The following is a 72,089-nucleotide window of genomic DNA, read 5'->3' on the forward strand; positions in this document are numbered from 1 at the left end:
TCTTGCTGAAGTCAGAAGCTACTAGAGGACTTTCAGAATGGCAAAATGTTCTGGAAGCCCTGCTATGTGAGGAACACTTGAGGGCATTAGTGTTTATTCATCTGGGCCTGGGAGGTATGGTGTAATAATGAGCTTTGGAGTCAGACAGACCTGCTTGAATTGAAACTCAGCTCTTCTGTGTAGCTCTATGACCTTGGATGAAAACCTCTCTGCACTCCAGTTTCCTTCTCTTTAAAGTTGGGGCACTAGGGGTGCCTGGGTAGCTCAGTCAGTTAAGCATCTGCCTCTGGCTCAGGTCATGATCCCAGAGTCTGGGATTGAGCCCCGCCTCGGGATCCCTGCTCAGCGGGAAGTCTGCTTCTCCCTCTACCCCTCCCCCTACCTCTTGCGCTCTCTCTCTCTTGCTTGTGCACCCTCTCTCAAAGAAATAAATAAAATCTTAAAAAAAAATAAAGTTAGGGCACTAATACATGTCCTTATATAGCCTACAATGTCCAAATAATAAATTCTATGCAAGTACTTGGCATAGACCAGATGTGTAGTAAATTGTGGTTTTCATTCTTTCAAATATTTGGAGGGTCATCATGCATTAATTAGCCCTCCCTCTGCCCCAACCTCCAGATAGAATTAAGGCCAGTAGGTAGTAGTGACAGGGGAGAATATCTCATTTCAGTATTAAAGGTAGCCTACTGATAATTCAGTTGTCTTACCAAATGCAGATGCCTCAAAAATCTGGCTCCAGATTTGCATAGCCAACTCTCTACAGGTCGGGCATTTCAACCATAATGTGGTCAAGGCACAGTTCTTGGGTTACCTACACAGCCTGCAAACCTGGTCAGCTCATAGTTTTTTGTTTTTTGTTTTTTTTTTCATCTATCAGTAAATTGTACTACCATGTGCTCAGTTGTTCAAATGAACTATCTCAGAGTTGTACGCAATTCTTCTTTCTCTTACTCCCCCGCCCCCCACCCCGAGCCACAACTTCTAGCTAGTTTTGTTAACGCCAGTCCTGAAATCTACTCCAAATCCATATACTTCTTTCTTCCTCCAGGATTACCACCATAATCCGAGCTATCAAAATCTTTCTTTTTGATTTACCACAATAGCCTTGTAATGGTTTCTCTGTGTTACTCCTAATGCTGTGGATCCTCTTCTCTATCCATGAGCACTGTGTTAAAATCCCCTGTTTAAAATTGTTTAATTTAAAATTTTAAACACCAGCTTCACTCTGCCCTTAGAATAGAACCCACAATTCTTGGTGCGGCCTGCAAAACCCAACATGGAATGGCCTCTGCCCACCATGCCAACTATGTCTTCCAGCACCCTTGATCTGACCCATCAATTTCCCCTCTTCTGTTGCTAGGACAAGCTGAGTCCCTCCTTAGACCCTTCATCTCAGCTGTTCCTTCTGCTTAGAACACTCTTCCCTCTGAACCCCAATGTTACCTCCTTGGAGAGGCCATCCTTGATCATCCAGAATGTAGGCGCCAAGCAGTCATATTATTCTAATTAAATTAAATTAAATTAATTATCACTCTTTTATGATTTTCCTGTTCATTACTTTATTCCAAACACTTACAGAAGTGTTTAAAAATATGTATTTAATGCACAGATACATGAACATTGAAACTAAGCGCTCCACAAAACATTGGTTCCCTTATCAGTGGGAATATACAAGCTTGCTTCCTATGGTGACCATATATCAACAGATACTAGAGAAAAGATTCCTGCTCTGAGTCAGAGGTCTAATCCAATGACCACTGGGATGTCTTGTAACCTGCGGATTCTATGATCTTATTGACAATTTCCATCTTCAGCAGCTCAAAAGTTGTTTTAAGTGCAAAGAAATCGGTGATTTGCTTTGAGTTTCCTGAAGGAAGAATTAAAAAAGGAGAAAGATTGGAGGAAGAGAGGTGTACATTGGAAAATGTATCCTCAAACACAGTCAGTTAACTGGTTGATCTTTACAAGTTAATCTAGTTGGTAGATGTGAGCTAAATATCACATAGACTGTGAGCATGGACAGTTACAGTTTTTCATCCACACGTGAGCTCCCACCATGTGCCATTTTTTTTTTCACAGTGTCTGTCTCAGATGTTGGAATTTGTGCTTTTCTATAAAAATCAAAAAGCAGAGATTCATTCTCTTCCATGGACTTCATCTGTTCCTTGTTTCAACTGTATAAATATTATTTGCATGTCATGGGTTTCTGACCCCTACTGGTGGAGACCAAATCGATTACCCATGAGCTGCTCAATTTGCAATCACTTAAAATTCCAGACACTCTGGCACAGAAAAAGAGCAGTGGAAACTTGCCGCAGTGCTCTCCCTTGGTTTCTTTCTTTCTTTTTATTTTCTCTTTTCATCACCACCAGTTTGTTCCTTTTCCCTTCTGCATGTCGCACAGGTCCCTTAGGGAAACCCAAACCTTCTTCCACCAGCCATCTTAGTTCTCTGGTCACCAAATGAAAACTTCTGGACCTTCCCATTCTTCAGGTCAGTAAACCCGAGTCCGCTGAATGCAGGTGTTCCAATCTCACAGGAGGGAGACAGGGGACCAAGGGAAGTTCCTGTCATACGAGCTGCATGTGGTTTATCTACCAAGTGGCAACATCTCTCACTCTCACTAACCCAGTATAGCAAGGGCAACCTGATCTGTCTTTAATCTACTCTGACCACAGAGCAAATGTTTTAAATAAAATCTCTGCATGAGTGAGTCACTACTCTTCTGGCTTTTATATGACATACGGAGGAGTGATGGTTTACTTTGCCTGAGTAACAAAATTAATATAAGAGAAACATTTTTGTTATGTGGTATCTTAAAAAAAAAAATAGAAGAAGAAGAAAGAAGAGACATATGGGCCTGAGCAGTGAAATTTGGATGAAAAAGTTCCACTTGACACAAGGAAAATAATGAAAAAAAATGTAGTAAACTTTCTTGGCAGAGAAGGATAAAAAAAAGTCAACAGGAAGAAGTAGAAAAAACCACTTTCACTAAACAGCTGCAGTGGTTCTAATGTCACTTATGTAAGGTCATAATCTCGAAGAAGCTTCATTTATATTATCATTTTTAAAAGAGATATTTTACATTAAAAAACTTTTCAGTTTATGGGATGCTGGTGTATTGGTAAAGTCTACACTGCAGTAGAGGAAAGTGTTGGGGGTATTTGTGTCTCTCCTCAGGGGCTGTGTAGGGATTAAGGCGGACGGTAGTGATTGTCTTCCTCAAGGATGGATGGATAAGGGGCCTATGGTACACGAAAGTTTCTGCACTATTTAGTCTGACCCCGAATGTCTGATGTCTGTAATACCAGCTTGGTTTTCATGGGTTCTGAAGCCCAAACCCAATGTTCTGCAGCCCACGAAAGGCGTGTGGCCTGAAGACACGCAAGGGGGGTCTGGGGGTCTCAGCGATCCCTTATGGGTGACCACTTGGTGGTGTGTGGAGTAATTTGCATAACAACTTAAGTTTTCCACGAACTGATTCTGATTTTAAAATGGAAGGGAATTTCTTTGGGCCTAAATCTTGCCCGCATCCAAGGAAGATACATCCGATACAGATCCTCGTGCCTGGCTTGGCAAATCTTGTAAGGAAAGACAGGCCCAGGTTGAAATGGCGGATGTGAAGAAAGGAGAGCTATGAAGCTCGACATTCAAGGGAGGGCAGGCTTAGAGTGTGCCCCATCTCTGTAGCTGTGGGTTGGGTCCAGTTCTGTCAGTTGTTATGAGCGTCATCCTGGGCAAGCTACTTTTCCTCTTGCAGACTCATCTCCCACAACTCAGAGAGAGACTAATCATACCTCTCTTCTTCCATCCAGCAGAAATAATTGCGATCATGTATGCAAAATACGGACATATTTCTGGCATATAATCCATGCTCAATGAATGATTCAGTAAATGTTATTTTTATTATAAAGTACTTGCTGAGAGGATCTTTCAAGGACCCTTTCTCTTTCTTCGGCCTGGTATGATATTTACAAGCAATTTTTTCTTCTTCCACTCTGAGAGCAGGGCTTTGATGTTCTTTAGGTAACAGCTTTATTAGGCTTTGTTCCTGAAGTAGTTGTGATTTTTAAAATTGGAAGGTATTTGACTCTCCAGTTTCAAATCCACTGGCTCAATCTCAATCAAATTTGGGGTTCCAGCATTAGGCAGTACACATTATTCAGGGGTAATCCCGGGCATAGGCCCTGGGTGGGGGTGGGGTGGAGGGAATATTGCAGCTTCTGGTCAGCTTGGGCATCCACATCTTTGCCAAGACCAGGACCTCTAGTGTTTTGAGCCCGGCCATTTGTTTTGTCCCAGATTCATTTTGTCTGCTGAGGTCTGGCGATTTTCCAGGAAGCTGAGAGGAAACAGGTTTGGGGTCCTTAATATTCATAGGATGCTGAAGTCTCTGTATCAGACCTGAATTTGGGGAACCACACTTTTACTTCTCTCTACTCTTATACCCCATTTTCTCCAATGACCTCCTCACTTCTCTCATGAGGATTACCTACTATAATTTACCCAAAGAATTCAGAATTTTGGAAACATAAGCCAGGAAGTGACATCATCTTCAGACACTTTCAGATAGTGCCCCCCCCGCCCCAAACAGCAACAAACTCTATGCAGACAAGGGAACACTAAAGTTTGACTATTTTCTTTCCTTTTTATTTTTTTTAAGATTTTATTTATTTGACAGAGAGAGACACAGCGAGAGAGGGAACACAAGCAGGGGGAGTGGGAGAAGGAGAAGCAGGCTTCCCATGGAGCAGTGAGCCCGATGCGGGGCTCGATCCCAGGACCCTGGGATCATGACCTGAGCTGAAGGCAGACGCTTAACAACTGAGCCACCCAGGCGCTCCTAAAGTTTGACTATTTTCTTGTAGGGAGAAATACACAATAAACAAAGCACATGTTTTTATCACAGTAAATTAACTTGCTGTAGGCCAATTTTGAGAATGATCAAAAGGGACATTTTGGAAGTGTTGTTTTCAGTTTGCTTTTTACTCGTTGACACATTTCTTACTTCGGATGAGAAGTGGGTGGTTAGAGAAGAGAACTCAGCCTTGAATTTTTTTTTGAAATAACTTTTTATTTTAGGATAGGTTTGGATTTACAGAAAAATTGTGAAGATAGTCCAGAGGGTTCCCATCTACCCCACACCCAGTTGCCCCTATTCTTAGCACCTTACATTAGTATGGTATATTGGCTAAAACTAATGAGCCAATACCAATACATTATTATTAACTAAAGTCCATACATTATTCAGATTTCTCTCATTTTAAGTGACAATCCTTTTTAGGATCCCAGCCAGGACACCACATTACATTTAGTTGTCCTGTCTCCTTGGGTTCCTCTTGGCTGTGACAGGTTTTTTTTTTTTTTAAGATTTTGTTTATTTATTTGAGAGAGAGAGAGAGAGTGAGCATGAGCAGTGTGGAGGGGCAGAGGGAGGGGGACAAGCAGACTCCCCGAGGAGCAGGAAGCCCTACACAGGGCTTGATCCCAGGGCCCTGAGATCATGACATGAGCTGAAGGCAGACACTTAACCAACTGAGTCACCCAGGCACCTCTTCTTTGACAGTTTTTAGGCTTTTCTTGTTTTTGATGTCCTTGACCAGTTTTGATGAGTACTGGTCAGGAATATTTGCAGCATCTACTATATTGCATTTTTTTTTCCTGGTATTTTTCTCAAGGGTATGCTGGATTCATAGGTTCGGAGAGGAAGACTAGAGAGGGAAAGGGTCATTTCCATCACATGTTATCAGGTATATGCTGTCAACATGACTCATCACTATTTCTAACATTGATCACCTGGCTGAGGTGGTGTGTGTCATGTTTTTCCACCGTAAACTTACTCTTCCTTTTCCCCCACTTTTTATCTTGTGCTCTTTGGAAGAAAGAAGTCCCTATGTGCTGCTCATACTTATGAGGTGGAGAGTTATGCTCCATCTCCTTGAGGGGAAAGATCCACATAAAATATTTGTAATTCTTCTGCATGGGATATTCATCTATTATCCCCTATTTATTTATTAGTTACTTATTCAACAACTTGTATGGGCTCATGGTTATTTATTTTAAATGTTGGGTTATAATCCAGCATTATGTGATTTAGTTTGCTCAAATTATTCCAATTTTTACATTTAACAAAATGTCCTATGCTTTTTGCTCAATGCTCACCCCCTCATCCCCTTCTTTTATGAAAAATGATATCTAGGAATACCTTTAGGATGGAAGAATTCTAATTTCTGTGAACACACTTAATCCCAAGTGATCTTTAGGACTGAAGAAAGCAAATAAACAAGTATTGCCAAGTTTAGAATGCACCAATGAACTTTTGCGTTTGAAGTTATGAACTCCACACGACCCTCTTAAGATTTTCAAGTTAGTTTACATTTGGCAAATGACCACTTCCTGTTTTTACAGGTGGAAAAAAAAACCCTCCGCTAAGGTCTGAAATATCAAATGGTTCTAAAAAGCAAAATTTGGTTGACAGAAGTTTAAGGGATTAGATATAGATGGATTTGGTTTCCTTCAAAACACACAGAAATTGTGCAATTTGGGTACAGGTGAAGACTCAAGGCATAGCCCATTTTAGGTTTGTCCCCCACCCCCAAAAACTTACAAAAAAATAGTTTGAGATGATTGAGAATTACCAAAATCATGCTGGAAATGTCTTCTAGTAAGTTCTTATTTTGTCTTCCGAAACCTATATCTAATACCCATAACATTAAAAGTATTCACTAAAATTGTGGTCCAGGGTCATCAATATTTAGCTCCAGAAATAGGTTAAGACAGATAATTACCTGGTTATTTCATGTGTGACCATGTTTATTAAGTTTTATATACAGATTCTTCTGGCTTCTAGCTCTGTCCAAAGTGGAATAATGCAAACCCATCTCCCCTGACGACGACACTTGAAAATATTTGGGTTAATATAACAATCAACTACTTGAAGACACTTAAAAGGAGACAAAAACAAAGCGGTTGTGGAATAAAGTTAATCGCCTGAGAAGTGCCCATAGGGGACTGTGCTTTCTAGTTTTTATTCATTTTGGTTGTGGCCCTACACTGCCCAGCCCTGGCAGGGGAGGTGAAAATTCTAGTAGTGATCCCTTCTGTCTACCCAGAGGGACTAGAAAATGGTGCCCCTGTAATCTTAATCATGTGGGGAGTCCTCATTTTCTTTCTTCTCTTTCTGTTTTGTCTTGCTGTGGGGGCAAGCCTCAGTCATAGAAAAGCATCTCAGTGCAGGCAGCTGGAGCTCAGAGAGAAGCCCTGTGTTTCTGGCCACAGCCACCAGGAAAAGAGGCTTGTGAGTGTGTGAGACTGTGGGGGCATCCCTGAGAGAAGACATTTAGAGCAGAGGGCCCCCAATTCATGGTCTGAGTGCACGGAAGTCCAAAGCTCACCTGTGAGCAACACATTTGTGAGATAGACCCAAGGACACACAGCAACGGCTTTGAGAACTGAACTAAGAATGAAACGCTATTCAAAGATCAAGCAATGAAATTCACCATAGTGACAGACTAAAGAAGCAAAAAGAATGATTTTTTTTGGTAATATTCAGCAACTATTCAGTGATAAAAACTCTCATAAATTAAGGATAGAATAGGACTTCCTGAACCTGATAATGAGCATCTATGCAAAGACCTACAGCCTACATCATACTGACTGAAGATAGAATGCTTTCCCACTAAGACTGGGGACAAGGCTAGGATGTCCACCATCACTGTTCCCATTTTACACCATACTGGAGGCCTCAGCCAGTGTGATTAAGCAAGGCCAAGAGATTAAAAGTGTGTAGATGAGAAAGGAAGAAATCAAAGTGTTCATATTTGAGGATAACATGGTTGCTTATGTAGAAAACCCCAAGGGATGTCCAAAAAGTTACTGAAAGTAATAAGCATAGCAAGTTTGCAAAATATGAAGCCAACATGCAAAAACAATTATACTTCAATATACTAGCATTGAAAAATTATAAATTTAAAACCAGTATCAATTACCATAGTACTAAAACGTGAAATACTTAGGTATTTCAGTTGTACGTAATGATGTCTAACTCTCATTTGTTAATTTTTTCAGAGAATGTAACAACCCAAACTAGATAAGTGCTTGAACAGCCCTGACTAAAAAATATTTGGGTAGGAATTTTAACCAAACCCATAGTTGAAGTTAAAAGTTAGAAATGTGAACATGAGAGTTACTTTCATTAATTATTTTTTATGAAGAGGCAATCTGGTACTCTTTCATTTTTTTTTAAGATTTTATTTATTTATTTATTTATTTATTTATTTATTTATTTATTTATTTATTTATGATAGAGAGCACACAAGCAGGGGGAGCGGCAGGTAGAGGGAGAGGGAGAAGCAGAGACTCCTCACTGAGGAGCCCAACACAAGCAGAGGGAGTGGGAGATGGAGAAGCAGGCTTCCCGCGGAGCAGGGAGCCCGATGCGGGGCTCGATCCCAGGACCCAAGGATCATAACCTGAGCCAAAGGCAGACGCTTAACTGACGGAGCCACCCAGGCGCCCCCAATCTGGTACTCTTGAAGGTGGATTTAAGAGTAGACATTGAAGCCTAGGAAGGCAGTCCAGTGCTTTAGCCCAAACAGGGAACCCATGACCAAGGATAAAGATTTTCATAATGTCTTCCATGGAGCCATTTTGTAGAGCTGCCTCAGGATCAAGAGTATGTCTCTGTGTATGTGTATATAAATGTGGTAAATGGGATGTGTGCGTGGAAGTACGTGTGTATAAATGAGGGTATGCATGTGAGTGTGTGCAAATGTGAGCAAATGGAGATATGCATGGGAGGGTGTTGTGTAAGTGTGAGTGAATGGCTTTGCATGTTCAAATGGATGAATGTGTTGTATGAGTGAGTGTGTGTGTGTGTGTGTTGGACAGTGGGAACACTATCTAGATGAGTTCTGCCTACACTTGCCTTTTCCCCCACCATCTGTCATAGCAGCTTTTTTTATTAGCATTTTGTTGGTGTTCTATCTAAGATTTTTCTCAAAAGGAAGAGCTTCATGGCTAAAATTTAATGATGAAAACTATGGATCAGTTAGACAAAGAAGAGACCGCTGAAACTGACAGGGATCCCCAAGACAGGAGGCAGGTAGACGGCAAAGATCGGCTCCAGAAGCTGGCATGGGATAGAGCAGGAAGAATTTTTTCCATTACCTGTCAAGGGCAATTTGGGCTTTGAGGACAGGAACCTTAAATGCTGAGGAATTAAAGCACTGGTAGGGAGTTCAATTGTTGATAGGAAAATTACAGGGAACTAGTTGGCAACGTCATTGAAGCAAGAACACATTTTGTGTTAAATTGGGCTGTAAAGGTCTGAACCATAACCGTCAGAAATACAATCCAGGACAATGGCCTGGAAACAGCTTTGGTCCCAGGGTCCAGGACGGGGCCAAATCTTCAGCAGAGTCACGTCCCCATGCGATGCCCTTCATGGGGTGGGCCTTGGAAACTTTCATTAGCATCACATAGACGATTTGTTTCAAATGAGGTCCTGTGCGCCTCCCCCAGTTCACTGAATTGGGATCCCAGGCTAGGATCCAAAAACCTGCTCTGTTTTTTTTTTTTTTTTTAAAGATTTTATTTATTTATTTGACAGAGAGAGACACAGCGAGAGAGGGAACACAAGCATGGGGAGTGGGAGAGGGAGAAGCAGGCTTCCTGGCGATCAGGGAGCCCGATGCGGGGCTTGATCCTAGGACCCCGGGATCATGACCTGAGCCGAAGGCAGACGCTTAACGACTGAGCCACCCAGGCGCCCCCCAAAACCTGCTCTTTTTAACCAAAGTGCATCCCAATAGCCTCTAAAGGGTCAGGACAGCTTGCCAAGTTTCTCCAGATTTCTTGTTGCTAAGACTCACACACGGTGCTGGTTAGATTTTCAGCTTTTCAGGCTCATTGCCTAAAGATGCCAGGTTGAGGTGAAGCTGGGGTGTGTATAGGCTGGATTATTCTTATCCATAGATGGTTGTGGTGGCAGATATTGAGGTAGGATCAAGTTTACAGATTTTCTGGCTTTTATTGAACAACCGTTGTAATGTTACAAATGACTCCCAAAGAATATTTTATTTTATTTTTATTTTTTAAAGATTTTATTTATTTATTTGAGAGAGAGAGAGAGTGAGCGCACAATGGGGGGGGGGGCAGATGGAGAAGCAGGCTCCCCGCTGAGCAAGAAGCCCGATGCAGGACTCAATCCCAGGACCCTGGGAACATGACCTGAGCCGAAGGCAGACTCTTAACTGACTGAGCCCCCCAGGAGCCCCCCAACAAATATTTTAAAAGTCATTTTTAGATTTTCTTGCTCTCACAAGGAACGGTTTTACAAAAGGGTCATTATGAAACTTTTCTCATGAAATCACGTCTGACATGAGGTGTTCGTTTTGGTGGAAAAGACAGGGAGCCTATTTGTTATTATTTGCATAAATATGACATGACTTGCAAATTAAATCAGCTGACCTCAAACTCCATTGCTTTTGTGTTTGCTCGGGAAGCCATTTATTAATGCTTCATTTAGGTGTAACTCAGTGATGTTAAATTTCTTTTTCTTGTGCATTTCTCTTGGGAAATTAACTAGATAAAAGCAAGGACTATTTCCAAACGGAGATACAGGCACCTTTGTCTCACGGGTGAGTGAGCAGGACATACAGAAACAAAAATTCACTTGCTGAAGCATCCCACTGGTCCTTCTCCAACTTTAATGCACACGTGAATCACCTGGGGATCTTGATAAAATGCAGATTCTGATTCGGTAGGCCCGGGGCTGAGAATGAGATTCTGCATTTAGAATTAGCCCCCAGGTGATGTCAGTATGGTTGGTCCTCTGAGCACACTTTGAATAGCAAGGGGCTAGAACACAGCCTTCATCCTGAGAGTGGAAGTGATACACTTTTATTTCCCCAGATTTGTTGCTGTATAACTGGCAAGTAATATTGGGTGAGTTTGAGGTGTACAGTGTGATGCTGTGATATGTGTTTAGATTGTGAAATGATTGCCATAGTAGGGTTAGTTAACACGACTATCACCTCACATAATTACCATTTTTTTATTTGTCATGAAAACTTTTAGTATCTACTCTGCTAGCAGCTTTCAAGCATACAGTAGAGTATTGCTAACTAGGGTCACATGCTGTACATTACGTCCCCAGAACTTATATATATATAACTGGAAGTTTGTGCCCTTTGATGACTATCACCCATTTCCTCCATCTCCCACTTCTGGTAACCACCCATATGCTCTGTTTCTATGAGTTCAGATTTTTTGATTGCACATATAAGTGAGATCATACAGTATTTGACTTTCTGTCTGACTTATTTCACTTAGCATAATGCCCTCCAGCTTCATTCATGTTGTTGCAAATGGCAGGCTCTCCCTCTTTTTCGTGGCTGAATAATATTCCATCGTGCGTATGTGTGCATGTGTGTGCATGTGTGTGTGTGTGTGCACATGTGCATGCCATGATTTCTTTATCCATTCATCCATTGGCACTTAGATTATTTCCATGTTGTGGCTATTATTCATAATGTTGCAATGAACATGGGGGTGCAGATACCTTGTCAAGTACTGTTTTCATTTCCTTCAGGTAAGTACCCAAAAGTGAAATTGCTTGATCATATGGTGCTTCTATTTTTAATTTTTTGAGAAACCTCCATACTGTTTTCCACAGTGGCTGCACTGATTTACATTCTGACAGCTGTGCACTAGGGTTTCCTCTCTCTGCATCCTCACCAACACTTCTTATCTCTTGTCAGTCATTTGATAATAGATAGTCTAACAGATTTGAAGTGATATCTCCTTGTGGTTTTGATTTTTATTTCCCTGATGGTTAGTGATGATGAGCACTTTTTCATGTACCTCTTGACCATTGTGTATCTTCTGTGTATCTGTCTATTCAGGTCCTTTGTCCATTTTTAAATTGTATTCTTTCAGGCGCCTGGGTGGCTCAGTTGGTTAAGCGACTGCCTTTGGCTCAGGTCATGATCCTGGAGTCCCGGGATCGAGTCCCGCATAGGGCTCCCTGCTCAGCGGGGAGTCTGCTTCTCCCTCTGCCCTCTTTCCTCTCGTGCTCTCTGTCTCATTTTCTCTCTCTCAAATAAATAAATAAAACCTTTAAAAAAATAAATTGTATTCTTTCTTATTTTTAGTTTTTGCTATTGACTTGTATGAGTTCCATATATATATTTTAGGTATTAACCCCTTATCAGATATATGTTTTGCAAATATCTTTTCACATTCCATAGGTTGTGTTTCCATTTTGTTGATTGTTTCTTTGGTGTGGAGAAGCTTTTTAGTTCGATGTAGTCCCATTTGTGGATTTTTGTTTTTGTTGCCTTTGCTTATTTTGTCAAATCCAAAAAAATCAATGCCAAGACCAATATTAGGACTTCACCTCACATTTTTTTCTAGGATTCTTAAGGTTTCAGGTCTTATGTTTAAGTCCTTAACCCATTTTGAGTTGATTTTTGTGTATGGTGTAAGATAAAGATCTAGTTTCATTCTCTTGTATATGGCTGTCCAGTTTTCCCAACACCATTTATTGAAGAGACTATCTTTTGTCAATGTATATTCTTGGCTCCTTAGTCATAAATTAATTGACCACATACGCACAGATTTATTTCTGGGCTGTCTATTCTCTTCTATTGGTCTATGTGTATGTTTTTATGACAGTACCATACTGTTTTGTTCACTGGAGCTACGCAGTATAGTTGAAATCAGGAAGTGGGATGCCTCCAGCTTTGTTCTTCTTTCATAAGATCACTTTGGCTATCTGAGGTCTTTTGTTGTTCCATACGAATTTTAGGATTTTTTTTTTCTATTTATGTGAAAAATGCCTTTGGTATTTTGATAGGGATTGTTGGATCTATAAATGGCTTTGGGTGGTATGAACACTTGCTACCCACGTTAGTAGTTATTAAATAACAGCTCAAGTACTTCTGCTGGGGGGAATGCAGTCTGCCAAGGTCTGAGCACTGGTTGCTGTAAGCCCTGCACCCCCTTCTGGTCTCTGTCTGATCCCTTGTGGTTGGGCTCTGCAGATTCTCCCAGTGATCCCCATGATGTTAGACCTGAGGGGGGTTCCTGGGTAGCATCCTGCAATCCTGGGGGAGTTGGATGTCCACCTTCCCTTCTCTCTTTCCCACTGGAGAGACAGCAGGCCCAGGGAAGGATCCCTGCCAGTGCAGTGCTCTGTCGGCCTGGGCGGAGAGGCATGCAAGTGTTGTTGCTCCTTTTATCCTTATAATGTGTTCCTCTCAGTCTCTGTGGTCCAGGCGGTGCTTCAGCCTCACCCCCGTCTCTGGTGTCTTATCTGTGGATAGTTGTGTGTTTGTCTTCTTGTGAGTGGGACTGAACTGGGAACAGCCTATGTTGCCATCTTGGTAACGTGCATCCTGGTGATGACCCTCTTATTGCAGCTTTCTGTGAGGATCTCATTAAGAAGTAGGAGAGCTCCACAACGGAGTGATGAACGTGCAGTTTACTTCAAAGAACAGCAGGTGGGAGCAGGAAGTGCAGGTGGAAGGGGGATAGAATATCATGCAATTTCTCAGGGCTTTGAACAGGCGCTTGGAGCAAGCGCCTGCCCATAGAAACCTCAGCAGGGAACTAGCAGGCACTGCTTCTAGACACAGTTGGAGAAAGTCATGAGGGGTTATGCCCACTATTGACTGACCTGGGAACTCTGACTGAGAGCTTCCACCAAGGAAATGGGAGTGACGCCAAATGCAGGAGATCTCTGCCCTCAAACTGCTCACGCATGACCGCTTTCTGGGAGAGAGAAGGAAGGTAGGCTGCAGTCTGGGGCAATGAGAATAGAGATTTAGAGTTTCTCACTTTTCTTAAATAACTGAGAGGCTGGAATGACACTTCCATCCCACCAAGAAATCTGGCTGGGTTGGAAGCCTAGATGACTGTGTATTGGAGTGGGGTGGGGACCGGTGCAGCAGAGAGTGCTGTGTCAATATAAAGACCCCATAGTCACCTGAACTTTGGATTTCCATCCTGGACAAAGAAGACCATATAAACAATACTCTTCTAATACAACCAACAGCTTTTGAGAATTCCCTTAAAAATTGTTGCTGTTGTAAATTTGGCTTGACCTTGTTTCCTCGCGATTCCTACCACTACACTCCAGTTGTCCTTAACCTTTCTAGGGCAGGTGGGATTAGTTTCATGCAGCTGGTTTTTCACTGTGTTCCTTCTAATGACTATTGTAAAAGTTTTATTTCTTTTCTACAGAATATAAGTGCTTGCCTTAATGTCCTTGGCTGCAAGAAATTAGATGAGTTTTTATCTCAGTAGAATATTAACTTTTCCATAGAAATTATAAATTCAAATTATGCACTGTGAAGGGGACTACAAAAGCTGAGAAAATTTAATGAGAAGAGTCTCTATTCAACTTTCTTATTATCTGGTAATTTGAAGTGCACATTAATTGGAGAATCTTGGATTTTGGCATTGCTCTCCTCTAATGAAATTTGAATATTTGGGAGAAAGAGATTGAAGATGAGAAGCAGTCTGAAATGGGATGTCAGATTGCCTATAAAAGTTTTCCGAACTTTATTCACAATTTTCGTTTGAGAATTGTTCAAGGAAAGGGCACCCATCCTTCTGTCCCCCATTCTCTTACTCCTTCATCTTAGTTTTTTGGCAGGAAAGAAAACCAACAAGTCTGAAAATAGAAATTGCAGGTTTGGAGTCATACAGGGCTAAATCCTTAACTGACTGGATGGTCTCAGAGGTTTTACATTTAGTTTCAGCAAGGCGTTTTTGTGGTCATGTACCAATCTCACTGTCTTTGACTAAAATGGCCTTCAAATACTACTGCATGTGGGGAAATCTCCACAGAAGTAACCTGGAGACGTGGTGGTGCTGATGGCTTATCAAGAAAATGTGTTCCTGATGAGTAAGGCATTGGGCTTGTTCAAGGTCAAGTCAGGCACTGTTGTCCCACCTGTAGGTGTTTGCATATGGTCGCCCTCCTCTGCCTAGAATGTCATCTCCACTGGTACCTTTCTGAACTTACTGCCGTTGTGTGTGTTGACGTAGAGATGAACTTTGTGCCACCCAGGACAGAGGGGGCGAGGCTTGCAGATCTTTCCTGATCACCCAATCTCCCCTTTGTAAAAGGAGGTAAGTGCTTTAATTTATTCTGCTACAACATTAGAAAAAAATGTATTTAAAGGTAAATGCCAGGTGAAAGCAATGTTTTTGGTATAATTCAGTGTGAATCAAGGTATATTTAATCAAGAAGTAAAAAATAATGAGATTTTGTCTGTTTTGTTAGTGTCTGGACTGAAGATAGGAGGAAGGCGATAGATGATTGAGTTTGAGAGAAGGATTATCACCCAGGACAATGGGAAAACAAGCATAGAAAGGGAAGCTTTGGGCACATAAAGGGGAAATGAGACATGATGACTCTGTATGGGGCTGACCTTGTTTATTTCAGCGGGATTTGTACTAATGAAAGCCAGATCAAGAAATCGTTACATCATTGAACAGCAAACGAAAGCATTTCTACTTTTCTTTTTTAAAGATTTTATTTATTTGAGGGAGGGAGGGAAGGAAGGAAAGAGAGAGAGAGAATGCGCCGGGGAGAGTGGCAGAGGGAGAGGGAGAAGTAGACTCCCCACTGAGCAGGGAGCCCCACTCGGGGCTGGATTCCAGGACCCTGGGATTATGACCTGAGCCAAAGGCAAACACTTAACTGACTGAGCCACCCAGGCACCCCACCATTTCTATTTCTTATGAGGTATGATTTTTAAAAATACAGAGTTAATTTACTATAAAGAAACAATAAAATTGGCCAGTCACTTTTCAATGTGTTTCTAAAAATTTGTGATGTTTTGATACATAAACTCTAAAAAATATTTTCACAGGGCTCCTGGGTGGCTCAGTTGGTGAAGTGTCTGACTCTTGATTTTGGCTCAGGTCATGATCTCAGGGTCATGGGATCGAGCCCTGTGTTGGGCTCCATGCTCAGCACAGGGTCTGCTTGAGATTCTCTCTCTCCATCTCCCCCCCCCCCCCCCCCCCCCCACTCACACACTTTCTCTCTAAATGAATAAATAAAATCTTAAAAAAAGGATATATTTTCACAAAGGCAATTGTATGCAGTAGCTTCCTAGTCTTGAATTTGGTAGTGCATACCTCCAGTTGCACAGAACATGGGATAATAATGATAGTGATGATATATAGCCATATAGTCATATATATATACACATACATTTCTTAAAAAGAGAATAAATATCTTTGAGAAAACTAACCATGTGAAGTGTAAGCTAAAAAGTAACAAAATAGTATGAATAGCTAATTACTGATGACCAAATTAATGTTTCCTATGTGTTAGCTGCTCTCTAAGTGTTTTATATGCAAAACCTTCCTGAGTTCTTTTATAAGACACCTGTAGTCTTTTGTAGGGTCTGTGTCATATGGTAGGATTCCATCTCATCTGCACATTTCCTATTTCATATCTGTGAACAGCCATTTCTACAATAAGCCCTGGTTCTTTCTAGTGAGAAAAAAATTGGACACCACAATCTAGTCTGTAGGGGTCATTCTTGCTACTGGGATGGTTTCTCAGTGGATGATACTGGCAAATACACTGATAAGTTTCTAAAGAGAAAAAAATCATGGATTTTCTTGATAGTTTCAGTTCAAATTCAGGACCACTTAAGGTTTTTATGTACCTACTTGGATATCACCTCGCTATCTTCTTTCCCCTATTCCAGCAATACCGATTCTTAATAATGATAGGAATTACAGAATTAGAGTATCATATAAATACTCAACTCTTTATGCCTTAATATACTCCCAACAGCCTGAGAGTAACAAGCTCAACACTACTGCCAACCATATGATTATAGAAAAGAATATATGACTTTTGGGGGGTAGTTTTCTTTGTCTTTCACATATTCGAGCATTTAGAGTATTTTTTCTGCACCATTCAGGAATGTGCAGACAAATTACCGTGTTTCAAAGTTGCATGGAATAGTTTGGTGCTTCTATGTATGGCTGTGTCACCAATTAGATACATATTTAGGACCATTTACTTTTTTTTAATTTTAATTTTTTTATTTAATTCAATTTAATTAACATATAGTGTTTTATTAGTCTCAGGGGTAGAATTTAGTGATTCATCGGTTGCATATAACACCCAGTGCTCATTACATCAAGTGCCCTCCTTAATGTCCATCACCCAGTTACCCCATCCTCCCACCCACTTCCCCTCCAGCAACCCTTAGTTTGTTCCTTATAGTTGAGAGTCTCTTATGGTTTGCCTCCATCTCTGTTTTTATCTTATTTTATTTTTCCTTCCCTTCCCCTATATTCATCTGTTTCGTTTCTTTTTTTGTTTTTTAAATTTTTTATTGTTATGTTAATCACCATACATTACATCATTAGTTTTTGATGTAGTGTTCCATGATTCATTGTTTGTGCATAACACCCAGTGCTCCATGCAGAACGTGCCCTCCTCAATACCCATCACCAGGCCAACCCATCTTCCCACCCCCCTCCCCTCTAGAACCCTGTTTGTTTTTCAGAGTCCATCGTCTCTCATTAGGACCATTTACTTTATTTTAATTTTGGCACTGAATTTAAAAAGTAATAACTAGGTTTTATGATTATGTAAAACATTTACATAGTTTCAAATATCCAGAATGAAGTGGATTCAGGCAAAGCTCACTTCTTCCACCCAATTCCTTTTCCTTCTCTGTCACTAATGTATAGGTTTTAAAAATAATATCAAAGATTGGGCGCCTGGGTGGCTCAGTTGGTTGAGCGACTGCCTTCGGCTCAGGTCATGATCCTGGAGTCCCGGGATCGAGTCCCACATCGGGCTCCCTGCTCAGCAGGGAGTCTGCTTCTCCCTCTGACCCTCCCCCCTCTCATGTGCTCTCTCTCTCATTCTCTCTCTCAAATAAATAAATAAAATCTTTAAAAAAAATAATATTGAAGATTATTATTTTACTTTTTGTTTTAAAACATAAGCAGATATTTAAATACATTCCTCTATCTGCCACTCTTTGATGAATGATAATATACCATACCAATGTTTCTTCATCTTGTTCTTTCTACTTCATAGTATATTCTCAGGGCCATGCCATACAAGAATAGGGAGATACTCCTCATCCCTTTTTTGGAAATAAATACTTCTCCATTGGGTTGATATCTTCGAGGTTATTCAGTCAGACTTCTAATAGACATACGGACTGTTACCTGAATTTTGATACTACGACAAAGGCTTGGAGTATACAGCTTGGTGCATAGATTCTTTGGACTGTTTAAATGTAGCTTTGTGATAGAATCTGAGAGGTGGGATGGGTGGGTGACATGATACATGTATATATAATTTTGTCATTTATTCCCAAATTACCTGCCCCCCCCCGCCCATTTTCCTTTCTCTATAGCAACAGAGACTGCATTTGTCCTCACAACTTGGCCTTAGAATATATTCTCAAACTTTTGGCTTTTGAGGGAAAAAAAATAGGTGAGAAGAGATGGCTCAGTTTAGCTTTAGTTTGTATTTCTCTTGTGATGGTTAAGACCTCTTTGCATTTCTCTTTTGTGAACTTTCTTTTCATTAATCTTACCCACTTTTGTATTAGGTGGTTAGTGTTTTACTTCTCTATATTTAGAAATTCTTCACATATTAGAGATTTTTAAACTTTATGATAAAAATGAAATTATTTTTCTAGTTGGACATGTCTCTTTTTGTTTACTTTTGTGATCTTTTGTCAGATCAGTGTTATCAGATTTATGTTGTGTTATCAGATTTATGTATCTAATTCTTTATTGCTTCTCAACTTGAGTCATAGGAATCCCTTACTTTCAGGTTGCACTTCTAGAATTACAGACCTAAATTTTTAAATTTAAATTTAAATATCTTATCCATCTAGAATTTATTCTAGAGTATGATGTGAGGGAGGAATCCAATTTTATTTTTTCCATATGACTAGTTAGCCCAATACAGCTTATTAAAAAAGTCCACCTTTTACCCAATGATGTGATATGCTGCTTTTATTGTATATTAATTTTGCATCTGCGACTGGGTCCATTTCTGGATTTTCTAATATGTTCCATCATTCTGTAACAATTTATGTACTGATAACTATATTGTTTCAATTCTAGAGCCTTTGTAACATATTCTAATAGTATCATGGCTACCTTTCTGCCCTCATTACCTCATAGCTCTTCTTTTTCATGGTGTTCTTTATTATTTTTGCTTATTTGTTTTTCCAAATGACCTTAATAATCTACTTATAGAATCTGGTTCTAAAGAAAAATCTGATAGTATTTTTGTTGGGATCGTGTAACTTTATATATTAGATCAAATGGGCATCGATACTGATGTATATGAAAAATTGTAGCAATATGATTTTTTTTGTAATCAGAAGTGATATATTATCATAAAGGGTTTTAACTTTAGTGTTAATAGTTTAACGTTAGCGCTAGGACTTTCTTTTATATAGGACATTGTATCTATCTATACAAGAGTATGGCTTGACTTGAAGCATAATTGCATTTGTTTAATAGTGATTTATAAACACGTTTTTCTATATCTGTGGTTGCATTCATAATTGGGCTAGTCAAGGAAACCACTCAGTGAAAACATAACAGTTGTGGGTACTTTTCTTTCAGTTTATTGTCTGGATCATGTTTCATGGTTTTGTGATTAAGAATGGATGTTTAGGCATAGCTTTCCAAAACAAAATCTGCTCTTCTGGCTGTTTCTGAATCTTCAATAAGACAATTAGCTACAATTGAAATTAAAATGCAGTGAGTCTGAGTTTTCATTGTTGCTTGTGAATATTATTTCATCAATGTCAAAGATTCATATTTCAGAACTTGCTTTTCACATTGGAATTCTGTGAACTGGCTACAGTAGATCGGATTTACTCTTTCAGCCATGCCCAATTCTAGTGCCATTTCATATTTATTGTTTTCTTTCATTCATTCATCATTAAAGAAGCTACTTAATGTATCAGAATAAAATTCCTGCTCTTAAAGTTTAGAGTAAGATAGGTAAATCGAAGCTGAAACTCAGTGTAGTAAATAATATGCATCCACTGGGGCTACTGAAGAATGTACTCCAACAAAACAAAAGAGTTAAAGAATATAGAAGAGGACTTGGGACATGCAATACAGGCTGGGGGTGGGGGGGTTTTGAAAGGAATCTCCAGGAAGATGATGAAGGAAGATTTACAGGTGAGAACAAAGCATTAAGCCTAGAGAGCAAATAGTCTCAACTGCAATTAGAGAACAAAGGACTCTGGGGGGGGGGATGTCTCCAAGCATTTGAAAATGATAGAATACTTCACTATGTAAGGGGGTAAGAATTACTTCTGATTGAGAATTTGAGTATGAAGTAGTGATGGGTAGATAAAGAAAGCGGCACCAACAATAAAGACAAAACAAGCCAAATGAAATAAATATTGACTCCATGATAAGCAAAAGTTGTGCAGGAAAGAGGATGGTAACATATGGCATGGTTCAGTTTCTGATAATATTTGCATAGTAACAATAACAGTATTAAGTACTAATCTGACACATTTTGATATAATTATGCTTGGAGACTACGGAGAGGGTAAGAATGTGTGGAGAGAAGGTGTAGGGCTGGGGACGGTGTAAGAGTTAGATCCTCCGGTTCTGTGACAGCGAGTCAACAGGTGTTATTCTAAAATTGAAAAGTTAAGAAACAGGAGGATGTGTTACTTAGAGATTGGGAAGGAAATGCTAAAAGAAACATCTAAGAGAGTGGAGGGTTGTTGCTTCTGGGGAAGGAGAGTAGGCTGCATGAAAGATGAAGAGGGCTGTTAATTTTTTTTTAAATATTTATTTATTTGAGAGAGAGAGCGAGCAAGTGAGCACAAGCAGGGTGGATAGGCAGAGGGAGAGGGAGAAGCAGACCCCTCGCTGAGCAGGTAGCCCAATGCGGGACTCGATCCCAGGACTCTGGGACCATGACCTGAACCAAATGCAGACGCTTAACCAACTGAGCCACCCAGGCACCTTGGGCTGTTAATTTTTTTTTTTTATTCTTATGTTAATCCCCATACATTACATCATTAGTTTTAGATGAAGTGTTCCATGACTCATTGTTTGTGCATAACACCCAGTGCTCCATGCAGAACGTGCCCTCCTCAGTACCCACCACCAGGCTAACCCATCCTCCCCACCCCCCTCCCCTCTAGAACCCTGTTTGTTTTTCAGAGTCCATCGTCTCTCATGGTTCGTCTACCCCTCCGATTTCCCCCGCTTCATTCTTCCCCTCCCGCTACCTTCTTCTTCTTCTTTTTTTTTTCTTAACATATATTGCATTATTTGTTTCAGAGGTACAGATGTGAGATTCAACAGTCTTGCACAATTCACATTGGGCTGTTAATTTTTAAAATAAATTCTGTAGAACCATTTGGTCTGTTAAGCGACCTACATGTATGACATTGATACATTTCATTTCTGAAAGAGAAGGCAGGGCCAGAATCAGATGTGGCAAGGGCAACATGATGAGATGCCCATAGTTGGTACCATAATTCATTATCCATATCAACAACATTAACAAGCATTAAGGAAAAAAAAAAAGGTCTGGAGTAGAATGGTTAGGTTAATCATCACAGATCATACTGGAAGTCAGACAGTGTCTCAGTTGAGCAAATATTGTTGGGTTGATAAAACCAAGAAAATTTTCTATTTCCAAATGGAATTTCTATTTAAATGAAATGAGCTCGCTCGATGTGTCAACTGCTAATTAAATTAGAACTCCAGGGAGAACATGAAAAGCTGTTAATTGTAAATACATCTTAGAAGTGAAAATATTGTGCTCTGGGTTAATACATTAACACCTCCGATTTGCCAAAGAATCAGTATTAATGGCCAATTTACTACTCACTGAGAAATCATATGACTGCTGAAGCGTGTAAAAAGAACATCTGGAATTATAAAACCCATTATTTCCTTTGGAGAGGGGGAAATCATTGGCTGAAGTCATCAGCTACCTTCAAATGCTATCCCCCTTGGAAGGCACCATGTCATTATTATCTTTGGTACTTGGGGGCAGGGTGGGGAAATAGTGGGAAGGAAAAAAGCATAAACCAATATAAACCTCATTCAAACCACTAATTTTTAAGCATTTTATATCTAAAATTTTATAGCTTGGGCAAATCCATTTTTTTCCCTCATTTCTTCTTTTCCCATTTCTTTAAAATAATGATAAAACTGAGAATAAACTGGGTCACGGAAAAGCTGCACACACATACAAGCGTTTCCAGGTTTGTTTGTTTGTTTTTTAAGATTTTATTTATTTATTTGAGAGAGAGAGGGAGTGAGCAAACAAGCAGGGAGATTGGCAGGCAGAGGGAGAAGCAGGCTCCCCAGCAAGCAGGGAGCCCAATGTGGGGCTCGATTCCAGGACTCTGGGATCCTGACCTGAGCCGAAGGCAGACACTTAACCGACTGAGCCCCCCAGGTGCCGATTTCCAGGTTCTTAAATGTATATATCAAATTTCTACCTACGAATAAGGGCAGTAGGGACTGGGCTGGGTTCCTGTTGGAAGATAAACGGAGGCCTATTAAAAATTTTAAGAGTTTATCTGAGCAAAAATTAGGCAGCATCCAATCCATCAGATAGAAGCTCTGAGGAGTTCTACAAAATGACTTATAGACAGAAGGGAGCAGGAACAAGGAAATTATACAGGCAAAAAAACAGGTTGGTTATTGCAAAATTGCTTTCCTTAGGGGTATGGCAGGGGTCTGTCAGACGGAGGACCTAACTGGTGCTGGTCGGGTGTTTCCTGATTGACTGGTCTAAGGTTCCATTTCTGGGAGAACCGAAATACTAGTTAGGTCTCTGTTTGTGACGTGGGGTTTAGCATAAGCAACTCCATTTGGGGTCTGTTGTCTTGCTTTTTAACATATCCTAAGAACTGGATTTATCACTGGCCTTTCCTGATTTTGGAACATAGAAGATTGAGTTCCATGCTAGCCAGGATGTCCCATTTTTCTGACTCTTTCTTCCACGTCCTTTGGCCTTCACTTTCCATATTATTAGGGATATTAGAATGAACACTCTGGGAATGGATGTTTATTTTTAGGGCCCCTGCTGGGTTTGAATCTTTCCCTACTGAGCTAGCCTCTGCGATCCTTTAACAATACACATGTAGGTATTGGGGTAGTTTGACATCGCACAGCCTGGGATCTTAGCAAGGAATTATGGCCGTGAGATAAATACGGCCTTTGCTCTAAGTTTGTTTTGAATTTGGAGGTTATATCCTAATCAGTGAGTTCTCAAAGGTGACATAGCTAAATAGATAGTGGCCATTTGGGCAGAACTTGAGATTACAAATAAAATTTGAAATTAGCAAACATAAAGTCCAACTCATTGAAGAGCAGGTGATAGCTCACGTGGCCTCAGTCCCAGATGTCACATTCCTCAGCTCAAGGTGACATTCTGGGACTGAGGTGCAAAGTTCAGAGGTCATGGTTTGTAAAGTGTTGTCAAAATGCTCCAGCAGAGGCTCATCCTCAAAGATCCGTCCTTTTGAAAGAGGGAGCTTTTCTGTTTGTTTTGAAGTTTCTGAATCCATGAAACCAAAGGTGGGGACTACGGGCTTTTTCCCACCACCGTCTTCACTCTGTCTGAATTCAGTGTTTCTCTAGGACTGTTTCCACAGTGGGGTAAACACTGGGGTAGAGGGGCTGCTTCAAAGCAAATGAGGCCCTTAATTTATCATAAAAAAGAAGACTGGTTGTTAAGGTTTTATTGGATTACAATAAAGGCTCCTAGTGCTAGGAGTCTGTGGTTTGATTCCTGGCACCACTAGGGGGCTTGAAATCATAACCGCAGATTATAGCAATGAGCTTCCAAATTTCCATATCCTAAGCAAAGATGCTGCTTTCTTGGAGCTAATGTGGAATTACATGCTCTGTGATTTTAGGATATGTATTGGAAAATTTTCTGTTTGGATATCGCGTCAGGAGGGTTGTGATTCTCCAGTCACCTCTGTGGTTCCAGCTTCAGTGTTCTTCAAAAAAAAAGGAAAGGAAAGAAAAAAATAATAATAAAATGAAACAAAACAAAAGATGATTGTTGTGACTCCCTCCATTCTGTTCTCTTGTACAGTTTGAAGGTTTTCTTTTTTTTTTTAAGATTTTATTTATTTATTTGAGACAGAGAGAATGGGAGAGAGAGAGCACATGAGAGGGGGGAGGGTCAGAGGCAGAAGCAGGCTCCCCGCCAAGCAGGGAGCCCGATGCGGGACTCGATCCAGAGACTCCAGGATCATGACCTGAGCTGAAGGCAGGCGCTTAACCAACTGAGCCACCCAGGCGCCCAGTTTGAAGGTTTTCATTTTTTTTTTCTTTCACTGGGTTCAGTAAAAGTTCTTACGAGGTCACACTAGGTTGTCGCAGAGGCCTACAGAAATCTTTTAGGTCTGCCCCTCTTCCCAAGCTCCCTATTGTAGTTATATTTTATCAACTAAATAGACCCTAAAACCTGTCATCTTTTATATATATGTATATATGGAATTGTATATAAATATGCAATTATATATATATATAACACTACGTATCTATTTTTAAAATTATTAATTTTCTTGGTCTGGCAGACAAACCGTGTTGGATCACATTGGAATGGAAATGCAAGAAGTCGAAGATATACATAGATACATTTTCTTTTTCTTCCTGTAATATACATCTGATTGAACCGGTAAAGGAAAGTAATACCGGTTCACGTTGCTTTCTTTTTCAGACTCATTGGTGTGCATCCATGTCTGTAACAAAATGAGAACAAAACCCATAGAAACCCAGGCGTATATTCGTCACACTGTTTGAAACTCTTGGTAGGATTTGTCCTTGGCTGTCTAGGCTCAGAGCTATCCCAACATTATAGGAAGCCATGTCCTACTTTTCACAGTTGGAGGGGAAAGTGTTGATCTGTTTGGGAAGGAGAGTCAGGGCCTGGAGGGATGGCACTTCTGAATGGGAGAAAATCCTTGGGAGTTTTCTCTGTACTGGTTAAGATGCCCTTTTCTAAAACGGAGAAGTCATTGAAAACTCAGATTCAGGCAATAAAGAAGTATATTATCTCACAGTAGTGGAAATTCAGAGAATAGGGTCCCCGGAGTCTATTTATTAGTGGCTCAATCATGTCACCAAGGACTTTGGCTGATTTGGGTTTTTGTTTCTGAATATCCATTCCTTGTAACAGGATTAAACATCCCTGCCCACCTTCACATGACTTGCCCTACTCCTATGGGCGGTGCACGCTCCAACCCCCGCCCCCCCAACCCCACCCCTTCGTCCTGACTTTGGGCTCCGCCCATAAAATGCTCGGCTGGTGATGAGAGAGAGAACATGCATGACACATCCACGCAGAAACTTTAAAGGAGTAGCCTGACTCTTTGCAGGTTGCTGCTTTCTGCCAGGAGAACAGCCTGTCTCTCTAGCAGCTACTCCTGAGCTTGGGTCTGGAGCAAGAAGATACTTGGGGATGACGGGGCCCAGAAGTCCCACAGCCCTCATATGACAACGGGAAATAAATATGTGTTGCTTTTAAGCCGCTCACACATTGGAGTTGTTTATTGCCACAGGAAAAAATGACTAATTTTAGAACCCAGTGTCCTTCCATCTCTCCGTTCCTGTCCCTGCCAGTGGAGGCTGCTTTCTAAAGTGAGTTTTCCTTGCGGTTGGAGAATGGCAGCGGCTGTTCCAAGCATCAGCTCCAGATGTGATGCTAGCCAGAGGCAGAGCAGGGGCCATCTCGTTCTGCGTGTCCTTGAAAGTGGAGACACATTTTGCAGAAGCTCCACGGCAGACCTCCTCTGGCACCTCCCTGAGCAGAAATGGGTCACAGGCTCCCCTTGAAACCTTTTTGTTGGTGAGGAGCATGGTACCACTGTGACGGACTCCCCAGCTGGGACGGCTGACCCTCTTTTGAATCATGAATGAGATGGGGCTGGGAACAGTTAGATCCTCGAGCTGCCAGGCAAGGGGGAGAAAGGAAAGTCAGCAGGCAGCCCTGCATGCTCCCTACACCTTCCTTAATCTTCCATGACACTTTACACCTCTCCTTTCCCCCACATCTGTTGTCCCAGCCATTTCCACTTTCTTCTTCATTTCACTCTTCATCCTCTTCTCACTTTGGCCTCCTTTTCCATAAAGAATGGGATATTCAGAGGAGAGACCATCATGGTTCATGGAGAAAAATGATTTCAATTTTTTTTTTTTTTCCCCAGCAGAGCATCAGTGTGCCTCAGACACTAATGAAACATGTAGTTTAGGTTCCTAAGAAACTCTGAATTCACATATATCCAGTGGAGCCTCTCTGTTCAGATCTACCAGATCGATTCAGATCTCTATTCAAATCTACCAGAGATTTCCCAGGTGCCACGTTTTGAGGATTAGAGAGAAGAGGGAACTGTTCCTCTGTTTTTCATGTATGAGGCCTAGAATCGAGGCCTTGGGCTCGGGAGGAGGTGGCTGTTTTCAGGTAGCATGCTGTAAACCTCAGGATGATGCTGATGTTCTGAGAAATACAGTTTCTAGGTTTTCTTGAATTGTCTTGTTGGTTTCCTAGCTTCTAGTTCAAGTTCAAAGCCCAGAGAAAGAGCCCTGAATGGTGGCTGTAAGGGAAGGTGAAGAGCGGAAACTTGAATAGGCATCAGGTATTCAATTTATGGCACACGGATTTTCCAGAACGGTGTTCATACGACCGCATTCCATTCAAGATTGGTATTCCCAAAAAAAAAACACATATGTCCTGAAAGTGTTTGGCAAAATACATCTTAAGTGTGTTCTCTTTTTAAAGCCAGATGTGATGCAAGTTCTCTTTGCCATGCCTGATGCATTGATTGCTTTCTTATTAAGGGGTAGAAAGCCATAGAGATTGATCATCAAGATTCTAGAAACAGACTGCCTGAGATTTATTGCAACGCTACCATTCAATACCTCTTTCCTCTGTGTCTCGCTTTCCTCACTGGTCAAACTAAGTAGTAATACATGTATTTATTTAGCAATGAAATGAGATATGGTATGTAGTAAGTATTATTGAAGCATTATTATTTTAAATCTCTCTTTCCCTCTTCCTCCTTCTCTCTCGCTTTTTTTACCCCAAAGAAAATATTTTCCATAGGCAAACAATTGAATCGTAGCAAGAGGGAGATTTATGTACGCAGACCCTGAAGTACACCCATGAAATGGTTAGGTGAGATAAAGGAGAGACGGGACATAACTAGAGGTATAAAATAATCTTTGTGTTGTTCTATTTTAAGGGTTCGTTACAGGCATAGGTAGATAGATATCTATAGCTATTGTATCCACTGTAACTATTATAATATTGAGAAGGTTGTCTTATACTATTAAGTTCTTTTTTTTCTGGGCTAGTATGGAGAAGGAGGATATTTTCATTTCTCATGTTCTTTCATTAAAAATGATAGGAAAATGGATAATCTTCTGTTTTCAGTATCTTCACAGAACATGTATTTAAATGGCAACATTTGTATTCTTTATCTGACCTCAAAATCTAAGAAACACTTGTAGAGATATTTTACTGAATCACAAAGCAAAATAATTATATTACCGATAAATTGGAAGGGTCTGTGAAAAAGTGAAAATAAGGGACCGTGTGATGGTGCAGAAAGCAGCCTGCTGTGTTTGGCAATGGCACCAACAATGTGGTTATTGTATGGCACGGAGCCAAAAAAATTGAGCTCCCCGCCCCCCCCGCCCCCCGCCTCCGTGGTACCACTTTTAGCCTGTCCTCTCTGATAATAATGGCCAACTTCAGACAACCTTAAAAGGCATTTGAGCACTTCTAAGTATAGGTCTGTGTGAGAATTTGAAATCCTTCTCCTTTTCTTGGACAGAAGGAAACAGCAATGAACTGAAATCTTGGTATCTCGGTTTTGTAGCCTGATACCCTTTGACTTTCTGAGGCATACTGTAAATCTCTCTTTCTTGCTGTCTCTGGGGCTGTAATATGGCCTGTTTTTGCCTCCTGTAGAGAAGGTATGGTTGCTCCACTGAAGATCAGAGAGGATAAGGCCCAAGGTTACTCGGCTAGTCCTTGTGGACAGCACGGGACCCAAATATGGCCGCAGTCCGGTGTGTAGTGATTATATCCTGAAAACTATCCCCTCCATCTTGCCATTGTGGCCCCCCTGCCATGGAGTCTTTTCTCCTTCTTGGTACTTGTTTCCTTTTAAGAGAGAAGCAGTTTTCTAACTCTGGCCCATGAACCTTTGAAGGTCCTTTAAGGCCCTTTCAGGGTTCATGAGGTCAAATCTATTTTCATAATAATCTTAAGACATTGTTTATCTTCTTTACTGTGCTGACATGATGGAAAACTACTGGTGTCCTGGCACACACCAGGGCAGCGAGAACACATCTTTTGTCTAATGTACCGGTGATGAAATGAGAAGGACCCCCAAAGCACTTTGCGGTCCACCAAAACCTAATGACCATCTTGGGGAGAAACCCTTCTGCAACTGAGTCGCAGACTGAATTAGTTGCTTTTTTCATGAGATGCTCTTCTATTTAAAAGCACACCTAGCTGACAAACTTCGGGTATTTATATTTCAGCTTTTGACAGGTACTTTTTTGAAGATAAATGAAGTCGACCTGTCAATGTTGAGGAAAACAACTGACAGTACGTTTTGGCTGATGATAAAATTTGAGCCTCACGCAAAACTGTGAGTCTTTGGAAACCAAGGATGTGCTACCAGGGGCCTAATCGTTTCCTAATAATTGGAGACTTTTCTGATGAGATTGGAAATGATATTAACAAATGTGATTTTTGATGTTGCATAATGAAAATGTGTCAGCATTCAGAAGATCTGCCAAACTTAGTGAACTAATATTTTCCAAATGACCGAGGCTTAATGGTTAATTAGACATGGGGAAAACATCCATTCAAAGTGAAAGGTAGGCCAATGAATTTTAATGAAGCAAAGTACAGAAAGTCCATTGATATGGTTTCAGATAGCACACTGCAACTAATTTTAAGAAACTACCACTTGTCAAGTTTTGGTGTAGTGTTGAAATGCCTTTCCACAATTATATGAAAAGGCCATTAAAATACTTCTCCCTTTTCCAACTACATATATGTGTGAGGCTCCATTTTTTAAATACTTTAACCAAAACAGCATATCACAACAGAGACATAAAAACAGAAGTAGGTATGAGAACCTAAAGTCTTTAATTAAGGCAGGCATGAAAAGGATTTATAAAATGTAGAACAATTTTACTCTTCTCAGTAAAATGTCTTTGGGGAAATACGCTTATTGATAAAATACATTATTCATGTTAACATGGAATGGGTTTAATTTTAACAAATCAAGAAATATTTTATACATTTCTCAGTTTTAATTTCTAATATGGTAAACAAAAGTTTTGGTTCCAAGACAGTATTCCAGCTACTGGGGACATGGCACCATATAACAGAATGTTTGATCAGTGTATACAGCACATTTCGAAGGATAGCGCACCAATACTCAGGGTATCTACTTTATGCTGATGCTAAAACTGGGCCTTTTGAGCTCTTTCTTGGTACTTTCCCAAGAAAGGCTGGCATCTCCACCTAATTTACTATAGGCCATCATCCTCTCCAAGCTTTGAAGGGCCATTCCAGCAATGTATTAGGACAGGTTCCAGGTATCTGTCAAGATGTTTAATCTTTTTTTTTTTTTTTAAGATTTTATTTATTTATTTGACAGAGAGAGAGATAGTGAGAGCAGGAACACAAGCAGGGGGAGTGCGAGAGCGAGAAGCAGGCTTCCTGCCGAGCAGGGAGCCCGATGTGGGACTCGATCCCAGGACCCCGGGATCATGACCTGAGCCAAAGGCAGATGCTTAATGACTGAACCACCCAGGTGCCCCCAAGATGTTTAATCTTAGGATGTGGGAGAACTTCCCTTTATTGGTAAATTCTCTCCTATCCAGGCTTGTAGTCTGGCTGTATACTTCCACCCCCCAGTCCTGTATCCTCAAATTATATTTCCAGACATTTCCTTCTGGTTACTACAGGAGAAACCATATCCTTCAACTATTTTGATGATAATCCATTTCCTCCCATAGTAGCAAATGAACTTCCCCTACTTGAGCTATGCTGAGAACGGACCTTAGTTATTGGTCTAGAAACAATGAGAGGGGCCAAGGGAGCATCTTGAGTGGTCAAACATCATCTTGCACGGCATCTTTCTTACATGACAGTTTTTAGGACACAGGATGCTGTTCTTTACTAGCCAGGGCAAGAGACTGCTTCTAAACACCTAGACAGTTCATAAGACTCTGGAAATTCAAAGTTTCTAAAGGTATCAACCACCCAAAATTCCCCATCCCACGTCTCAGGGTCTTACTGCTACCTTTTTTGGGCTCTAGGTTTTGCACAGGAGATGTTTGAACTGTGAATTCAGGCTCCTTTGTAACTCTACCACTCTTAAGATCAAAGCTTGGACCTGATTTTCAGCACAGTTTGCTTGTTGGCTGCAGGATATGTAGGTTTCTCCAAAGCCTGTAGGCTTTCTGGCTCCAACAGCTTGCCCTGCATTGATAGCTGGCTGTCCCAGCATGTAATTCTTTCTCTTTGAGGCTTCTGGGACATTTAACAGAAGCCACCCAACTCTTTATAATTATTACTGCCCTTACATCTTACCAGGACTATGGGAAATGCATAAGCCAGTGCCTTCCCTTCTTCCTGGCCCCCATCCAAACAGATGAGCATTTTAATAACTGTGAAGCTGCAGCTGGCCAGGATTCTCACTACCCACCTACCATCAGCAATAGGATCTTCTTGCCATTTGACTGGCGGATGGTCCCGTTCCAGAATCTCATCTTGGGGGTCCCTATCTAGGGCCAGTTCTTGTAGCATTTGCCTAAAAAGCAGATTCGAAGTCAAGGGCTCAAGTGCTGGTTGCTTCTGTTGGAGGTGAACCCAGCAGGCACGCGTGGAGAATGATTAGGTGGGTTTGGAAGGGAGGAAAGCCAGTAAAGGACTGGCTTAGTGAATGGGTTACTGTGGGCCACTGGGGCACTACTCTGCCATATGCAGAACATGTCTCAGAGTTACTTCCCATGGCTGTTTATCCACTAGCTTCTGTCCCTCCCATGGTCTGGAGCAATAATAGCTCCATGGCGCTTCTGGCCTGACCCGCTGTAGGCTGAGCTTGCGCCTGTGGCCAGAGCCTTCCAGCTGCAGACGGGTGAGGCAGGAACCCGTCTATGCGTGTGAGAACTGCCGACTGAAACTGCAGGTGGCCTCCACAGTGGGTTGAAGAATACGGGCACACCACTGCCATTTGGAAAGCTAGACAAGGGAGCTCGGACCCAGTGTGGTAGAGAGCAGGGATCCCCTGAATATTTTCCCGCATATTAGCATCTGGATGTTTGGGGCGTTGCCCCACCATGTCTGGTGGGGCAATGACACTTTTTTAATGTAGGGGGATACTAGAGGCAGGGAGGCCAGGGGAAAACTGTGATAATGACCCAAGTATGAAGCGCAGAGAGGCTCAGCTAAGGCAGGGTAATGAGCATGCAGAGGAAGAACAAACGGAACAAAGCATTTCTACTTCTTTGCCTTTCACTCTTATGTATCATTCGATGGCAAGAAAATACCAGGATAAAGCTCATAATATGGCCTAGAGCATCAAAAGACAAGGAGAAGGAGAAAAGCATATCACGTTCTGCATGGAGCACTGGGTGTTATACGCAAACAATGAATCATGGAACGCTACATCAAAAACTAATGATGTAATGTATGGTGATTAACATAACAATAAAAAATTTTAAAAAAAGGAGAAAAGCATATGGTACAGTGCCACAGAAAGGTAAAATCATGCCACTTACATGTAGTTTAGAGACACACCTGAGTAACATGGTGCTAAAAGTAAAAGAAATACGTTGGAATAATAAATACCGAATTTAGGACAGTGGTTCACTTCTGGACATCAAGAGGAAAAGATAACTGGAAAGAGGATCCTTGGGGCTTCAGCTGTGCTGGGGTTGCTTTATTTCTCAGCCTGGGTAGTGGATACTTTTGCGCTCATTATGTAATTATTTATACTCTGGGTATTTCTAAAGTAATGCAAGATATATTTGAAAACATTTTATTTTTTTTAAAGATTTTATTTATTTATTTTTGAGAGAGAGAGCACAAGAAGGGGTAGGGTCAGAGGGAGAAGCAGACTCCCCGCCAAGCAGGGAGCCCAATGCGGGACTCGATCCGGGGACTCCAGGATCATGACCTGAGCCGAAGGCAGTCGCTTAACCAACTGAACCACCCAGGCGCCCTGAAAACATTTTAAAGCACAGGACTTGATGGCTTAGGGTATACATAGGGGAATGAGAAATAAGCTAAGTTGATCCCATGTTTTCTTTTTAGCTTTTTACAATATGATCAGAAACAGATGAAAATTTTCTCTCTTTCATATACACACAGGTATACACCTAGGTCCATGGAGAATAATAATAAGGAGGTAATTGGAATGTGTTACTCACTGTGACGTTTACTCACTGTCTATGCTAAAGCTCTGACAAGTAACATTTGAATTAGCCGGCGAGCCGTAATTTCCATGGGCAGTGGGTGATTTATAGAAGTCTCCCAGTTCTAAGACAAAATGGCCAAGTTTAGAGGGACAAATGATGACATGGAGTTAAGTTTTACAGAAGTGTTTTCGAGGATAGCACTAAACTTTAAGATGGATTTTTCTCAAAGGAACGAACTCTCGAGCTTCCATTAAGTATTGTGAACGGGTTTTTATCATGGACAGCTCCAAGGGGGAGCTGTGATGCTTCTTTCCGGTTCAAGTTTTTCAGGAGTAACAGCATAATCTGCCTTCTGTTCTTGCTTCATAGGGTTTTAGTCTTTAGGTGGCTGCTTACACGGGAGTGTGTGGTGAATGACACCAGAATGAATGATATGTATAAGAGAAACAATATGGGGGTCCTTTCCCTTGGTTGTGCTTTCATTTGACTACAGTCTCTCTTTGCACTCACTGACTGTTAGTGATATCCAGGCAAAACGCCCATGCTAAGGGACAGATGGGAAGTCACTTGGAAAACATACTGGGTTTCTTTATTTGCAACTCAATCATTCAACTTAATGATAGTACCGAGACCCTCCAAGAAAAAAAAAAGATATTCAAATCATCTTGAAAGCCCTAAGGTTTTCTCTGAGTATTTGGAAGTAATGCTGAAGACAGGCAATGCAGTTTCACAAGGGGAAAGCCCTGACCATTGCTTTTTTTATAAAATAAAAGTCAAGCTTTTTTTTTCCCTTCAAAATTTTATGTTCTAGTTCTCAAGGGCAATATTATTTGCTATATCCTTGGACTTTGAATTTTATGATAATTTTTATGGGAGGAGGGACTGCATTTAATAAAACTTGAATAAAATGATATTTTTCTTGAGCTGCCTAATAAAATTGAACCTCAGGACATTTGCTGGAAAAGGTATGTCCTGGGTTTCTGGTTAGCTTGTCACAAAGAAAGAAAGATGCAGGATTTTTAAGAACAACCTGAAATATTCAGGGCTTTTTATTTCTTCTCCCTTAGTTGTGACTTTGCCTTGCTCTTTGGGAATGGGAAAATAATGTCACCGATCTGGCTCTGGTTTTCCCAGTGACACGGGAGGAACAAGATTGCTGTGGTTATTTATTTTTCATTGTCAGAGAGTTCTCTAAGTTTTCTACTGTATGGGGGAAGAGGGTGGGTCGCCAACCTCTTGTAAATGGAGTCTTGAGTTGCTGACTATTTTGTGTGAGGGCAGGTCAGGGGAGAGACAATGGGTGGGGATATTTGTCCTTCTTTTGTACCATTATCCCTAAAAAGATTAAGTCTACTAGTCATTGAGAATTTACTGTTAATTACTTTAATTTGATGATTAAATTGCTTTTATCTTTACCGATGGCCAAGATCAGAATAGTTATTAATCCTTAATTCAACAAAGGTTGTATTGAACTATTTGGCCTGAGGCATTTTTGAGGTGAAGGGGCATGGAGGAGAGAGGAAGAATCTGGGATAACAGAGTACTCCGGCTGGGTACTTTGGACTGCTTCAAGACAGCAGGAGGCACTCGGGGATTTAGGAGTTTGGAGACACGTGGTGTAAGCGAGTACGTGCCTGTGGGTGGGGATGTATGCACGTGTGTGGGGTTGGGGAGCACTTCTGTCATTTGGTGTCTGGAGTAAAGGCTCCTAAATGTCTTGCAGTTGCAGGGACTGTACAAAGAGCTGTCATGCCCCAAATATTTATGTGCAGAATTCTGTTGGGAAACGGGTCGAAGAAACAAACTGATATGAGAAGCCCAAACGTCTTGTACTTTGCAGTTTTGCCCAGAGTCCTGGTGGCAGCGATAGAGAGTCATCGACTAATTTATTTAGTGCTACCAACCTTGGTATTTTCTTAGTGTGTTGTTGCCTGCACTTGAGTCCAGAAATCAATGAGTCAACTGAGAGGTGAATCAAAGCAAAAGCCGACAGCAAAAGCAGGCTGTTAACTGGTCCAAAGTATCCTAAATTACACCCAAAGCAGCAGATCTGCGTATTTGTACAACTTAAAAAAGGAAAAAGCCCTGATTTGTTTGTAAGCAAGACAGCAATACCTAGTAATCTTCTATTTTACTTTCTTTTCTTCCCCACTAACCAATTGCGTGCTGTTTCCTTTCAGCCATCATTGAAAAAGGGTGTTTTAACTTTTGTTTGAACGTTAGCAATGCTCTAAGTATTCTATGGATTAGGGAAATCAAGACATTTAATTAAACCATATGTAAGTGATAAATAGCATCTTTAGTACTTATAGTTGATGAAGTGGTTGGAATTAATCATTTCAAAGTATGAGCAGGTTGAGACCAGCAGATGTTTTCAATTCTAAGTCCCGCCCCCCCCCTTCCTTTTTTTCTTGCTGTGGCAGATGCACCTTTGCTGAGTCTGGCTGTTGAGTGCATGGCCTTTGCTGGGCTTGTTAGCCTTAACGCTGGTTAGTGATTTGTGTTGGGCTCTTAAGCATGAAAGGGAAGCAATGTGATCTTGTTTCAGGGAAAGAATAGATTAAATGTGCCTGAGTAAATACTAGAAGGGTGTTATGACTTTTAAAAGTTGGCTCAGGCAAGTTTCACTTAACAATGCTTGGGAGGCCCCTTGGAGTGGAATAAATCACGGGTAATGATATAATAATTTCTTTAAAATATAGTGTGGAAAACCAATGTCTATTGGCAAATGTCAGATCTGGTGTCCAGGAAACTAGCATCACTGCTTTTTTGAGAAGCGTCCACGTATGCAAACTAAAAGGAATTTCTAATAGCCTTTGATAAAAACAAAACAAAACAGAAAAACCCAAACAGATACTTGGACAAACAGGCTGAGAAACAAACAAGACAAAGGAATAAGACAGTTTTTGCTTTTGATTTTAAGTAGTCAGTCCCGGCAGAAAGGGCTGATGCCTCCAAATTTCTTTCCTAATATTAATTCAAGTTGTGTGATGAAGAAATGTAGTATAGTGGGGTTGATATAATAACTGAAAGGAATAAAAAATGCATAGCTCCTTCCAGTTCCACCAAAATAATCAAACAAAAACACATCGTGAACCAGAGAGAGGTTTCTCATCGCTTGAGCCCGTGTTGAAACCATTTGGTGAAGACCTGGAAATATGGTCAGTTCTTATCTTTCGGATAGTGAAAGGCAAGTGAAAGATAGTAGCAAATAGTCACAAAATATTCACACTGCCTAGTGGCAACACAGAAGCCTTGGTTTCTGAACAACCTTGAGGAATCCACTAAAAGGGGCCCATCTGGGACATCCAAGCATCAAGCTAAAATGGCATTGTGTACCTATGTATCTTTGTCAGTCTTGGACCCATGTCTTTATCCCTTTTCCTGATAGCAGAGCACTCAATTGACCTGTTTTTTTTGTTGCTGTTGTTTGTTTTGTTTTGTTTTGTTTTTTTTAACCACAGTATGGAGGATTTTCTGTGGCTTTTAACAAGACCTACAAGAAAAAGAAAACATGTTTATATCAATACCCATTCTTTCAGAACTTGGAAGCTACTGAGTAGGTGGGTATCGTTTGAAGGTAAAGTTCGAGATCTCTCAAAACAGGAAAGTACCTGTAGAGATTCTGTGTCCACATGGATTGAGATTCTCCCTGGGCCTAAGTCAAGGCAAAAGACCTGAAGAGCATCTTGAAATGTTGCCAGCAGGTCAAGCTTTTCTTTGCTCAGCAGGGTGAGGACTAAGCTGATGAAGTTGAGCTTTATATTTCTGGGGGGAATTAATCAAACCTGTAGATTATCATGATCACTAAAGGGAATTATGATATGAACCCCTTTGATAGATGTCCAATTATTGTGGATTACACGAAGTTTATGAATTTTTCAGGAAATGAGGTATGGACCTTATTTTGCCAAAGTTAATTGCCCTTTGCAATCTTGGTGTGGCAAAGCCCACATCTCGTAGGAATTTGATTGAAATTTCTAGGCTCAGAGCTGTTGTGCTGATGGTGATTTTGGGTTAAGAGATAGGAGTGACTGAAAGGTTAGAGGGAAGAAGGATTAGAAATGTGATATGTGGTTTTGCAGATTTAAGTTTAGGTCAGGGAAGAAAGATGCCAACTGCAGGCGCCAGCCCATTTTCCATTTAAAGGGGATTTAGAATTATCTCAAATTCCTTCCAACTTTAAGGGTTTGCCATTCTCTGATAACAATGACGAAGACGAAAGTAAGGGCAGTGGGGAAGGAAAGTCAAGTGGGTGAGGTTGGCCTGGGTCGATGATTGGAGGAGCCAGGATGGGTTCGAATATACCAAATCTTACCTTCTGAATATGTCTCCCAGTTGATCAGTCTAGCAATTTGTCCAGGTGTGTCTCTGCAGCACATTTTCCTGGTGGCAGTGTCCCATTGGAACCACTCCAGGTGGGGCCACTTTTGTGGGGCAAAATAGAACTAGAGGAGGCATCGTAATAGGACAGTAAGGTCTTTGGGCTCTAGAGAGAGATTGCTTGGATTCAAAGTCCAGCTTTACCACATGCTAGAATATCGAGGAAATGGCTGACCCTTATCTGTGCCTCAGTTTCCTCATTTATAAATGGGAGTGATAAAGTACCCACCTCATAGAATTCTTTTGATAAATAAGTTCATTTTGTTTACTGTCTGCACCATGAGTATAGGGCTTTCTGTGTGTCTCATTTACTGTGGCATGCCCAGCACCCAAACACTGTCCAACACATAGTAGGTGCTTGATATTTGTTGAATGAGTGGATAATTTTTCTTTCCAGTGAGTATTCTGTTTTCTTTCAAGGGAGTATTCATACTTTCAATGTCACACTCAATCCTTAGGGAGCATTGGTTCTTGGTATCATTTTTCTAAAGGGACTAATCTGTTTGTTTGCCTTCAAATTTTCAGTACTCAGGACAGTCCTGGTACGTAGAAAGAAGATGCTTGTGGTAGGCAGAATAATGTCCTCTCCCCTAAAGATGTCCAATTCCTGATCCCCAAACCTGTGACCATGTTAAGTAACATTGGAAAAGGGGGATTAAAATTGTAGACAGAATTAAGATTGCTAATCGGTTGACCTGAAAGTAGGAAGATTATGTTAGATCATCTGGTTGGGCCCATTGTCAATATCAGGGTCCTTAAAAGTAGAAAAGGGAGACAGAAGAGAGTCAGAGAAAGGGATGGGACATTGGAAGCAGACTTAGAGACATGCTTCTTTGTTGACCTTGAGGATGGAAGAAGGGGATCATGGGGATGAAATTATTCATTCGGATTCAATTCAACATATACTTATTGAGCATGCTAACTTTTTTCTGTTGCTGCCCTCATTGCTTACCCCATGATCAGTTAGGCTTTATTAGTTCCTTATGAGGTAAATGCTATATGCTTCATGTAAAGAAATCTAACAATATATAAAAAATTGATAAAAAGCGTAAAGGTCATGTGGAATCCTGCTACCTGTGACAACTACTCTGAGTATGTAGGTATTCATTTTTTCATGAATCTCTTTATGCAAGCACACACACACACACACACGCAAATTTTGCTTACATGGGATTCTACTACACATAGTAGAATTTTGCTTTTTTATCATGGACCCTTCCTCATTCTTCCCAGCATCAATACCCTCATTCCAACTCTACCTACACACCCCAACTGGGAAGGCATGATAATACCCTAACGTGTGTCCTTTAATATTTTTTTTTTTTTTGTACTCCAATGATCTTAGGCCTCCCCCAATCCCCAATCTAGGCTATCTTTTGTCATTTTATGTTTTACAAAAATGGGATCATCTGACACACTCTTTTGTAGGATTGCTTTTCTTACTCAGTGAAATCCTTACTCGGGAAAATCTTCCCAAGTCGTTTTCTAGGACTGCCCCATATTCTGTGATATGAATTTAACACAATTTATTTAACCATTGTTGATAGACATTCTCTTTGTTTTCAATTACTGGTTACTGCAGATGGTGCTGTCATCCCTCCATTTCTTATTTCTTGCACAAAGGAAGACATTCTTAATTTGTAAAGGCTATTTTCAAGGGATGCCTCCTTATGATGTTAAGGATTCCCGAGAGGAGGCTGCATTCTCCCTAGAAGTTAGTATCTGGGGTTGGAGTTAATGTCCACAGAAATAGTAGGAAATGGGGGAGACAGCGAAGTTACATGAAAAAACTGGCAAATACCTCTTCTCTAGAACTTAAACTGAGAAAGTCTTCCATTTACAATCCTTTCTATCAACTTTTTTGGAAGCATAAGGTAGTCATTGACACTGGTTGACCTCTCTTAAGGAAATTCAGCATTGTAGAGGGTCCACTAGGTAAATACGATTAGGTCATTGCTCCCTTTGGTTTACACCGGCAACGTTCAGGGTGATTCAGCTCCACGTTGGATGAAAAAGGCATATTAATTAAAAAGTGTTCAGAAGGTCAGTACTACTAAACTATTCATCGATTCCCTCTGTGACCTTGTCTGCTTCATTGGTTCTTTGTCGGCATCCACGACTCCAGGTCGGTTTGATGAGAGACCTCTTGTTGGTGCTGTCTCTTAAGTACAACCATTCAGTGATGTGTTTTCGGGATCCGAATCAAAGGAACATTTTTCTGCAATCTGCACAAACCTGCTTGGCACGCGTTCTTGTTTATGGAAAATCCAAATGTATATTTGTGTTCTTTTGAAAGGGGTGGGAGTTGGAAGGGAGGTCACACGGGAGATTAAGACGCTAGCTTCCCACTCAGTGAGCTGAATTCTTAAAGCCTTATCTGATTTCATAAAGTAAGCAGAAGTTGGAGCTCTGTCTAGACTCTGGCTGACATGTAGACAAAAGAAAAGAATCTGCTCAGTGGTGGGCCAGTAGCTGATTTGACTTGAAGGATGCCCTGGGGTGCAAGGAGTGGTTGGGCCGTGATGAAGGAAACCCTTTCCTTCATCTCTACTACTTACTGGTCACGTTATCTGCACTATCTCATTCAGTTCTCCCAACTCTGTGGGAGGGGAGGGGGTTGGCGGGCGGGGGGAGGTGTTGGCGGGGGCAGGGAACACTAAGAAAGTTTCACACGTGAAACAGCCTCAGAGAGCAATTTTGCCTCATGTTATACAGCTAAGAAATGGTAGAGTCAGGACCAAAATACATAAAACTGCATTTAAAAAAAATCTTCATTACAGAAAATATCCTACACGTGGAAGAGTTGAAAGCTTATTATAATTTACCGTCCTGAGCCACCCACCAAGTTTCAAAAACGGTCAGTTCCTAGCCAATCCTGTTCATCTCTACCATCTTACTTGAGTTCCATCCCCAGTTGGGATATTCTGGAACAAATTCCAGTTATTGTCTTTCAGGGTGTAGTTCCCAAAGATAAGTATTTATTGAAAATATAATCACAACACAACTTGGCACCTAAATTAAAATAATCATTCCTTAATACCATCAGAGGTCCAGTCGGGTTCTGGATTTCCCTGATTGTGGGGCCAGCATTTTAACACAGGTCTCCATGGAAAGTTTGAGGGACAGGCGTGTGAGAAGGTTGGTGGGTGTAGTTGGGCCACTCTGGAAAAAACTTGCCCTGCAACATTTCTTTTGCCCAAAATTCTTTAAATGGAAATCTGCTCAAATAGAAGCTATTGCTCCCTGGAATCCTCCACAAGCAAGCAACTGTTAAGTTCTGTTCTGCTTTTTTTTTTTCTTCTTCAAAGGTTTTATTTATTTATTTGACAGAGAGAGACAGTGAGAGAGGGAACACAGCAGGGGGAGTGGGAGAGGGAGAAGCAGGCTCCCTGCTGAGCCCGACGTGGGGGTTCGATCCCAGGACCCCAGGACCACGACCGGAGCCCAAGGCAGACGCCTAATGACTGAGCCACACAGGCACCCCCTGTTCTGCTTTTAACATGCTTTATAGATCTAAAAAGTAAAGGAAATGGGGAAAAGGTATATAGTTCAGCCTCATTTCAAATTATGGGCATCTGGGGAAAGGAGAGGGAGTGAGTGAGAGAGAGAGAGAGAGAGACAGACAGAGATGGAGAGAAAGAGGGGAAAACAGAAAAGGGGTGGCAAATCTTTCCCCAGCAGAAGAAAGGGAGACATTTTTATTCTGAGCCATGAAATATTATTCACGATCACTTTGTTCTTGTCAACATGGAGCTAAGAAATGATTATGTAAAGGAATAAAATATGTTCTCTGTTCTGGGGCGCCTGGGTGGCTCAGTCAGTTAAGTGTCTGCCTTTGGCTCAGGTCATGATCCCAGGGTCCTGGGATGGAGCCCCACCTTGCCTCAGTCTCACTGCTCAAGCCTGCTTCTCCTCCTCCCTCTGCCCCTGCTCCTATGCTCTCTCTCTTGCTCGCTCTCAAATAAATAAATAAAATCTTAAAAACAAATTAAAAAACCCCCATGTTCTGTGTTCTAGTTGATTAACCAGGTTTTATTGCCATTCCTAGTAAAGGATTTCAGCTAAAGCATTAGATCAGTAGCCTTTGATTTCTAAACTTAGGTAGAAATCCAGTTTTGCTCTTTGGTTCTTTTTCCTCACATTCCTGGAATTCATGAGTTTTGCCCTGAACTCTCTGGGAGCAAGGGCCGAGGTCTGGGCAGGACTTTTCAATTAATGCAAATCACGGTCTCTGCTTCTCCTCGATGTTAGCATGTGACAGGGCTGGAGGCCTTTATTTTGCTTAGAGCAGTGACCAAGGAAATGAATGCACGCTTTTGAATATTTGACAAATGTGACAAGCGTGTGCGGCTGCAGCTGCAGCTGGCTGCGCTTAGTGTTTTAATTTAGGTGCTTTCTCAACCAACAGTGTGGGATCTGCCCCACTAGACTGAGGTTTGGTCAAGTCAGGTCAGGAATGCAATTGAGATTTTCGCTTTCTGGCGGGGAAACATCGTCAAGGATGGGACCGGCTATGTAACTTGCAGGACCCGGTGCAAATAAAACTGCGGGGCTCCTTGCTCAAAAATATTGAAGAATTTCAAGATGACAGCAGCACAGCCCTTTAAGCAAGGGGACATGTGATGACTGTGAGGGTGACTTGCACATGAAGTTGACCTTGGGCAGGAAGCACAGAGCATACAGCTGGAAACGGACAGGTTAATCCGTGCTTCTGAGACAGAGAAAAGTAAGAAAGAGCCAGGAGTCTAGCTCAGTCCAGTGCAGAACTTGTAGGAGACAAGCAAAGAGCCCACAGGCCGGAACCAGGTAAGGGGACAGTAGTGAGAACACGTCTCAGGTGTCCTGATGCTATTTTGGCTAAGCTGGTATGTAGGTTCCCTAATCTATGCAGGTTAGAGAGAGGAAGGTCAGAGGTTACCTGGTGGCAGATTAAAGCCCAGGTCAAAGGTGAGTATAAATGCAAGAACATTAGAGAGACAAATGTTCACAGGCAAACAAAAGACCCAAAGCAGATTTTTCACAGTCTGTGAGCTGATCTTGAACTTTCCAGGGGCTTGGGCTTCGTAGAAAAAACATTCGGGCACTTCCTCCATGTTTCTGCATCTGGAAAGGGAGGCCCCTTTCTCTCAAGTGGTGAGTGACATCTTAGAGCTTATTTCTTTCCAGTAAAAGTGGAAAATATCAACTGAAGTTTCAAAGGAAGGGAAATGTAATGTATTTTCTCATCAAATTTGGCATTATCTATTTCGCAGGCGGGCCTTTAATCTTGCGTGCAGTATTTTTCCATTGTACAATTCTGAGTGTGCCTCGAATCTCTCTTACTCTTTTAACTTGGGCTTTCTAAAATATGATGGCGATTTGCACAACTTATCTTCTTTTCTCATTTGTTTCCTTGATATGTTTGATGATCACTTGCCAGGGTTTCTCCAGAGAAGCTCACAATTTTGCCTCTGCAAGTATTGAATGTAGCACAGATAAAGCTTCGTTGTTAGTGTGAATTCATTAATGGCTTTGATAGAAAGAACTTTCGTGTCCGGCATCCTGGGAGGACTGAAATGATTTGGGGCCTGTTGATAGGAACATAGAAATGAAGAAGTGCAATAATAGGCCTTTGAAAAATCCCATTAAATTTTTAAATGAGAAGGAAAGCCACGACTCGAGGACTATAGGGAAGTACCTTGCCATCCTCCTTCTCCCTAAGAACTGGAAAATGGAGACGTGAGATTAAGGTCTAGGAGTTGAACCTTTAAGTCAGTATATTATTACGTAAATCACAACAGAAAAAGGATGAGTTAAGGAGAAGGAAAGATTCTTTAGCCAAAAACAGAACTACAGCCTGATGAAATGAATCAGGGAAGCATACGTCGACTGGATATGTGAGCAATGCAAACAGAAAAATCACAGAGGTAAACATTGGCAGGGTCCTTTCAAATGTTATCCAGGGGAGACAAAGCTTTAGTAGATGGACTTCAAGTACTCTTGACTCACTGGTTGACTCAGTGGTTAAATCCATCCCTGTGTTTGAAATGGCTGTGTTGCGTTTTTTTACACCGAGTTCATGAAACATTCAGACTTATGAACTATCCTTGTTATATTCTATGCTTGCCAGTCAGCTTGATGAATATGATTCTTGGCTACATTTGTCAATCATGTTTGAATAAGGAGGGTTCATACTATTCATTCACAAGTAGATTGTTCTGAGAGTTTCTGAGACCATTTCTTTTTCTAATGTAAGTTAATAAACTGAAATTCTGATCTTACCCATAGATGGGTGGCTGGATGAAGTGAATCAGCAGCAAGGGAAGGACCTGCTCCAGGGGTATTGGCCTCAGGCCCTGGTACAATCAGAGATGACAAGCCATGTTCTGAGTGTCTTCTTGACTAGTCTTGGAGCCCTGAGCATTCCAGGAGCAACCTGGGCATTGAGTTTGTCCTCTTCCAGCTTGTTTAGTCCCTGTATCTGTGCCTTTTGTTGCATTCCTGACCCCTAATTTGTGTTATGACAAAATCTTTTAGATCTTGTCATAACACAGGACTCTGAAAGCTACAACTGGAAGAGTGAACACATGGGCTCCAGGCTTTTCATGTTGGAGACAATTAACTCCCTGTTCATGTAAATTTGTCTAGAAAGACCATAAACCCATCATGACTTTTGAGCTCATTCTTGTAATACATTTTACCTTTTTCTATGCCTTCTTGTCTCAGGGAGGTAGCCCCTAGTTGGTCACATGTTCAAATCTGCTTTTGCTTCACAAATTAGATTTTGACTCATGCCCTTTGCTCATGTCTTCGGATCTTGGTTCCGTGTCTGTATTTTCAGGTTTGCTGCACCTGTCTCAGCAGTGACTCCTGATGACCATATGCCCAGAGGCTAAGACTCCTCTCCTTGGTACTTTGTCCATGGTCCACCTCTCCCTTGCTTTCACTCCAGTCTCTCCAACCTCAAAAAATGCCCTGCAAAGCTGGATGAGTCCTCTCAGTCACACAGCTCCCCCTTACAATGTGGATTCCAACTGAAGAGCAGGGAGAAGAATTTTGAGAACCCAACACAATGAAGGAATTGAAGTAGAAACCTGATAAAATAACCCAACAAATCCAGACAAGGCAGTTTTCACTTTCAGGCAACTGTGGGGCAGAACCGGGCAAGGTCATGAGGCTGTGCAGGTGGCAGAGACTTTCAGAAGAAATGGAAGGAACACAGAGGTGTCATGGCTTCAGGGAGGGAACATGTTAGGTGATAATCCTACACTTCAACAGTGACCATGAATGCCCTGGGGTTCCCAGTGGAAAATCACTACACACTAAGTTGCGAGTGACCTACGTCTGGAGCAGGGTGTAGATAAGCCACCTGGGGATTGAGCGTGAGTTGCTACAGTCAGGAAGCCTCACTCACACACCTGTTTTCCATCCTCAGCATGTGGTGACTCTGTGGTAACATAACTCCCTGCTTTGGAAAATATAGGTTGATTTGTAGCATATTTTCTTGGCATCGGATTAGGGGCTGGGAGTTCATTTCAATTCACGTGAATTCTCTGGGGTTACATGGATAACAGTGAGCCTTTCTAGTCTGAGGAAATTTCATATTTTCTGAAACTGGGAAATGGACCCATGAAAATGTAGGGCTTTGATTTGTCTAAAAAAAAAAAAATCTTAAAAAAATTTTCATCCATATTCTATGCTCCACCCTCCCACCACCCCCCCCAACCGACTCTGCTCCTCATTTATATATTTTACTTTGGATTTACTGGAAGCTAATCTTGCTATTATTAGCTTTCGGTCAATCAGAATCCCACGGTGATAATAATGTCTTTGTATTTTATTAAACAACACAAATATTTTTATAAGTGACACATATTTAATGAAAAAAATGTCACCTTTAAGAAGGTAAAACAAGTTGACAAATGTTTCTTTAAGTGAAGCTAATTGCATGGAATATTTTATGACATTTCCATGGAAAATGTTACAGGACATCTCTAGAGGATTTCAGGGGAACTTTTATAGCTATTTCCTGCTCCATCAGCATTTTACAGAATCCCATGGAAAGCAGGGGTGCTTGCTGCTGCATCTGGTTAGTCATGGGCGTCAGTTTCTGTTGGATCATGGAGGAGCCTGGAGAAAAAACACATTGGCCAAGACTGTCCCAAGACAATGTCAAGGACTCCTGTGGCCATGAGTGACCATGGGGCTCTAGAACGGATTTGAAAGAGGTCTGTGGGGTTAGATGTGGCAGGGAATGCCTCTCCTTCTTAGTTTCCATGGAGCGTCACTCATTAAAGTGCTATCTACCTTGTTATCACAGTCCTCAGATGAAAGACCTGGTTGAAAATTCTCCTATATTGTAGAGACTGGCTTTGTGATCCCCCCCCCCACACCTTTTTTTTTAATTGAGAAGTTTTAAATGGCACTAAGTGACAAAAAAATTCAGTACCTACTATACCAAAGACATACTACGTGTAAGGGATACAAATAAATGTAAGTGCAAAGTATCTGCTCCAGAAACTGATCGCCTGTGGTTGATCGTGTAGAGGATGGCTTTGTTCGTGTTTGCCCACAGTATTCTTCATTTAACAGGCAAGGCTCACCATACAGCTACATTCCACCACCATTTCTCTGTGAAACAAATGGTAACATATAATTATAGAGGTTTTCAGTGTACCATCTCATGAAGATTTGAAACAGCATCATCATTTATTCAATTGACTGCACATGATTATGTCCTAACTAGGTAATGATTTTATGTTACCCTATCTGTATGTGATGTAAACTCATCAAATCAAATTGGTATCAATGGTGACCATCTGACATGCAATGGACACTTGAATATCTGTACTATTGGCAGAGAAATTGTGCAGTGGAGTCAGGAGATCCCATTCAGAGGCCCTCCAATGCTCTTGGTTCTTGGTGTTGCTTTAAGCTTTGACACTTACTAGATTATGGTGTCACTAAAACTCAGGTTATTCTGATTCTTGATGTACACCAACTGCACTCTTTACCTTCTCTGGAAGGGACACAGAGGTATTAATAATACCACATCTCACTAACTTAGACAATGTAATTTTTTTTTTTTAAAGATTTTATTTATTTATTTGAGAGAATGAGAGAGAGTACATGAGAGGGGGGAGGGTCAGAGGGAGAAGCAGGCTCCCCGCTGAGCAGGGAGCCCGATGCGGGACTCGATCCCGGGACACCAGGATCATGACCTGAGCCGAAGGCAGTCGCCCAACCAACTGAGCCACCCAGGCGCCCCGACAATGTAATTTTATAAACATTTTCTTACCTATAATAACACTGAGAATGAATAGGACAGAAATTATTATCCAAAGAGGAAGAGCGTTTGAATGACCTGCTTTAGTTCACAGATCTATTTGTGGAAAGAGTAACAGAACCCAGGGATTCGGATTCTGGAGTCTCAGGTATTTTCCATTGACTGGAACATATTGACTCTCTGGAGAAATGTTTAAAAGATGTCCATTTCTGAGGCTGAGGCTACACCAATGGGCTCTGTGTCTTGGTCCCCTTAAGTCACTGGACATCATTCCACATGGCCCATGACCCTCCCCACTTGCTCATATGTTGTCCTTGTTCACATGGTGGTGTGTCTCCAGGATGCCAAAATAACTAATCAGTTCAAGATATTCTTTGAAAAAGTAAAACCAGTAGTGTTTAGTGTCATGGAGACAAAAACAACTGGTTGATTTGACTTTTATCCATTTTTCAATCAGTGGTTTTAGAGCCATGGAGAAATAGCTGGTCTTTGTTCATTTTAGGAGGTGGCTTTCCTCCCTCCCTCCCTCCCTTCTCTTTTTCTCTCTCCACCTCTTCTCTCTCTCCTCCTCCTTTCCTTTTTTTTTTCAACACATTTCACTCTTTTTCCATCCTAGGTAACAAATGGTCATTATAGAAAAGTTGAAATACAGAGTGTAGAGAGAAGAAAAAATTAATATGCCTGCAGTCATATGGCCTACAAAAACATTTTTTCCAACATGTTTGAAATAAGTAATTGTCCTTTCTCTTTCCTGCAATCAGCTGGCTGAATTTCAGTTGTGTGTTGGAAATTTCCCCTTTGTTTCTAGCTCATTTATTAGATACTACCTGATCTTTAACCTTAGAGATGCCTGGTTAATTTTCTACAAAAACGTTATGACGTTCTTAGATCTGACATGACTTAACAATGAATAGTGGTATTAATTAATTTTTACTCACTGATTTTACTAATTTTTACTAATTTCACTAATTTTTACTTGCTGAACATGGGCTGAATTGGGAAAACTGATTCTTAGATTTTGAGACCCCAGTCATGTGTGGGAGTAGCTGAATGCTTTTGTTATGCAGTGTCGTATCATGCCATTTATTCATTCATTCAAAACATATTAACTACCTCCTGTGTTCCAGACATTGTTCTGGGAATGGGGATATGGTTATTGAAAAGTCAGACAGGTTGGTTCCTGTCTTCATGGTGCCCATCAAACACTAAGGAAGATGAACCTCAAGTAAATCATTACCTAGGAGGACAGGTAGGAAGGAGAAATGCATATCCTGGGCCAAAAGCCAGAGGTAAAGGCTATCATTGTTATGTAGGAGTTTATGCCTAAATCCCATGGATCTGCACATCTCATATGCCCAGCTGCAGAAACCTCTTCAGCTGTCTGGGTGTCACTGGGCTATGAACTTAGAGAGTATACTCCTGCTGATATGATATAGAAAAGAGAGTAAGAAAAGATTCACTTTAGGAGTTATCTGATGTAGAAAGAGGAGGCATTAATCTACATTCACACACAGGCATTCTCCCTGCAGGGGTCATGGACTGAGTGGGGAATAAGTGCCAGGAATCATTTAGCCACGACTCTTTCATCTGTGACCTTGGAATTTGAGAAATGTGGGTTGCAGGTATCACTCTGTAGACTTTCCATTTTATTGACCTCAGCAACATTCCCATAAAGTTGGCATGGATTTCTTTAAAGTTACAGGTTCCTATGACTAATTTCTTGATAATTTTGGAGGCCAACCTTTGGTGGAGAGCAGCTCTGTGGCAGGATCCTTGAAGGGGGTAGCAGAATTTGTAGCAATTCCGGGTGGTCCCAACTGGAACAGAGACGTAGGGACAGAGCCATACAACTTAACATCAAGAAACTCAGGAGTATATGTTTCAGGAGGTCCTAAGCTATGTTCATGCTGGGTCTTGAATAAGAACTTGGAGTATGAGTTTACATGGTCACATACTAAGTTTTGATATATACTTTAAATGAATATGATCATGTTTTGGAAAACACTGCAGCGATAGAAAAATACCAAAGTACCCATTAGAAGAGCTGGGTTCTGGGGCGCCCCGGTGGCTCAGTCGTTAAGCGTCTGCCTTCGGCTCAGGTCATGATCCCGGGGTCCTGGGATTGAGCCCCGCATCGGGCTCCCTGCTCGGCGGGAAGCCTGCTTCTCCCTCTCCCACTCCCCCTGCTTGTGTTCCTGCTCTCGCTGTCTCTTTCTCTGTCAAATAAATAAATAAAATATTAAAAAAAAAAGAAAAAAAAAAGAAGAGCTGGATTCTATCTGGTCTTGGCTCCATTGGTCATCACGTGACTTCAGGCATGCACGTTGCCTCTTCCAGTCTCTGCTTTCTCATCTGAAATATGAGGTTATTAACTAGATGACCTCTCACATCCCTTTTAATTCCATAATTTTGTGATGTGAGAAGAATCCAAACTATCTTCACAGAGGAGTGGATTTGAACAAGACCGTTTTCCCCACCTCTCTTTTAATACTTGATGCTAAAATAGAACATTTGAGACACGATGTATGGGACACTGCCATGAAACAGAAAGAACTCTGAATTTGGAGTTTGTTGATTCTATTTAGTAAATGCATGACCCTGGGAGAATTATATTTAGGTTCTTTGGTCTCAGTCTCCTCCTCTGTAAAACAGGGCAAAACCACTTACCCTCACAAATCCCTCATGAAGATCATATGCCATGATATGTGCACAAATCCATGGTACCGTGCCTGACACCTAGCAGGGGTCAATTGCCCATTCTCTCCTCCTCCTTCCCTCGCATCCTCCTGGACATGGCTGGCTAAGAATTCTAGCATGATCTTAGTCAGAGTTGCCTCTTACAGTCCAATTGTCCACAACCCCCAGTAGATGTTTGGCTGCCTGCCACCCAATGGTTACTTGCTTTGGGATGTTGCTTTTGATGAAAGTAGACTGTTTTAGAATGAATTCTTGTTCCGGCAACTTTGCTGTTGGGAAGTTCTGTTGGGACCACTGGCAGCATCATCCCATGGATTGGCAGTTTGAGTAATTCCAAACTTTCAACTGAATTCACTTGAGGGAGTGACCCTTTGAGAAACGCAAGAGCATCCACTGCTGTCCATTTCAGAGACCCAGGGTAGCTTTTGGGGGTGATAGATCTCTGAGCTCCTGGGGATGTACTTTTTTCCCGGTAAGAGGGTAGGCAGCAGTCAACTGACTCTTTGGGTAACTATTTCAGAAAAGCCCACCTGGCCCCATGGTTGAATCAGGGAAAATAAATGAGAAATCATTTTTTTTTTTTTGAAGAGAAGAGAAGGAATAGAAGAAGAGGAATATAAGTAGAGAGAAAGGGGAGGGGAAAGAGAAAGGCAAACAGGGAAGAGGCATAGATGTCAGGTTTTTCTAGGGGCCTCAGTAGAACCAGGATACCATTAACAGGGGGTCTCTCCCAAACCACAGACTTTCAGAAGTTCAGAATATTATATATATATTTTTAAAGATTTATTTACTTGAGAGAGAGAGAGAGTGTGCAAGTGGGGGGAGGGGCGGAGGGAGAGAATCTTCAGGCAGATTCCCTGCTGAGCACAGAGTCCCATGCGGCGCTCAATCCCAGGATCCAATCCCACAACCCTGAGATCATAACCTAAGCTGAAACCAAGAGTAGGACATTTAACCGACTCAACCACCCAGGCGCCCCAGGAATCTGCATTTTTGAAGTAACCCAAATGATTCCGATCTAGTGCTAAAGTCACTGTTTTAGGAGGATAATAAGATGACATCTCAACATTGTATGTTAATTATACTTCCATTAAAAAAAAAACAAAAAACAGTTAAACCTGTAAAAAAAAAACCAGAGAGTAAAATGGTGTTTACCAGGGGATGCTGGGGGTGGGGTGGGGAAAGAGTGATAGTGTACAATATTATTGTACTATAATTATGTAATTATGGAATGTGATAAGCATGACGAAATGTGATAAATATCAGCAATCATATTACATTATATAAATGCATCAAAGTAACATATACTTTAATCTTATACCATGTTACACATCAGATTTATTCCGTAAGAAAATATTAAGATATGGGGAAAAAAGATATTTCATCTTTTCTCAAACAAAGCCACTGTTTCTGTGTTATATACATTTTTATGTTGTATCAGTTCTTTAGGGGGAAAATGGAAAAGACTGGAACTCAGCTGAATGTTGTAGATGCATAGAAAGCTAACTATGGAGAAGCTCGAGATCATAGGCAGGGGTGAATGACATCACTGTATTGTATGTAAATTTCTGGCAATGGGATCCTAGACGGCAACCATCAGATTTGAGATGCTCTCTCTTCTGATGCCACAGGCAGACTGAATGAGGTTGATGGTGTAGCCAGGGCAACTGGGCAAGCTGGGCCACCAGAACACAGGAGGTGGGGACAGTGGTGATTACGGTATACCTCATTATATGGATTTTCACCTGAATCGCATGTGCCCACCAGCCCCACCCTCCCATGCCTTACTCCAGAGCCTGCCTCGATGGTACCACATTAGAATAGTTGAATCAGACGTTGTGTATTTGCGGAGAATTTTTAAACTGTAATTTGTCAAAGGTTTCCCACCTGTTTTCTTGTTTCTGAAAGCCAGAGCGACCTCTAGCAGCTGCATTTGTGTGTATTTGACACCAAATGCCAATGCCCTTTGGATTAATGGCACACTCGAATGTGACTATTTCTTTCCATTGGCTGCATTACACTAGATGTGCACCAAAGACAGAACCGTAGCCAACCCACAGCTGCTTATAGGGCGTGTACTGTCATTTTGGTCAAATTCCTGGACTGTCATCCACCATCTATCACAAGTGTCTTTCTTCAAAGGGAGAATAGGAAAATAAACTTTGACTTTTGCAAGCAAAAAGAGCAAGGAATTGGTTCAATGATATGAATTTTATTAATTATGCAACTTTTTTGGAGAAGAGGTAGAAGTCTGCTCTGTGTTTGGAAACACCAAAGAATTTAACAATTAACTTCCTGGTTTAAGCAAAACACACTCATAAGTTAATGTATGGTTCCCAGTTCTATTCAGGAATAGTAAGCCTAAGGTCCCAAGCATTTCAGTTCTGCTTCCCCATGGGTTACATCCCCAAAATGTCTCCTTCAGTTTTGGTGATTGCCAAATAAACAGGCCTTTAAAGAAAGAGAACTTCTCTCCTTTTATTTTATAAATATAGCCTTGTTTCAAAAAAGCGTTTTAGGCAGCCAGCTAAAATACATACAAAAGAAAAAAAATTGGTGATACAGGGATTCTGGAGATGATTTTTTTGTATATATGCCTAGGAAAATAAGGTTTGGGGTAGATGTTACAAAGTTATTCTAATTAAAGCTGAACTGACCACACTGGGAATATTTCACCCTTTGGTAATTCTTTAAATAAGAAAACTTACTTTGGGTGCTTAATTAATTAATTAATTAATTTATTTATTTATTTATTGAGTGTAGTGAGCACATAATACTACATTGGTTTTACGTGTACAACATCGTGATTCAGTAAGTTTATACATTATGTTGTGTTCACAAAGGTAGTTGTCATGTGTCCTGACACATTATTTTACACTATTGTTGACTGTATTCCTTACGCTATGCCTTTTTAAAAAAGCTTTATTTATTTATTTTAGAGAGAGAAAGAGAGTGTGAGCAAGGGTTGAGGGGGCAATGGGGGAGGGAGAAGGTCAAACAGACTTGTACTCAGCATGAGCACGCTGAGATCAGGACCTGAGCTGAAACCAAGAGTTAGATGCTCAATTGACTGAGCCACCCAGGTACCCTCAGGTGCCCCCTTATGCTGTCCCTTTTATTCCTGGGACTTATTTATTTTATAAATGGAAGACTGTATCTCCCATTCCCCTTCATGCATTCTACCCTCCCCTACACCCCCTTTCCTCTGGTACCCAGGTTTGTTCCCTATATTTATAGGTCTCATTCTGCTTTTTGATTGTTTATGCATTCGTGTGTGTGTGTGTGTGTGTGTGTGTATGTGTGTTTTGTTTTTTATTTTTAGATCCCACTTAGGAGTGGAATCATATGGTATTTGTCTTTCTCAGTCCGACTTATTTCACTTAGCATAATACCCTCTAGGTCTATTTTGGGTGCTAATTTAATTTCGGGTGCCTGTGAGGTCCACTATAATATGTAAATGTCAGAAATACTGGGTTTTAGTTGCAAGATTAGATAATGTAGATAATGTTTATATAGTTTAATTTATTTCTTTAGTTGCAAAGCTTAGATAATGTGCATTATTATTATTTATACTATTTCTTCCATTTATATAAAAGAATTCGGGAGTCTTAGGACAACTTCAATATCAATCTGACCTTCAACTTCATTTCAAAAGAAAGGAAAGAGAATACAGGGAGAGGGCAGGTATACTGTGCTTTTACTGGTTTACTTCCTGGTCAGCTTATGCTGACACTGGTCATGGCCTCTTGCCATACTCCCTTTTAAAAAAGTCTACCTTCACCTATAGTCCTGATGACTGGTGGGGATATAGACCTCTCAGCAGCAGGTGCCCATCTGCCACAGGGAGTGGATTTGATCCTTGCTGGGCTAGTTGGATGCTCCTAGGAAGTAGGAACCAAGACTCAGAGACCAGTTAGGGGCAATATTGGAGCCTCATAGACAACCTAATATTAGAGTTCTTATAGGCAAATCTCATTTAGGTTTGCATCAAATTTAGAATCCTTGTAGAAGAGACTGGTCTAGAGAGGAGAACAGATGTATATATCAGTTATGTATTTCCTTCTAAGAAATTATCATAAAATTAGTGGCTTAAAACAGTGCATCTTTATTATCTCACATTTTCTGTGGGTCTCTAATCTGGGCATGGGTTTAATTGGGTTCTTTGATTCAGGGTCTCTCACAAGGCCATATTCAAGGTGTCACCTGGCCCTAGGTCTCACCTGATGACTCCTCTAGGAAGGATCCACCTCCAAGCTTACTTACGTAGTTGTTGGCAGAATTCATTTCTTAGCTCAGCACTGCCTCGGGACCTCTGTTCCTTGCCGTGTGGATCTCTCCATAGGGTACTTTACAACATGGCAGCTCGCTTCATCCAAGCCAGTGAGGAAGAGACTCTGCTAGCAAGGCAGAAGTTATAGTATAATGTAATGCCATCACCAAAGTGACATACCATTTTGCAGTATTCTATTGGTTAGAAGTAAGCGATGGGCCCTGCCCACTTACAAGGTTAGGGACTTAGGCAAGGGCATGAGTGAGAAGAATGATCATTGAGGGCCATTTTAGAGATGTCTGCCACAGAGCAGAAGCAGAAAATCCAAGAAGAGAATATTGAGAGAGATTGTGAGAGAGAGAAAGGAAGGAAGGAGGAGGAGGAGGAAGAGGACCCCCGTGATATATCTTTCATTCTCACCAGGGATCTGGCTCTACTTCTTAGAAACTGGGTCTTTTAAATTCTCCCATTTGCCTTACAATAATGACCTCTTCTAAAAATTAAAGTTTGAATTATTATAATATACACTTAAAACTTACCATTTTAATCATTTTTTACGTGTATTATTCAGTGGTGTTAAGTGCATTCATCTCATTACATAACCATCACTATCATCCACCTCCAGAACTCTTTTTATCTTATAAAATTGAAACTGTACCTGTTAAACATCTCCCCATTCTCCCCTTCCCTCAGCCCTTGGTAGTTAGCCTTTTACTTAGTCTCTAAGAATTTGGTTTCTCTAGGTACCTCCTGTAAGTGGAATCATACAGGGTTTGGCTTTTTGTGACTGGCTTATTTCACTTAGTAGAAGGTCCTCAGGGTGCATCTATGTTCTAACATGACAAGATGGTCTTCTTTTTTAGGGTTGAATAATATTCCACTGTATGTATATACCACATTTTCTTTATCCATTCATCCATCAATGGACACTAGGGTTGCTTCCAACTTTTGGCTATTCTACCTTTTAAAATAATGCTGCTATGAACATGGGTGTACAAGTATCTCTTTGAGATCTTGCTTTCAATTTGTTTGGGAATATATCCAGAAGTGGAATTACTGGATGATACGGTAATTCTGTTTTTAGTTTTTTGAGGAACCACCGTACTGTTTTCTGTAATAGCTGTACCATTTTACATTCTTTACATTCTTACTGACAATGGACAAGAATTCTGATTTCTCCACATCCTTGCCAACACTTGTTATTTCCTCGTTTTTTTGTTTTTGTTTTTGATACTAGCCATTCCAATTAGTGTGAAGTGGTATCTCATTGTGGGTTTGATTTGCATCTCCCAAATGATTAGTGATGTTGAATATCTTTTCATGTGCTTGTTGGCCATTTGTATATCTTCTTTGGAGAAATATTTATTCAAGCCCTTTGCCCATTTTTTTCCTCAAAAGTTTTATTTTAGAAACTTTATTATTTTCAGATTTAACATTTAGGCCCATGGTCTATTTTGAGTAATTATTTTATATAATTTTTTTCCCCACAGATGGATAAGAGATTTTTCAAATATCATTTATTGAAAGGACAGTCCCTTCTCTTCTGAAATGCCTTTATATCTGGCTTTATAGGAAATCAGTTCTCTCTTTTTTTTTTTTAAGATTTTATTTATTTATTTGAGAGAGAAAATGAGATAGAGTGAGCATGAGAGGGGGGAGGGTCAAAGGGAGAAGCAGGCTCCCCGCCGAGCAGGGAGCCCGATGCGGGACTCGATCCCGGGGCTCCAGGATCATGACCTGAGCCGAAGGCAGTCACTTAACCAACTGAGCCACCCAGGCGCCCGGAAATCAGTTCTCTTTGTATTCTGTTACAATGCTCTATTTTTCTATCTTTATAGCAGTACTGCACTGTCATTATAAGTAGCTTTTTTTGTTTTTTTTTTTTTGGTTTCTGAATCAGGTTGTTTTATTGTTGTTGAGTTGTAGGAGTTCTTTATATTATGGATATTAATCCCTTACCATATATATGTTTGCAATGACTTCTTTTATTTGAGCTTGTTTAAATGGGTTTCTAGTCCTTATAAACAAAATATCCTTAAGACATGAAAGCGTCAGGCAATTCTTGCTTTTTACTTCCACTCATCTTAGTGTTTTGTGTTTTCATCTGTTGATTTAAAAAATGCCTATTCCGAAGCGGGGGAAATCAGAGGGGTAGACGAACCATGAGAGACGATGGACTCTGAAAAACAAACAGGGTTCTAGAGGGGAGGGGGGTGGGAGGATGGGTTAGCCTGGTGGTGGGTATTGAGGAGGGCACATTCTGCATGGAGCACTGGGTGTTATGCACAAACAATGAATCATGGAACACTCCATCTAAAACGAATGATGTAATGTATGGGGATTAACATAAGAATAAAAAAAATGCCTATTCCATGAAATTGATCTCTAAAGCTTTTTATCAGAGATTGGGTTGGTTCTTTGGGCACTGCTATTAGTCAGCTTAGACTTTTAAGATTAAGCCAAATTCACATACAATTTTAGATCAATAACTTTAACCTAAGAGTTCTTTGAAATATCTAGATAATGATAAAAGAATGTTTTTTTCCCTTCACAATACAAAAAAATGGACCAAATTCTCTGCCTCATTATACACAAACAGATCCCATCCAAGAGCTAGATATAAACCCAACAGCGGCCAAATATGTTTAGGCATAGATCTGTCCCTAGAGAGGATTGGGGGGAGGGATGGGGACTCAAGAGACTTCAGGGACATGTATATTCCATGCTTCTAGACTTTCACTCTTCCCAAATGTCCTCTGTCACTAGCATTCATTTGGTTCTCATAAATAAGAAGTTAGAGGTCTTATTTTTCTTTTCACAGACATGATTACCAGTGAGTGCTAAATTGGCTAGCATCTCCAAAGTACATATAGCTTAAAATTATGGGAAGGACAAACCTTTGTTCTCAGATCACCGAAGCTCATTGTGGAAGAGCCCATGAAGCAAGTTACTTGCTAGAATAGCATGTGTGTGTATATATATATATATATATGTTATATATATGTATTATATATAGTATGTTTTTTTTAAATTTTTTATTGTTATGTTAATCACCATACATTACAGCATTAGTTTTTGATGTAGTGTTCCATGATTCATTGTTTGTGCATAACACCCAGTGCTCCATGCAGAACGTGCCCTCTTTAATACCCATCACCAGGCTAACCCATCTTCCCACCCCCCTCCCCTCTAGAACCCTGTTTGTTTTTCAGAGTCCATCGTCTCTCATAGTTTGTCTACCCCTCCGATTTCCCCCGCTTCATTCTTCCCCTACCGCTACCTTCTTCTTCTTTTTTTTTTTTCTTAACATATATTGCATTATTTGTTTCAGAGGTACAGATCTGAGATTCAACAGTCTTGCACAATTCACAGCGCTTACCAGAGCATATACCCTCCCCAGTGTCTATCACCCAGTCACCCCATCCTTCCCACCCCACCCCCCACTCCAGCAACCCTCAGTTTGTTTCCTGAGATTAAGAATTCCTCATATCAGTGAGATCATATGATACATGTCTTTCTCTGTTTGACTTATTTCACTCAACATAATACCCTCCAGTTCCATCCACGTCGTTGCAAATGGCAAGATCTCGTTCCTTTTGATGGCTGCATAATATTCCATTGTATATATATACCACATCTTCTTTATCCATTCATCTGTCGATGGACATCTTGGCTCTTTCCACAATTTGGCTATTGTGGACATTGCTGCTATAAACATCGGGGTGCACGTACCCCTTCGGATCCCTACTTTTGTATCTTTGGGGTAAATACCCAGTAGTGCAATTGCTGGGTCATATGGTAGCTCTTTTTCAACTTTTTGAGGAACCTCCATACTGTTTTCCAGAGTGGCTGCACCAGCTTGCATTCCCACCAATAGTGTAGGAGGGTTCCCCTTTCTCTGCATCCCCGCCAACATCTGTCATTTCCTGGCTTGTTAATTTTAGCCATTCTGACTGGTGTGAGGTGGTATCTCATTGAGGTTTTGATTTGGATTTCCCTGATGCCGAGCGATATTGAGCACTTTTTCATGTGTCTGTTGGCCATTTGGATGTCTTCTTTGGAAAAATGTCTGTTCATGTCTTCTGCCCATTTCTTGATTGGATTCTTTGTTCTTTGGGTGTTGAGTTTGATAAGTTCTTTATAGATTTTGGATACTAGCCCTTTATCTGATATGTCATTTGCAAATATCTTCTCCCATTCTGTCGGTTGTCTTTTGGTTTTGTTGACTGTTTCCTTTGCTTTGCAAAAGCTTTTTATCTTGATGAAGTCCCAATAGTTCATTTTTGCCCTTGCTTCCCTTGAGAAGGCTTTTCTTTTTTCCTTCTTTTTCTGCCCCCCTTTTTTTCCCGCCATTCTAATGAAATTTGCAGACACGGAAAGGAAACCGAGTTATTTATAGGAGTGGGAGGAATGTGAGTGCTAATTGTGCTTAGTCTATTCCTAAGTGTGTAATCTGTTTGCTATTAAATTTTACAATCTTTCAGCAATAGACACATTTTTTAAGGAGGGAACTTCATAAATCTGACAAAAACCAAAGTAAATTATTCTAAGGATTCAAATCTAATGAAAGTCAGATTTAAAATAAAAATTTATTTGTAGGATTAACCTCTCTTTTAGCACGGATCTCTCCCTTCCCCCTTGATTATTTTATCTGTTTCCATTCTAGACCTGTAAGGTTTGATACAGCTACTCATGGGAGATAAAAATTTCTGGCGATAAGTTATGCATGCTGCATATACATGCACGCACAAAGAAAATTGGGTCAAACTGGAAGTTATTGGATGCAAGCATCTGAAGAAGGCACTGGGCCCATAAACTCTAAACCCAGAATTTTGACAATCTAATAATGAAGATAACTCAAATTATTTGGTCCAGCAGAAAGTCAGCCTGGGTAGAAAATTGTCATGGGAAACAAAATTTTCCCAGGCCTTTCCACCTTGATTGCTTCCCCCTAGTAATCCTGGGAAGTTGCTTCTTGGAAACTAAACACTTGCTAAGAGGAACTAGAAAGATCATAATCATTCTTAGGTGAATTTTCCATTGTGGGAATGATTTCCTGTTTGAAATTTTTCTTAGTGTGACAGTCAAGGCTGCAGGGATTAGAAAATTTCTCAAATTACTTTAAGAAAAGATCCATTTGTGAAAAGACCCCAACCTCTTAAATTCACAACTGGAACACCAGCAGCTAGCCAGGCAGCTAGACGGGGCCACATGGAGTCTCTAACCCATGGCACGTTTCCCTCTTTCTACTTCTCTGTGTCATTCCCTCTGCCCCCTTCTGCTTCTGAAAATCAGCAACACATTATTTACCTGAACTCCTTCTGTTATTTTTTCTGCCTTCTAGCTTCTGCTTCTTCATGCTATTTTATTTGATGCTCTCTCATAGCTTTGGTGTGTCGTGATCTGTCTTAAGCCCCTGACTACCTCATGCTATCCTGTTGCCTTCAGTTTCTACTGCTCAGCTGCCATAGTCACTTAGTAATTTTAGTTAAAATCCTGGGGAAGGGAATCTGATGAGTTTACTCTGACTTTTTATGCGATTCCAAGCTATGCTGTTGGTTGTAGGTCAGTTGATGATTTGGCTGTTTTTGAGTGAGTAGCCAATTGCTTTCAATCATTTGTGGCTTTGAGGGGCAGGGAGGGAACAGGGCTGTGTGATCCACACACAGCCCCTTTTCAGTTGGTTGTGGACATATTGCCTATTTTGAAGGTTAACTCACTATGCTCCCAGAAAAGCAGTAATTATAAGTTGGAATTAGAACAGTGATATGAGTCTGATCATTTGCAATCTCTCCTCTATGCAAATGAGATAATACTTAGTTCTCAGGGCATTATCGTTATCTGTTGCTGAGTAACACACCATGCAATTATTTGGTGACTGAAAACAACACTAAATTAATTTTTTCTTCTGATTCTATCAGTGGTTTGTGCTGTTCTGCTTCATGGGCTATCACTGTGGAATCTATGGAAGGTCCAGAATTCTTAACTCACATGATTGGCAACTGGTGCTCGCTGGGTCCTAGCAGAGCTCCCAGGCTTCTCCCAAGAGCTCCCTAGATTGTTCCCACATGGGCCTCTCCATGTGGCTGCTTGGGTTTTCTTGAAGCATGGTGGCTGGGCTCCATGGAGGAGGAGTTCAAGAGGGCAAGCCCCAATGGGCAAGCATGTATCTAGCTTCCACTGCATTACTCTTTCTAATGTCCTATTGGTCAAAGCTGATTACAAGGATGGGAAAACTAGGAGGCATCGTTTCCGTGGGATCCCTAAAATCACAGTCTATTACACAGGCTTTGTCATATTAACTGAGATAGTGGATGGATAATGGTCTTTAGAGCATATAATTGACAGTCAACACCTGGATCCTATTTCTGTTGAAGGAAGTGCTGACAGTCTTATATCTACAGCATAGCTATATTGCATTGTATGTTTCTGTGTTGAAAACATGAATGTGTTCAATAGAAGCATAATATCATATTTTTTGTAAACATATGTAGGAATTTCTTCCTTCTTAAAAGATATTTCTGGATTCTCAAAAATTCCCAAAATTATTTCCTTCTCTGAGAACCACTGATTCCTTACAATACCTAAGAAAACTACTGTAAAAATAATATTTCAGCCTCGGCATTCAATGATCCAGAATGAGATAGGTTAGTGGGGGAAAGCGCCTCATAGAGGGGGTCTTGAGCAGTTCTTAGGTAAACAGCAAACAGCAATAACCACTGTAACTGCCCTGGAATCTTCTGATTTTGCAGAAGAAGAAGCTGAAGTTTAGAAAGGAGAAACAATCTGTCCAAGGTCACTGTCAGTGACCAAGCCAGAATTGGAGTCGTTATCATCCGATACATTCATCTATCAACAAATATTCATTGAGTGGCAAGCACTGTGTTAGGCTCCACATATATAGGAGGGAACAAAAGAGACATGTCCCTGACTTTGTGGAGATTACATTCACACCTGGCATAAAGACCTTCAATAAGTATATAAGCCATCTAATTAATCATCTAAAATTGTGATATGGGGCGCCTGGGTGGTGGAGTTGGGTTAAGCGTCTGACTCTTGGTTTTGGCTCCTCAGGTCGTGATCTCATGGGTCATGGGATTGAGCCCCGTGTTGGGCACTGTGCTCAGCGTGGAGTCTGCTTGAATTTCTCTCTCCCTCTCCCTCTGTGCCCCCCACCCCGAAATAAATAAATCTTTAAAAAAATAAATAAAATTGTGATAAGTACTCTGAACAAACCCAACAGAGTGGAGCAATGGAGAATATTGTTGGAAAAGGGGGCTGGTCAGGAAGGGCTTCTCTGATAAAGTACTATTTAAGCTGCATCCTGAAGCAAGAATGAGAAGGAGCCAGCTGTGTGAAGGACAAGAGAACATTACGGACAGAGGGAGACGTATTTGTCGAGGTCCTGAGCTTGGAAAGATTTTGATGTGTTAGAGGAAATAAAAGAAAACAAAAACAAAAACAAAAACAACCCTGTGTGGCTGAGCACAGAGATGGAAGAGGTGAAGAAATGGGGAGACATCTGATTAATTTGGAGAGGTAGGAGGAACCAGTTCCACTAGGCCTTTTAGGTCATGAAAAGAAATTTAGATTTTCTTTTAGATACAATGGAAGCCAATGAAGCATTTAAGCAAGGGAGTGACATAATCTAATTTATATTTTTGAAAAGCTTACTCAACAAACATTGATTGAAAGTCTATTTATTTGCCAGAGACCATGCCAAGTGATAATGTAGCAGAAAATTAACATATAGAATCTGAGGGGCATAAATAGCATAATGGATTGGAGAGTGTGTGTGGGCAGACAGACACATCCATTAGTGACCACAAAAGTGTGTGAAGTTACGTAACAGACTACTTTGTTGTGTTGCTCACAAAACCTTCCATGAACCTGTCCATGGCCTTACTGAAATGATAGGCCTAGGTGGCTAATGCCTTGGTACACTGTTTTCCAGCCACAGCTGATTCATCCAGAGTGAGTCACCTGACCTAAGGAGAGCCAGTCCACTATAGACTAGAAGTATATTAGATCCTTTCTTAGGTATTTAAGCAACATAGGGAGTGTCATCACTGATGATGAGCATGGGACCTTGAAGGTAATACAGCCATGAGGCTGCTGTCTATGTTGGACACTGTAATCAGAAGAAGCTGGTAACTTATAAGAAGGGCCAGAAAAGAGGTAGAGAGAAGCAGAGGATGAGAGAGAGCTTACAACATTTGAAAGACGTATTGAAGGGCTCCCCCGTTCCAATCTTTGCAACTCTGGGCTCATTATGGCCCTTTGCCTGTGAGGTTGTCTACTGTATCCTTACGGAATACTTCTGTCTCTCCCCACCTCCAACACTTGGGCTGGGTCTTCAAAGATTTATATACTTTTCACAATCAGAGAAGCAGGAGAAAAAGTTTTCAGGCAGAAGCAATAGTTTGTTCAAAGGCACAAGAGCATAAACATTCTGAGGGTGAGCTACTTCAGAAGATGCTCTCAGCAAACACTGTAGAAGACCTCGGTAAGACCACCAGTCTTGATGAGGGGAGCATAATGAAGAGAAGTTGAGAGGATATTTGACACTAAACCTCCACTGACAGGTCAAATAGTTGGTGGTGATGGGGGGGAAAAAGTATATTTTACCCTACTTCTATGAATTCCTTTAATGATCTAAAACTCCCGTGTGCCGTAGTTAACATCCAACACACCACCTGGCATTAATAGGTATTCAGCAAATATTTGAGGTATGATATTGTCTCCCCTCTCCTCTTCCTCTGCCACTAGTCCACAGCCAGTAATAAACATGGGCTTCTTACAAATTGAGGTCCAATTTGTGTACTTAAAAGGTAAGCACTGAAGCGTGCAGGGGTATTTGCAATAAGAAGCTCAAGTTCTATTCCCCCATGAATAATAAACTGGCTTCCAGTTGGCCGCTTGCCATCCTTTTCCAGAAGCCAGCTGGCAAGTAGCTCACCCCCATCCCTCTTGAAATTTACAGATGTGTGCTGGACAGTGTGGGAAAGGGTGTTTTACAGCAGCAATTAGTTTATTCCTGGGGTAAACAGTAGAAATTTAAGGATAATTACAGCAAGAAATTTGTTTCCTATTGCAGTGTGAATAACCTGCGGGCAGCCAATTGGCTGGTTGCCCTACAAATCCTAAAAAGGGCAATTGGCAACTCTTCTGCATTTGTGCCTCGTAGGGATTTGCAGATGCACTTTGGAGAAGGCAGGAAAGATGGGGGGCTGTGTTTGTACATCTGTTTGCAAAGCCAAGGATGGTTTTCCAGGAGGGGTTACACCAGAAGGAGAAATTTTGGTCTGTGTAAAGAGAGAGCTGGTTTCTCTTTAAAATGGGAGTTTCAGCCTGGGCGCCAGTTGGCACCTTGTAGACTCTGCTATAGGGCCAAAACACATGCAGCAGAGTCACTTAATCCTGCTGCTTTTGCTGTTTGCTGTCTGGGACTATACTCAGCTCGCAGGAGCCCGAAGCAACATACAACTCTGGGACTGTGATCAGCCGGGAGCCCATCTTCCAGGGCCTTCGGTGAATGGACTGCACACTGTCTCCACTTGGCTTCCCAGCCAATTTGGCTATTTCCCCACATTTCTTTGTCAGATGGGGCATTACAGAGACCTTTTGTGATTGTTGTCATTTGCATTTTGTGAGAACACAGGCACAATAGTTTCCAGCGGCTTTTGTACACTGTTTCCCTAACTATTCCCTGTTACCCACCCCCCCAGCCCCCAAGAGCAGGTTGCAATTTAAAGTGTCAACTCAGGCAGCAGCAATATCACATATTTGTAGAGCCTTTTCTTTTATGATGATTGTATAATTATGTTTTAGTGTTTATGTATGAGTCTCAAGGAAGGCGTTCTTTTTGCTGTATAGAGAGGGGAACGTTTACTAGGAAAATATACAAGAGGGCTAAAGTTGGAGGTCTTGATTCCCATCATTAGAAATCATTTTGTCTTTCCGTGTGGAGGAGGGGAGAGGTACAACATTTTGCTTGACTGATCTATAATCATTTCTCCCACTGACTCTGAGCTGCTGAAAACTAGTCATTGTACCTTATGCATCTCTCACCTCCTATCTGATTTCTCTGCATCTCCCCCCAGTCCCCAACCTGTTCTGCATACATGGCAACTCTGGTCATGTCAAGATTAAAGTAATCTAATAATATCCTATAATATCCTATTCTTGTGGGGTTAGAGGTGAATTTCCATCAATCTATAGCGCCCCACTTGATTTGGCTCCAGTCTCACCTCCTGGGTTCTGCTAAATCTATTCTCTGCAACCCAGTCATGATGGCTTATTCTTCAGATCCTCAAATGCATCATGATTCCTCTTGTCATAGGACCATGGCACATTCCATGTTTGCCTCCTGTGATGTTCTTCCCACTGGACTCCATAATAGTTAACTGCTTCTCATCTTTCAAATGTTGGCTTACACATACTCTCTTCCCTGAGTCTCCACACATGATCACATTACCCTTTTATGCCCTCGCATGGCAACTGTAAACCTTCATAACCCTAATCACAGTCTGTAATTCTACATAAATGTGTAAATTCTTAACTGATGCCTACCTTGCCCCTTCCATGAGAATAAAGACTCTGTTTCAGGTGCCTTTTGCCCCTGGTGGATGATTGAATGAAAGCAGTGAAATCTGTAGGAAGAGGGCATGAGTACTGCCAAGCCAAGAGGGAGGTGCCAAATTTAAAGTTAAGAAGTAGGAGGAGAAGGACTGAGGCAAGCAATTTGGAAGGGGCTTTGATGGAAACAAATCAAGATCAGCATCAATCTTAGTCTGTAGGAACTAAAGGATAGGAAGTAAATTTCAAGTGAACCAGGCTCTGAACTTCATTCTGAAGCCAAACAGTGATTTTTGGGTTTGAGGAGGTAGCATTATAGAGATATGATCACTGATCTGCAAACAAAGGCATTTTCTCTTTCTCAGGGTTTGCCCTGTTCTAAGTGTGGGCAGGCCAGGATTGGTAGTCCGGGTGACCAATGCAGAGAGCGTTCTGCCACTGCCCAGAGCTGTGGATGGCTGGGGAGAAAAGTTCCCCTAGGGTGTTCTAAGTGGTTTTGCAGCAGAAGTGATGCTGAGGGTGTGCATGTACAGAAAAAGAGAAGGAGGAGAAGGAGGAGGAGAAGGAGGAGAAGAAGGAGAAGAAGGAGGAGAAGAAGGAGAAGAAGGAGGAGGAGGAGGAATAAGAGAAAGAGAAGAAGGGAAGGAGGGGGAAAGGGTAGGGGGAGGAGGAAGTTAATACTTAGGGGGCATCCACAGCACAAAAATATCGGAGAAAAAAGGAAGGAATAAGGACAAAATTGTTGGCAGAAAGGTGACAAGTCAAGAGAATAGAGCTCATAATCTTCAAGGGAAGACAAGAGAGACTTAAGAACAAGGGTGTGCTGGAGAAGGATGAGAACAGAGAAATTGCCCTGAGATTTATTCGGAATGAGGTTGTCCATGACCTTGGAAAGAGTAGTGTTACTGGAGTGTTGGGGGATGGAAACCAGAGATCAGGCTGCTGATATCAGGGGTTCCAAGAAAGTGGGAAAGTCAGAGCAGGACACTTGGGTTGAAAAATCTTTAAATCTTTCAACCATCCAAGGATGTCGCCAAAGGCAAAAACCCTTGCCTGCCATGGAACTGTTGGACAACTTGTTCCCTTCTTCTGATCACTGTTCTCAGAAAGCCCAGGGCAATCAGATCACAGCCAGATGTGTTGAGGGTCAGGACTGAGATAGACATCTTGGGAGATGAGGTAGAGGGGTCAAGGGTGTTGTGTGCTAACACTCTTGGCAGCGCCAATGGGCAAGAGTCCCATCCTCAGGGATGGTTCTCCTTGGCCTGACCCACTGTTATTGTTGCTAGCTTCTCATTTCCAGGAGTACTAAATCTGTCACAAAGTATTTAAACTGGTGTTTGGAATATGATCTAATTAATGCTTTTTGCTTTATCTGAATTCAATGACAGAAGAAATCTTGGCTTTGAACTTCTGTCTCTTGGGTTGTGAGGTGGTACCAGGACAGCAAACTGAGATTTAGGAGGGCTGAGCCTACTGCTGGACACAGACAAAGGCCTGGAGGGGAAGTTGGGAATCAGCGTGACTTAGATTTGCTTGTGGTACTTGGGCCATTGATGCAGTCAGTATATGTATGGGTTATATCTGGGATAGGTGGGAACCAGCTACTCTATTTTTAGGATCAGGGAGCCTGTGAACGAAAAGTCTACCTGAAAATCTCCATCAGAAGTCAGCAACACAGAGAATGTGTTGTTTGGACATTGGGTGGGAGCAAGTTAGCATCTTTAATCTGGATGTAGCTCAGGTTTCTATGGCTATTTTAGTCTTAGGTGAAAGATTGCCCCGTTTCATTCCACAATGTTACAGTCATCCTCCACCCAGGAGCACTGACTGTTCCTGTTCTCTTGGTAGAGTTCCTGTACCTCCAGGCTCTCGAGTGGTCTGCCAGAGAAATGAGGCTCATTTATACCAGAGGCCCAGGCTTCTGTTTATTGGAATCTTCCTTTTCTGGGGGAAATATGCAAATTTGGGAGAATCATGACAGGTGAACAGAGACCACCATCTTGGGTTTTGAGAGTATCCTGCTTTTAGCCTTGTTAGAGGGGCAGTGAGAGAATTCTCATGAATGTCCTGTGGGGGTTTCCAGGCCCGACCCTTTGCACCCCATGCTTTCTCGTTCATCCTATTTCCTTCATGCTCTGACACCTAGAGTGAGGCAGACATCACACTCTTCTGCTTTGCCGATGTGACCCAGGTCTCTCTCTTGAGTGTAATACTACACTTAGTTCAGAATAAGAATTAAATGTTGAGGCTCACCATGACTTATAATTTTAGGATACAGGAAGCAAGGGGTTGACCCACCCCTTCTTGGAAGGGTCAGATAAGCAGCCATTCTCAAGGTTTTTCTCCAAGGTCGGTCCCTGTTTTGTAAATGCCCTTGTTCACCCTTGAAGGACAATTTGCAAATTGGTCTGGACTGCACAGATAGTGCTGAGAATGATGAATGCTGGAAGAAGTGTGAATGGAACTTAAGGTCATTCTAGAGGGGCTATTCTCAATGAAATATCCTGCTGGTGAGTGGCAGAACTGGGGATAAAGCTCCAGGGTGCTGGTTGTATACTCCAGGTGCCTGTGGGTTTATGGATTAATAGGGAGAGCTCAGCTCCATTTCTCCTGTAAGTACCCAGAGGTAGGATCTCTTAAAATTGGAAACAAAGTGATAATCAAATTTGATTATATTAGATTTTTTAGGTATTAAAGATATAGCAGAAGAAAATTAGGACTTCATGTAGCAGGAGGGTAATCTTAGATGGTTTGTTCACAACACTAATTACAATTAACTATATTTATTTAGTGCTTACTGTGTGTCTCATACTGCCCTGCAGATGGCGTATGCCACGTGTCCTTTGTTTCTTCCAGCAGTGTTATTATCCCATATTAGAGACCACACAAATGAAGCTAGGGATTTAGCAAATATCGTACATCTAGGAAGTGGAGAGCAGGCATCAAACTTAGACCTTTCTGTTTCCAGATCTTCTGTTCTTTCCAATGCATAACCCATCTGGAAAGGAGGTTCACTTTGAGTCAAAGAGAAAATGCAGCTTAAATGCAGATGGGGATGGACCCCAGGTATTGGTAAATTTTTAGAGCTAGTGATATGATGTTATGCCTTTGTATTTTGAGGATGCTGAGGCCTGGGCACAGGGACTTGTCTGTGGTCTGCAGATGGTCTACTGTCTCCAGCAGCTGGGAAGAGATGACTCTTGTCTCCCAGCTTGCAACAGGCCTAAGTTGTCTTCTCCAGCATCCTCAGATCCCCAGGCAGCCTATCCCTGAGGACTCCCCAACTTTTGCATAGAAGTTTAAAAAATTTTGAGCCATTTCAAGTGACATGAGGACAATAATTTAGGCACAACTTCTTGGCAGGTAAATAAGAATGTTGAGCTAGATGGTAACTAAAGTTCTTTCCCAACCTAACATCACATCCTGAGTCTGAAGTTTTGGCCAAGTGTGCACACTCTCAGGAAGAGTGTACAGTTGAGATCACAACAATGGAAATCCACAAGAGGGAAGTTCTCCCCAGAGTGTAAGGGTTTCTGATTTAAATAGTTTATCTGTTCCTCTGCAAAGTCCTTCCGAGAGGCCTAAACAATAAGAAAATGTTGATCCAAGAAAGTGTGGCTGAAGCTTTTATCAAAGTATCTGGGGTTGCATGTAGACTACAAGTACTTAATTAACCTCTAGACTTGTACTGTGTAAGACAAGTGGCTACTTAAATGTAAAATAAAATAAAATTAAAATTCTGATTTAGTCACACCAGTTGCATTTCAAGTGCATTTCAAGTGCTCAATAGCCACACGTGCTTAGTGGCTATTGTTTTAGGGCAGATATAGAACATTTTCATCATAGCAGAAAACTCTGTTGGATATCACTGCTCTAGCCTTTGCAAATGTACATGGTTTAGAGGTGGGCTTTATTCTTTATTCAAAGAAGGGACTTTTAACTCAATCTGGAATGGTTAGAAAAACTTCACAAGAGGAAATGGCAACTGAGATGACTTTTGAAAAAAACCATTCAGAATGAGCCAAGTAGAGGGGAATCTGGGTGGCTCAGTCAGTTGAGCGTCCACTCAGGCTCAGGTCATGACCTCAGGGTTGTGAGATTGAGCTCCACGTCAGGCTCCACGCTGAACATGGAGTCTGCTTAAGATTCTCTCTCCTCCCTCTCCCTCTGCCCACCACCCCTTCTCTCCCTTTCTAAAAAAAAAAAAAAAAAGAATTAACCAAGTAGATAAACAAGGGGAATTGGGCAGGAGGAAGAAGCTGGGAAAGGCATTCCAGGCTGAGAAAACCAAACAGCTTTGTGGAATTTTAATAAATGTTTTGTAGTTCTAAAGGGTAAGTTGTGTGAGGGAGCATGGTGGAGAATATGATGCCAGAGATGAACAGGTGAGATGATAAAGGACCTTCCATATTACTATAAGGGGTTTGGATTTTCATCTTGGACATGGAGGGGAACAATTGCCGAATTCTCCGTAGGGATAGATTAGGGATGACTTGGATAAATTTGGACTTTACAAAAATTACTCTTGCCAGTGTGTGAGAATGAAGGTGAGAAAGGGTATTTTGAGAGAGAATAGAGAAGAAGGTACACTGAAAAAGTGACTGCATTTTAAGAGAAACAATGAGTTCCTGAAATAAAGCATTGGCAATGACTCTAGAGAGGAACGTATTGATAGCATCAATTGATAGGGTGTTAGAAAGTGATAGCTCTTAGTTATGGAGGGTATAGAAGAGGAAAAAATCAACAGTGACTCTGAAGATTCTGGTTTCTATGGCTGTATGGAAGATGAAGTCACTAACCAAGATCCTAAAATAGGAAGATAGGTTTGGGAAAGAATGATGAATGATTCATTGCGTCTTGGACAAGTTGGGTTTAGATATGTTGTGACTTCAGTTGGAGATGTGAAAGAGACAAAAATACAGGGTCTGGAGTGTGAGTGAAAGAACAGGTCAGTGATGTAAATGTGGGATTGTAAGTATTGATGTTGGTTGAAAGATGCTTTCCCTGAGGCAGCACATAGATGGAGAGGTATGGGACTTTGAGGAACACCAACATTAAGGGAATAAGCAGAGAAGGATGAGCGAGATGGTGAGAAGAGATTTCCGGCAAAGTAGCAGTTAAACGTGTATTAATGGTGTAGAGGAAGAAGTGGTCAGCAGGGTAGGATGCCACAGATAAATTTAGTAAGGAGAATTTCATTGACTTAACTTCAGTGTCCCATGTCTCAGAGACTGAGTTCAAATGCCAGGCAGAGAGACTTTGGGTCCAAGTCTTTAATTAGATCCTTTAACCAGGGATATTGAAAGTGTTCCTCAGTCCAATGTAAATAGGGCATCAACTTTTTTTATTCCATTTTTCCTGAAGCATTAATGTATTCTGTCCATAACCCTCAGTTTTGGGTCTTTTAATATATATGTTCCTAAGTATTTTGCATTTGTATGGATTCTTTCTCTTTCAATAGACTTGATGTTTCTTGGGGCTGTAGCCATATGTGTTTTATCTTTTTTTTTTTTTTCCCTTTTAAAGGTCCCCATCCCAATATTCAATAAAAAGATTTCACATAGTAGGAGCTCTACATAAGAAGATTTGAGACTTTGTTGTTTTAAAAAGAATCTAAGAAATTCCTGCAAAGACCTCTATAAACAATTTTGGGGGCTCATTACCATGGGTAATCAATTTAGGAACAGTTATCCCAAGCATCCCCATCCTCCGTGACACAGAGAGAGGAGTCGTAGAGAGTGTGAAAGATGCATTTTTTCAAACTTGAATCTGGCCAAGATGAAGGTTTGGCTATTTAGCTATTCCAAATTGTAGAGATAAAAAGAGTAACCTGATTTTTGTTCTCAAGATGACAACCAAGGACGGTCAGAACATGCTTGTGTAATATTGTAATCACTAGAAAAAACAAAAACATTACAATTTAGTGAGTACCTGTTATATTAGTTATCATTTCTTCACCATATATGGGAACCTGGTCATTGTCCTAAGCTGTAAGATGCTTTATAGCATTTGAGTTTTAGGTGCTATTAACTCCATTATATATGGAAGAAGCAGAGACAGAAAGGGTAAAAGCATCCTGATCTTATTTCACGTTATAGTTTTAAGGGAAAACCCAGGCTCTGAGTCCCAGTTCCTTGACGCTAAGGCACCTGTGGGTGTGACCCCAAATCTACATGATTTCATTTATTCTTCATGACAATCCAGGAAGGTAAAACTCATCAGCATCACTTTGCAGATGATGAGTCAAGGTTCTGGTACATTAAATAAATTGTTCAAGATTACACAGCCCATAAATAGTTGAGTTGGCTTTCCAATTTAGGTTGTTGATGCAAGGCCCTTTCTCTTTGCACTGTGTTTTCCTGGTTTCTAGTGCTCTATCTTCATGAACTGTCATATATTTCACTGGTAATAAGGAAAATTAGAGAACTCCAAGGCTGGCCAGGCCCCAGAAGATGATGTCACCCTTTTCCCTGGTGCCTTGCAAGACTAGCGCTCTCCCTGCTTGCTATCAAGCTGAAGGTCAAGGTGTTTTTTAGAAATAACATTGCTATCATTATAATAGTATTATATGTTCATTGACACAAAGCTAGGAAATATACAAAAAATGAAAACTACCCCAAATTTTATTTACTAATAGTCTTTATAAAATGGAAATACATATTTATTTATAGCGTTTCTCATATAAAATAACATTTCCCATATCTTGAAGTATTTCTCTATAATATGATTTTTCCCTTACATTTTGAATAGTGCTCTAAAAGCATTGAGTACTAGAAGATGACAATATCATAGTTTATTGAAACAATTTAGGTTGTTGTCACTGAGGTTAACATTCTTGGTTAATGTCTCTGGTGATTACCTTATGACCACCTCCCAATGGACTAAATTTCTTGTCAGGGGTAATACATTTTAAGTTCTTTGATATTCAGCACTATATATTAACATGTAGTGGTATATACATTCTATTGCCTTTTAGAAAACTGATGCCCATTGGTGCTCCAACAGAGTATGAGTGTATCAATTTTCTCTACTCTTGCCAATTTAATGGATGAAAAATGCATTTCTTTGTGTTTTGAATGGAATTTTTGGTTACAACTGTAGTAGACTGAATCATGCCCTCCCCACCAATTGTTTACATCCTAATTCCCATGTCCTAACCCTCCCAAACCTGTGAGTATGTCACCTTATATGGTAAAGAGTGGGCCAAATGTATTTCAAAAATCCTTGTAGGGGGAGGCAAGAGGGTCAGAATTGTAGAAAGACAATGTGCAGATGGAAGCAGAAATCAGAGGAGAGAAGAGGCTAAGATGCTGGTTTCAAGATGGAGGAAGAGGGCCACGAGCCAAGGAAGGTGGGTGGCCTCTAGAAGCAGGTAAAGACAAAGAATAGAATCCCATAGAGCCTCCAGAAGAAACACATTCCTGTGGGCCCTTTTTAGATTTCTGACCTCCAGAACTTCCACAGAAGACAATAAATTGATGCTGTTTTAAGTCACTAAGTAACTTGTTTTAGTAGCAATAGGAAACTAATAAAACAACAATGTTTTTTCATATTTTTTTTCTGATTTTTGTGTTTTATTTTTCCTTGGCCCTTAGCTTATTTTTTATTTTGATGATTTTGGCTTTTTTCTTATTGTTTTTTAAAGGCTGTTTTTAGGGACACCTGGATGGCGCAGTCAGTTGAGCATCTGACTCTTGGTTTCTGCTCAGGTCATGGTCTCGGGGTCATGGGATCAGGCCCCGTGTCAGGCTCTGTGTGGAGTCTGCTTGAGATTCTCTGTCTCTCTCTCCCTCTGCCCCTCCCCCCTGTGCTCTGTCTCTAAAATAAACAAATAAAATCTTTAAAAAAAGTAAAGTCTGTTTTCATATTAAGGGTATTAATTATCCTTTTGTCATGTGTTGTCAATATTTTCTTTAAGTGCCCTACAATTTCATTTTAATTTTTTTTCTTATGGCTTTTTTTCCCCATAAGATATAGTACTGAAGATCCTGGACTGTGTCAGGAAAGCCTGCACTGGAATTTCAGCTCTGATTTTGTGCGTGTTGTCTTACCTCCCTGAGCCTTAACTTTCCTATCAGTAAATTTGGAAGATCATTGTAATGATTAAATGAGATAATGCACATAAAGAATTACCATCACGTCTCATAGCTAGCAAGTGAGCAACACATATTCATATTCATCTTATTATTATTTTTATATATTATCTTACATGTTTTCTTCTTTTGCTAAGTTCTTGAGGTAGGAGATTTTGCATTTTACCTTTAGTCTATTCAATGTCTCCAAATTTCATGTAATTAATAACTTACCATTTTCCCGTCTATGTTAACTGATTTCTAGCACCAATTATGGCCATTTTCTCATGTCTCAGATATTGGAGAAGAATAGCAGGTCACTCCCACTTTA

Source organism: Neomonachus schauinslandi, chromosome 15 (assembly GCF_002201575.2).
Source record: "Neomonachus schauinslandi chromosome 15, ASM220157v2, whole genome shotgun sequence".
Classification (NCBI taxonomy): Eukaryota; Metazoa; Chordata; class Mammalia; order Carnivora; family Phocidae; genus Neomonachus; species Neomonachus schauinslandi.